Raw genomic sequence first — 72089 nt, 5'->3', positions numbered from 1 at the left:
ACCTTCCCCTCAGAGAACCAAGTACATCTCTAAGGTAACTTGGTTTTTTTGCTCAATGCATCGGCTACCATATTTGCTTTATCTGGGTGGTAGTTAATGATGCAATCTTAATCTTAATCTTTAATCAAATCTATCCATCTCCTTTCAAAAAAAAAAAAAAAAAAAAAAAAACTCTATCCATCTTTTCTATATCACAACTATTGGTACATTCAAATTTTTCAACCTTCTTGGTTATACTAGTCAAGGGGAAAGTTGTCTTTGAATCGCCCTCTACAAACCTCCTGTAGTAGCATGCCAAACCAAGGAAACTACATACCTCTATTACTGAGGTAGGTTATTCCCACTTAACTATAGCTTCTGTCTTTTGGGGATCAACACTAACACCTGCTGCCGACTACGAGCCCCAAGAATACTACCTGGTCAAGCTATAACTCGCATTTACTGAATTTGACATATAACTATTTTTCTTGTATTGTCTGCAATACTATTCTCAAGTGCTCTGCATGTTTTTTCCTGCTATCTGAGTAAATTAGAAAATCATCTATAAAGACAATTACAAACTGGTCTAAATATAGATGAAATGTCCTATTCATCAAATCCATAAACACTAATGGGGCATTCGTTAAACCAAATACATAACCAGAAATTCATAATGCCCATACCTGGTTTTAAAGGTCGTCTTATGAACATGGATGCTCTTTTTAGCTAGTCAAACAGGTAATCAATATGAGATAACAAATATTTATTTTGTATCGTCACTTTATTCAACTGTCTATAATCAATGCACAACCTAAATGTGCCATCTATCTTTTTCACAAATAAGATTGGTGCTCCACAAGGTAATACGCTAGGCCTGATATAACCCTTATCAACTAATTCTTGCAATTGAGTTTTCAACTTCTTCAACTCGACTAGGATCTTCCTATAAGGTGCTTGAGAAATAGGTGTTGTCCTCGAAATTAAGCCTATGGTAAACTCCACCTCTCTATCAAGTGGTAATTCTGATAACTCCTCAGGAAATACATCAATAAACTCTTACACCACAGGGATATCCTCTAGTCCGGTCTTCTTCATCTATAAAATTGTTGTGTGGGTCAAGTACACTGTATAACATTTACTCAACAGCTTCTTGGCCTTTACTGTTGAAATTATACAAGTAGGAAATTTTTTTCTTTCTCCTGCAAACCATACCTTCCCTTTGCTTGGTAATCTGAATGTCACTTCCTTCTTATGACAATCAACAGATGCATGGTATTTAAACAAGAAATCCATTCCTAGAATAGCATCAAACTCTAGCAATTCTAAAAGAATCAAATCAATCACCATGCTCTATCCCTCTATTAAAATCACACAATTTCTATAATAATCATTTACTATCAGTACATCACCAATAGGGGTGGAAAATAACTAACTCTTCAGGCATAGTTTCTAACATCCTAACAATATGCACTGCAAACATGCTGAAAATAAATGAATGGGTTGCCCCTAGATCAAATAATACATGAGCAGATCTATCATGAATAAATACTATACCAGTCACTACATCTAATGCATCTTCGGCCTCCTGCTATGTCATAGCATATACCTTGCCCTACTGACGAGGTCATCCTGTTACACTCTCCTGTTTGGCACCACTAGTGCTCTCATCTCTAACTACATCAACCTAGGGCTGACTCACTATCTATGATCATATCCTCTACTCAATTTGTGCTCTTGAAACTAAATTAGGACACTGTAATGCCTACGTTGTTCACACTGATAGCTGACATTTTACCCCTCATAACACGGTTTTGAATGATGTTTGCCACATCTAGCACACTGAGGTTCTTACTTGTACTGGTGACGGACTCTCCTATCTATCCTGATCTAGACCCTCTAATTGTCTGGCTAGATCTCTGCTTCTTCTCTGTTGACTTCCCATTGTACTGCCCTGAGAAGTTGTTTGCCCACTGAAACAGGGTTTAAAATCTCTTATACCAGACACTCCTGGAATAAATCTCTGCTTATTTCCTCGAGAAACTTCTCTGTCTTGCCTGTCCTTTGTCAAGATCTTCTCTACTCTTATTGCAGTCTCTACTAACTAGGAAAAATTCATCCAGTTATCTGTAGTAGTCACAAGAGTCTGTATCTCCTTTCTTAATCCACTTTTAAAACGTCTATATCTATCTTTCTCATTAGCTATAATCATGGAAGTATACCTGAATAGTTGTGTATACTTCTGTTCATACTCAGCAACTATCATATTACCTTGAACCAGTTTCAGAAACTTGTTCCTTTTTGCCTCACAGTAAGAAATAGGACAGTATTTATCTTTAAATATCCTCTTAAACTCATCCTAGGCCATCATCTTTGACCTGTTTCTTCTAGAGTTTATCACTCTCCACCACTGCTCTACTCTTTTCTGTAGTAGGAATACCGTCAATTTGACCTTACAGTCCTCAGGACATTCTGTTACCTGAAAACATTTCTCTATTTGAATTAACCATGCTTCTACATCTGCTGGGTCAGTGTACCCTCAAATGCAGTGGCACCTAGTGCTTTTATCCTCTCAATGTCATACCTCTTCTCAGGATTTGTCTGTAAATATCCTACACTAGCTATCGGCTTCTGGGCAATCCTGTCAAAGACTCTGTCCTTCATCTGAGGATCAACTCTAACCTGAGAAGTACTAGACTCTCCCTCAGATGTAGCTTCCTGTACTATTGGTTCTCTAATTGGATCTTAATCCCATAATACCATGGGATCATGATCCTCCCGAGCTTACTTTTTAAACCTAACAGAAGGTGTGAGGACGGTAGATGCCACCCTTTTGTGGTACCTACTGCCCATCTCTACTGAACTAACTTTAACTCATCTTAGTCGAAAATAAACTTAACTTCAAGCTCCCATTTAACAGAAATTAAGATTCATACAGTTTAATAGGTTTTTACAAGACACTTGCCCAACCCTAACTTCCTCTCTTGGTGGTACATAGTTCAACCCAAATTTCACTCAACTCTTAACCTAGCAATACCAAACCAAATACGACGAGTAGTGTCTCTTCAAGCTCACAGCATAACTTCTAATGCTCACAACATAACTCCTCATAGCATAGTCTCTCATGTTCACAACATAGTCTCTTCTTTCTCATAGCATAGCTTCCAACATCCTCCATGCATCCAAAATTATCCAAAGTCATCCATATGATGCACCTACTATGCGTCTAACTTGCGATGCTATCAACTATGCTATGACTTTTTACCTATGCTATGACCTACTTCCTCAACTACACTATGAGTCGAACTTAGTCAAGATTCTCTATTTTCTCCTATGCTATGAATCTAATTCTTATTCTCGTAGCATAGTTTGAACACTTAGATAAAATTTTGACTCCAAACCACTATGCCTTCAACAATAAGAAACTTTTCTTCCTCCAAAGCATATCTCTTCCAAGGCTTGAATATAAGTTCTTCTCTCCACCCAAGGAATCCTGTGAAGGCTCGAGTGTTACAAATCCATCCCCCTTAAAAAATTTGTCCTCGAAATTAGATTAAGTTGTTAAAGAACATTTTATTTATTCATAACTAGATATTTACAGGTGATATCTTTAGCTATTTACATTTTGATGTGTGTAAGCATTAACAAAGTATTCACATCTGAGGTGCATTGAGTGTGTCGTAGAGTGGATGCTCATCACATAGGCTAAGAGGGATGTTTCAGTGCCTACATGAGCACCGTGAGAGAAGGCTGCCATTTTCCAGCCAAGTTATAAGGTAAAATGACTAGGTGTAGTTGATGTGATGAGATGGGTTAGGATATGATGAACTTGGTCACAATGCGATGAAATTACTAGTATGTGATGAAGTTAAGTTTATGCGTTAAGCTCAAGAGGGAGCTACTTATACTGGCCAAGGGACCTTTCCTTATTTTAAGACAAACGTAGATAGAAGAGGCTTACAAACTTTTGGATAAATAGCTTAAGACAGTGAGTGACAAGTTTTGATAAATATTTTCTAATGATCAGTTTTGCATATAATTTCCAATGCATAATCGATTCAACATGTAGTTTTAAAACCATGATTTCTATGACGCATGTTTTACTCATCTGTTGGACGCATGACCTATGTTTTCAAATAAATGAAATTTCATATATGAGTTTAGCATGCGATTTCAATAAGTTTATGCCTATGATTTATGCTTAATATTTACAAGGTACTATGTGGTAACATGAAATTTGTGAAGTATGGTTAACTCACATGAGTATTTTGTTATTACATTTTTAATACATTTTAAATGTTTAAATGTCTTGTATAAATCCTACTCCAATGTTGGTATCGAAGGCATGGTAAGGTACTCAAATTTCAGCTACACTATGAGTCCTCGACACTGAAGGTATGGTAAGGTGGTCAAGACCCTATCCAGCTCTACGTGTACGTATGATTCATATTATCGACGTTGATGAGATCAAGTAAAAGGGCTCTCTCTTAGCTAAGGTTATTAGGGATTGAGCAAAAGAGCTCTCCCATATGTTCAGACGTAGGAGTAAAGGTGTTTTACAAGAATAATAATGAGCTTCAATTTAGGGTTTAATATATGATATGCTTTCATGTCTCGAGTTTTAATTCTAAACCCTGAAGTAATCATGTAAATGTTTTATGAGAAGACATGTCGATGTTATTTATGTTAAAGCGTGTTTTATTTTAAATAGTCACTCATTGGGCATTTTAAGGTCATACTTTTAAATGCTTTCTCTCCCCAGGTAGCAGTCGATGTTCCGAAGCTGAGTAGATCTGTCAGTCAATCACTATCAGAATTTTTCAGTAATTTAAAGTTTATGTGGTCCACTTGTCATGTTTTAAACCCTAATTTTGTCTGTACACGTCTTGAGTTTCGGGGGTAGAATTTTAGAGTCAAAAGTTGTACTTATAAATGTTTGATATCTAGATGACTGTAATATAATGGATGTGAATTTTTTGAAGGGTAGCACCTGTGTAGTTAAGTGATAGATGAGAGTATATATGTAATTACTCTAAGATTTTTAACTGTTATTAGGTCAACAGGTGCTAGGAATACAAGTTCAGTAGTATAAGTTGGACAGAAGTTGCTATAAGAGGGTGGTTGTCAACTGCTATCTTCATATCCCTTCTTAGGTTAAGAGGGCAATATGGGAGGAGGTGTGACATAACTACTTAAGAGTCGTCATGGTTTATTGATCTTGTTGTGAAGGACAATTGTTCAAATCTTGCTCATGCAGCGTTATAATGAAAAAATAAATTCTCGAAAAAAAAATAAAAGTTATATATTGTAAAATTCTAACCAGTTTCAAATGTAGTAAAAATAAAAATTCAAAATTAAAATAATATATAAATATACATATTGCAAAATTTAAATTCAAATTTCAAAATTCAAAAGAATTTAAATATACATATTGAAAATCTTAAAATTGAAAATTAAAATAATATAAATCTAAATATTAAAAATTTTAAATTTTAAAATTAAACTAATCTATAAATATTGAAAAATTAGTAAAGAAAATAAATAAATATAAAAGAAATATAACAAAGTTAATATAGAAAAAGAAATGAAAATAAAAGGAATAAAAAAAGTGATTTAACTTACCAAGAATCAAACTCACATCTAAGAAGAAGGAAGAGTAGTTTCTCAAATTTGATTAATTTATGAAACTGTTTTCTATAAAACAGAAATGTAACCACGAGAAATTCTTTTGGGTAGTTTCTCAAATTTGATCTCATTTTTAAAAATTTAGAAACAAGAAACGAAAATGATTATCAAAGTAGTCAGTTTCTTAAAATTTGAGAAAGAAAAATAGAAAATAAAAAATGATAACGTTATCAAACAGACTTTTAAGACTAACTTGTGTTGTTCGTAGACCAAACATGAGTTGGATTAATAAGTCGACTTAACTCAACTCAATCCAACCCAATGCCTCAAGCACGTCCTAGAAATTTTCTATCAACCAACCAAAATGTTAGCTTAGCTTCAAAAGATCAAATGTATAACATGAAATGAAATGAAAGATGATAATTAAGATCTTGTTAAGTAACCATTTTGTTTTGAAAAATTAAGTTTATTTCATCTACATTTCTTACAATGATTTGCATCTTTCTCAGATAGAATGGTTGAATTATTAGCCAAATTCCAAAAACAATTTTTTGAAAACTACTCTTTTTAATTCTCAAATTTTGACTTGATTTTTTAAACTATCGATGAAAAGTAAATAACAAATAAAGAAATTTGGAAGAAAAAGTAATATCCATAAACTTAATTCTTTAAAATAAAAATTAAAAGCAAAATGGTTAGTAAAGAGGATAACTTAATTTGGTTCTTAATTATTTTTTAGTTATTTTACTTTCGTTGGAAATTGTTTTCAACAACCATTTTCTAATTATGTGCGAGTGAGACCCATGGCCAACCGTTTGCTATTCTTCTTCTCTCTTTTTTTCCTTTTTTTTTTTTCCTAAAGTTACTTTTCTAGTATTCTTTTTTTTTTTTTTTAAAAAAAAAGGAAATTACCTTTTTAACCTTTTTTTCATTTGAAGTGAACTAAAGTAACGGTCCTCATTCCTTCGCCACTCCCAAGAGTTTACCGTTTATTTCAAGTTTTGTATATAATATATTTTGTTTGTTTATTTTTAAATTGTTTTTTTCATTTACAAATTGAGGAACGTTGTAGATCAACTCAAGTTGAAATATTATTTTATTTGGGGATAAATTATTTATTAATAATTAGTAGTAGAGGGATTGAAAGAGATGTGAACAATTTTGAATCATATTACGAGGGAATGGAATATATTTGTATTTATCTAATTTTAGTTAATAAAACAAAACAAAATGCTTCATGGTTCTATTCACGATCCTCCATTTCTATAATTATCTTATCTAGAAAAAAAGTTTAAAAGTCCAAAAATTAAACTTGTAATTTAATTTTATATATCAAGTTTGTTTCCATATTATAGATAAATAGTATTGAATTATATAGTATGTTGATATTGATTCTTCAAATCTTCTCCTATGCCATTCAATTATTATCGTCTCACAATACTTTGTTGTAGTTATAGGAAATTTATTGGATTTTAACATCGGTAGTTGGTTTAAATGACAAAATTATTGAAAATATTTTTAAATACAACAAAATATCACTATCTATTAATGATAGACATGAACAAACATCTATCATTGTCTGTGAGAAACATCTAGACAGTAAAATTTTGTTATATTTGTAAATAAGTTGACCAATTTTTCTATATTCGAAAACAACCCTTTTAATATCATAATCACAGTTTCTTTATATATATATATATATATATATATATATATATATATATATGAACAAGCGAACTATTTTGCATACACTTCGACTAATCTCATGAAATAACTCAATCTTATTTAACATTTGGGTGTCAAAAAAATTTATAAAATATTAAATTTTAAGTATGTGACCATCATAGATCGACCTTGTTCCTTTTAAATTCTTAATTACACTTAAGTCCTTTATTGATTATTGGGTCAATCATAGTAATAAAAGTAAAAATAAATTAAAATATCTAGATAGATGACCATTATCATAAATTTTGATAATTGATCCCTCCAAACTATTGACTTTTATTTGTTTTTACATTTACTCCCACAAAGCATTAGGTCAGCTCATTATAATTTCATCGTTACAAATAAATTATAGGGAGATATCGAAGGAAACATGAAAATATATAGAACAAAAGGTATAGGATTTTTATAATTTGTAAATGAAATTGAAAAATTAATCAGATGTTACATTTGGAAAAATAAAAGGAACCATTATTTGATTCAACACATTTCTAGATACATGTCAAATCAATCGGTCAAACATTCATCCATCTTAAATTCAATTTCTCTTAGTTTTGTTTTGTTTTTTTTTTTCAATTTCAAATTTTGAAGTTTTATTTTTACTTATTTATTTATTAATACAAGTTTCCAACATGCTGAGGGCCTCTTTTTTAACTTCTTCAATAATTTCCAATCAGAAAATGCGACATTTGTTTATAATTAAAAAGCGCAGACTAATGGACAAAAAACCTACCCAACCTTTGAAATTCCAAATTTATATATGTATATATATATTTTTCTTTCCTTTTTTTTAAATAATATTTTTAAACTGTCGTGGCGGGAATTTCTTATTCAAATGGTATACCTTAATTTATTTAAATTTCAATTTAGATATTTAATTTGACTCTGTTACCACGTTGTGTGTGAGTTTTAACTTTATGCTCAAATATTCGAAAAAATATGCCATAAAATCTATGTCACATTAGGGGGAAAAAAATTTAAACAGGTTGAGTAATCATTTTATTTTTTGTTTTTTTTAAAAAATTAATTCTATTTATTATCTACTTTTAATATCATTTAATATATTGATAAAAGCTAATTATTAAGAATCAATAATAATTTTAATTATAAATATTTGAAAATTGAATAATTTATAATTAAAATTAACCGATTAATGTATTTAATAAACTTCATATTAATTATAATCTAATACTTAATCGGTTTATAATTTTAATTAAACAACATAAGGAAACATATTTTAATAAACAATGTATTATATAAAAAAGATAAAAATATGATATGTTAATAAAAAATACTAAAAAAGTTTTATAAACATGATATATTAAAAATGAATGGAGTAATAAAAATTAATTACAATTAATAGTTAAAAATTATAAATAATCAATAATGATTATATGTCTAGGAATATCACATTAAAATTAATCTCATATATAATTAAATTTTTATACTAACTAAATTTAATTAATCATAGTTTATTAATTAAATATATTTAAGATATTTTTAGTTAATTAATTAATTAGCATTAATTTAATAATTTTTTATTGTAAAAATAAGTTAAGTAAATATTTTAATAGGTTATTATTGATTTATCAAAATAAATTTGTACATTAATTTTGTTAAATTAATATTAATTAATTAGTTACCTATATACCTAATAAAATAATATATAAAATGAAAAAATAAATGGGGAAGGGAAAAGGGGAAAAACCATAATTTTGAAAGGGAATAGAAAATCCTTGTTTGTAAGTATCGAAAACTATGAAACATAAGTTTTGTATGTCTATGTTAATTTTCATGCAGAAAACTCTCCAACCAAACGACCCTTATTCTTTTAAATGACATACTTTCTCATTCTCTCAAGTGGCATACTCTCTCATACGCTTGTCCGACATATCTATCTTGAGAATTGACATTTACAATCTAGTCTAAAAAAAGCTTTTTGGTACAATAAATTCTCAATTGTTGCCAAAATGAACATAGCTCAACTGACATAGTATTTGTATTATCAACCTCGAAATCAAAATTTGGATTTCCCACCGCACATATTGAAGAGAAACATCTCAATTGTTGACCATATCAATTTGAGCATAATTCAATGGATAAAGATATCAATTACCATTTTAAAAGTCGATGGTTCAATCTTTCACCTAATAATTGTTGAATTTTAATAAATAAAATTGTTAAAAAGCTACCAAATCTTGAACATATCTCTAATAGTTAGGTCTGGGATTCAAAATTTCACCTCACATAGTTAGAAAAAAAAATAATAATATTCAACAAATTTACTTAAGTCGTTATATACTAAGCTAGTGATGAATTTGGGTGGTTAATCAATTATGTTGTTGGTGTGGACGAATAGTACATAATCCTAAACATTAATTTAAATCCTTTTTCAAACTATTGAAAATGAAATATTGTATTAATAAAATACATGTTTTCCAAATATCCATATGATATTTCGTGTTTTATATGGATATCGATGGAAACATATAAATAGGCTAGGAATATATGTAGTAAAATTATTATCACTATCATCATTAATGTTGACATTGTGCCTCCAAAGTTGCATACAACGAATAAAACATTTGATAAATATAGATTTGTTTGAAAGAGAAAATGATGTTTCGAGTAATACAACTTTATTTCTTTTTCTCAGAGATAATAAGGGTGAGAAAATATGAATTTTAAAAGAAACTTTAAACTAATTGGTTAATTTTGTTTCTTTTTCTTTTTTTTTTTTCATTTAATATATCTCAAATATATTCTAAAGATATACTATTAAAAACATGTGTATTCAGATATCAACAAATTTTTAAACGTTTAAAATATCTTAAAGAAATATTGAATTTTCAATTTATGAAGATATCGATAAACATGCTACTATATCCACACAAAAAAAAAAAAAAAATCGATAAATAATAATTTAATTATGTAGGTAGATGCTCAAATTACAATCAATCTTCTAATTGAATACTTTCCATTTAAGCATATACCATACATAAAGACTTCCCATTCATTTTTCCCCCTCTAAGCTAGACCTTTGTTAATATAAATGTCATTATCCAAAAGAAGTAAAAAAAAGGAAAAAAAGAATTTGTAGAGTACAGGTCATGTTCTCACCATTTTTTCTCATTATTAATTAGTTTATTAAGCAAACAACTCAAAGGACATTAAAAGTATCCATTTTGCATATTTAGTAGTTTAGTTTAATTACTTCTATGTATATATATATATATATATGTATGGGGTTCAACGTATTTATATATGAACAAATGTCTAGATGTCAATTTTTGAGTAAAATTCACGAGATAACACATTATAATTATCATCTTTAAAATCAATGAGTTTGATCCCTACTATTTTTTGTTACTAAACTAAAAAAACTAAAATCTTGATATATAAAATATATTGTAATCTATTGTCTCCAATATAAGACTGTTTCTAATGTAACATTCAAACTTACAACTTTAAATAAACTATTTTGATATTCTTGAAAAAATAAAAAATAAAATGATTTTTTTTTAAGTTAAAAAGTGTTTCATCATCCCTTCAAAAATGCGTTTGAATATTTCAATAATAAGGTTTAAGAACTATTATTATCTATTAATAATATTTTTTAAAAAACTACACAATTACTTAAAAAAATCCAAACATATGTAGAGAGAAATAATTTTAATGTTCTAATTTAATTTTTCATAAGGTTTTGATATCATACGATGAAAAAATATATTAAAATCGGTTAAATTATAGAAATATATGATTGAACTTTCAAAAATTTCATCAATATATTAAAGTTTTTTTTTTCTTTTGAGAAATCCTTTCTTAATAATCTTAAACTTTAAAACACCAAAATTATCCTTAACAACAGTACCTCGTTATTAAAATTCAACCTTATTTTTTAGTTTTAATTTCTAAGATCATGTTTGTAATTTTTTTTTTGTTTTTTTTTTAAAATTAAATCTATAAATACCACTTTCACCTCTAAACTTCTTTATCTGTTATCTATTTTTCATTCATGATTTAAAAAATCAAGTCAAATTTTAAAAAAAAAAAATTTATTTTTAGAATTTGACTAAAAATTTAATTATTATACTTTAAAAAAATTGTAATTATTATAAAAATGAAGAACAAATAGATCTAATTTTTAAAAACAAAAAACAAAAAACGTAATAGCTTTCAAATGAAGGATAAATTATACGGAGATTTGTGATATACATGCGTAGTCCATTAAAAAAAAGGAGCAATTAATTAATGTATTTGAAATGATCCTACGTGGACAGATCATCCCCATTATTCACGTGACACGTGGCAAAACAATAAATCACCACCTCCAACCTCTTAAATTTCAATTCCCACATAGTTAAAAACAAAAAATGCCGATCCACGCGCTTTAAAGAGCCGTTGGTGGAGGTTAGGTCGCAGGTTCGGTGCTAGGCTCGGTTTTGAGCTTCGAAAAAGCAGAAAGCAGTACAGAGTATTAAAGGCATAAGAATAACAGATAGAGAGAGAGAGAGAGAGAGAAAGAGGGCTGTACTCTCAGTATCTTTCTTTGTTCGTAGAGAGAGAAAGTGAAAAAGGAAATTGAAAGCAGAAAAAGGAAGAAGCAATGAAGAAGGAGAACTAATAACAAAGAAATATCAACAAACTCCATTACCCATTAACCCCATTTTTCATTACTTACCAACAACAACACCAACAGAGGAAGGAACACTCCATTAATATTCAAACATCTTGGTCATTTTTCTCTTGCAGATCTTTTTAGTTTCCACAAGTACCCCCCAATTCTGATGCGGTTTGGTGCAGTTGGGTCTTGATTTTAGGGGAGAATTTCTTTTCTGGTTTGAAGACGAAGGTGGAATCCATGGAAAGAACGCTGTCGTTTTCAGTGGCATCGGTCGTGGAGGATGTGCTTCAACAGCATGGGAATCGTCTTGGTAATGGTGGAGGAGGACTTGATTTGGAATCTAGAAGAGCTGAGGAAGCTGGTAATTCTGCTTTTTTTCTATTCTTCTTTTTTCCCAAATATTTGGAGTCTTGTGAATCTGATTAATTAGTTTGTCGATCAATTCACTGATGCAGATTTTGGATATACATTCTAACAACAAGAAAATTTTGAGTATCTTGATTACTGCCTTTAGAAATCGATGATAGGGATTTGTGATCCTCTGTTTTTTCATCTACTTGACCGTAATTGTGTTCTGTACTGAGATTTTTTTTTTCTTGATTGTTGAGTACGAGTTCCCTCTCAGGATACCCAATTGCTTCTGAATTTTTGGTGGAACTGTTATTTGGGACAATGTGGGCAATGGTTATTTGAAGGGTTAAACGTGATCTATTGAAGTTTTTTAAGCTTTGGGGTTTATTGGGTTTTTTAGTTGTTTCTTTCTCTGATACTTATTGAGATTTGTTCTTTCTTTAAACTAGCATCCAGAAGAAATGAAGCTGCCGGGTGGCTGAGAAAGATGATCGGGGTTGTTGCAGCTAAAGATTTGCCAGCTGAACCTTCAGAGGAAGAGTTTAGGCTTGGATTGAGAAGTGGGATTATTCTCTGCAATGTCCTCAATAAGATTCAACCAGGAGCGGTTTCTAAGGTGAGCCAAATTCACATTTGGGTTTGTTGTTTTTTTGGCACTGGTTGTATGAAAATCTTATTTATGTTTCTCTCTCAAAAACAATTGTTAGGTGGTTGAAAGCCCTTGTGATTCTGCCCTGATCCCTGATGGAGCTGCGCTCTCAGCATTTCAGTATTTTGAGAACGTGAGGAATTTTCTTGTAGCTATACAAGAAATGGGAGTTCCTACCTTTGAGGCATCTGATCTAGAGCAAGTATGTATGAAGAGAGAGAGAAAAAAGATGATGACTAAGTGGTAGAAAAGGGTTCTTTGATTGACAATTCTTCTTTTTATGATATTTCTTTTTCAGGGAGGGAAATCTGCCAGGGTTGTCAATACTGTTTTGGCTCTTAAATCTTATGGCGAGTGGAAACAGGGTGGAGGCTATGGAGTCTGGAAATTCGGTGGAAATGTAAAACCCACTGCTACTATGTCCACTACCAAGTCCTTTGTGAGGAAAAATTCAGAGCCATTCACAAATTCCTTGTCAAGAACCTCCTCTTTGAATGACAAATCTTTCAATTCTTCCAACATCGAATGGAATAAAACGGTTAGTAATGTGGACCTTTCAACCTTGCGTTCTTTACTTGTTTGTCTCAAGTTTATTTGTTGTAACCTTTTTTAAACTCTGCATTCTTTCTTGTCAATTATTCATTGTAGCAGAATAGTTCTCGCACCTCGCTCATTCGTGCACTTTTGACGGATAAAAGGCCTGAAGAAATCCCAATGGTGATGACTGAATATGTTCTTGCTTTTTGAGTAACTTTGTTTGAGTAGCTTTCTTCATAGAATGTCTTGATGTGCTTGGTGGTAGCCTTAGATCAAGATAAATGGATATTGTTAATGAATTAGAGGCTTTATTCCGAACATGATTCCTTACCTTCCCCCCCTCCCCCCAACAAATACTGGCTATCATCAATGGCAATTGTTCCTGCTGTTATAAGAGCATATGTAGTTGATTGTTCTATTTTGTATAAAATGGACGGTCCATAACTTTTTCTAAACTATGTTCCTCTATCTTCTTGTAGTTTGTGGAATCATTGCTAAGCAAGCTTGTGGATGAAGTTGAGAATCGCTTTTCCAGCCTTGAACTGGTATGTAGATTCAACAATCTTGTTTCATTTGTTGCTTCACATTTTGTTTATGGAACCTATTTTGCAAACAGACAAAAACAACTCCAAAAGATGTAGTTGCGGCTACTTCACAAAGCAACAAGTCGCTCTTGAAATCAGCTTTTGGTGCTAAAAGGGTCTGTTGTTGATCTTCTTTTACTCACACAGCCTACAATTGCGGTATTGCGGAATTGTATGAATTTACCCTTTTCACTATTTATATAGGCAGAGGATCTTAACTCCAAAGTGATGGAAAAGAATGAAATAATCCATCAAAGCAGTATATTTGAGGAGCAATCAAAGAGCTTGCTCCTGAAGCAGCAAGTGATTTTCGATCAGCAGCAAAAGGATGTTCAGGTATGTACCTGTTACATATTCTTACTAATTGTGTTTTATTTATTGATCATCATTTTCATACTAATTTTAAGTTACTATTGTAGGAACTAAAACATGAACTGCACGCTGCAAAAGCTGGAATGCAGTTTATGCAAGTAAAATTTAGTGAAGAGTTTCACAACCTCGGTAGGATTACAAGATATATTTTCCAATAGCAAACTTCACTGGGGAGTAACATAACATTTTGTCTCATTTCAAATTTCTGGCTTCGTTTTTTTATATAGGTATGCATGTACATAGTCTTGCTCATGCTGCATCTGGATATCATAAAGTTCTCGAGGAAAACCGTAAGCTATACAATCAAGTGCAGGATCTCAAGGGTAATCACTGATCATATATACATGAATTATATGTGCATTTTATGTGGAAGATTATAAATATTTTGATCATTGTGACCGACCAGGTAGCATAAGAGTTTACTGCCGAGTTAGACCCTTTTTGTCTGATCAATCAAATTATTTGAGTGTCGTGGATCACATAGAAGATGGAAATATAACAGTTAATGCCCCCTCAAAGCATGGGAAGGGACAGAGATCCTTCAGCTTCAACAAAGTATTTGGTCCCTCTGCTACACAAGGTTGATGAATTATTCAACTTTGTAGCTGTATAGAATTTTTAACACATATTTTGACAATTTGTTCTCATTCTATTGCAGTGGAGGTCTTTGCCGATATGCAGCCACTCATTCGATCTGTTCTTGATGGATATAATGTTTGTATTTTTGCATATGGGCAAACAGGATCAGGGAAAACTTTTACTATGGTAGGTATTTATTAAGCATTTATACTTTTCCTCGAAAAAGCAAGAGTATCTGAAATTCAGATCTGGGCTCATCTCTCTCATTGTCTACATGTCTAGTCTGGGCCAAAAGAGCTTACAGAGAAGAGTCAAGGAGTAAATTATAGAGCATTGGGAGATTTGTTCCTTATAGCAGATCAAAGAAAGGAGACCTATCGTTATGATGTTTCTGTTCAAATGATTGAGATTTATAATGAGCAAGTCCGGGATCTCCTTGTCACTGACGGAACTAATAAAAGATATCCTTCATAGTTGATCTTGTTTATACTTAGTTTGTCGTCATAAGTTGCTTTTTTGCATTCTATTGCATTCTGTTCATTGTATAGTTGACAAATTTATCAATTTGCTGCAAGTCATATGGAGATGCACATAAGTAATACTTCTGTTGTATCCATGCCTCAGCTTACAAAATTGATCGTTTGCAGTTCCAGAATCTAGATAAATAATAATGCTTTTATGGGGCTTTCAATCAAATGCTTTCCTTGACTAATTTTACATTAGAAATTCGAAATAGTTCTCAAAATGGACTTAGTGTACCAGATGCTAATCTTGTAAGTGTGTCGTCAACTTTGGATATCATTAATCTAATGAACCTTGGCCAAAGGAATCGTGCTGTAGGGGCAACAGCTCTAAATGACCGTAGTAGCCGTTCCCATAGGTAAATAACTCATATATCTTGTGGTATTGAGAAAATGTATATACGGCTTCACCAGGCACCAGGCTAACTTCAGTTTGAATCATTTTGTAGTTGTTTGACGGTTCACGTTCAAGGAAGAGATTTGACATCTGGAGCGATTCTCCGTGGCTGCATGCATCTTGTAGATTTGGCAGGAAGTGAGAGGGTTGACAAGTCTGAGGTGACTGGAGATAGGCTAAAAGAGGCACAACATATCAATAAGTCTCTTTCTGCTCTAGGTGATGTGATTGCTTCTCTTGCCCAAAAGAATCCCCATGTCCCTTACAGGAATAGCAAATTGACACAACTTCTTCAGGATTCACTTGGTAAGATGAAAGTATACATACTATAGCTATCAATCCACACTCTATCTCTCACAGATTGACTAACAATTTGAATTTATCGATAACTTTCTAGGTGGGCAAGCCAAGACATTGATGTTTGTTCACATTAGCCCAGAACCTGATGCTATTGGAGAGACATTAAGTACACTTAAATTTGCAGAGAGAGTTGCAACAGTCGAACTCGGTGCTGCTCGAGTGAACAAAGATACTTCAGATGTTAAAGAGCTCAAAGAACAGGTTTTGACATTTTGGTCTCATTTGATTAATCTCAAGCATGCTCATCCAAGCTTCTTCTATTAGTATACTCATCAAGTGAGAACTTCACTTAATGTCAGATTGCAAGTTTAAAGGCAGCACTTGCAAGGAAAGAGGGGGCACAACATACTCCACTTCCAGCTTCTGCGAACTCTGAGAAATTCAAGACAAAAGCTAGTGAGCTATCACCTTTCCGGCCTAAAAGTCAGGATGTAGATGTATTGGTTGAACATACAATTCGCCGTCAGCCTATGGGCGATGTAGGCAACATTGAGGTATTTTTTCCTCGAGGCATCTGTTCACAACGATTAATTTAGCTAGTTATGTTTCATTGGATTCTGCAATTCATGAACAAGAGTAAAACTATTCACATGATCTTTCTTCTTCAAAACTGTTTCTTTGCTAATGATTGGCAGGAGAACACTTGTAAATTTTTTCCATTTTATCTCAGTGGAAGTTTGTAGGAAAAAAACACAAAACAATAGGTTCTGCCAATGAGAACCACCTACTGCCAATGAACCACCTACTAGCCAAAACCTCTATGAAAATATATTTCAATGAAAATTTTCCTCAGTGTCGCTTGAAGAGAAATGAAGTATGGTAGTTCAGTGTTGGTGATTATGAATCCACACTTTGATGGATGATTTTTTACTGTTAACTATTTCAGAAGTCTTTTTCCCACGTAAATTTGTCCATTACTCTAACATGAGGTTTTACCTTGACATCAATGCTTCAGCTTCATAATAACTCTGCAATGAGACAGAAGAGGCAGAGCTTTGACATGGATGAGTTGTTGGCCAATTCACCTCCATGGCCACCCGTTAGTACTCCTTGCTTGAACTACAGGGAGGATGATAAAGACACGGCCTCAGGTGAGTGGGTTGACAAAGTAATGGTTAACAAGCAAGACATTAACCAAATCGAGAATCCATTGGGATGCTGGGAAGCAGAAAATGGTCACTTAAATGACGTATTCTATCAGAAATATCTTCAAAACTCCTCCAAACTGTATACAGAACAAGGATACAGTATGTTGACTGGAGCTAACCGATTCAACATGGTTGCCATTGATGATATCGACGATCTCGATGCTGGAACAAGCGACTCTTCTGAGCCAGATTTGCTTTGGCAATTTAACCAGTCTAAACTTACAAGTTTAGGCAGCGGAATCGGGTCGAAAACGAAGAAGCTGAACAATGGAAAGCCAGTAAAGAGCCCAGAATTAAGGTAATCACTATAATTACTAGCTATGCTTCTTCTCTCTATGCATAGTTTTAACTTCAAAGTTTATCTAATGAAATTATGGCTTCTTTTTTAATGAAATTCTGCAGCAAGAACTTCAGTTCTTCAACGGGACCTTCTCCTTCACAGAAGATATCAAATGGGGTTGCCCACCCACTGCACAGAAATGGGAGACAGCCTAATTCTGCTGATAACAAACGCAGAACTGGAAATAGAAAACAATAATTATTTTTCTTATTTTTTTATTCTTTAACAAAGTGAGGGAGTGTTGATTTCCTTTTTTTTTTTCTTTAATTTTTAATTGCTATGCTGAAACGAGAGAAAGGTGTTTTTATACATGTCTTTCCACTTTTTCCCCCTTTCTTAATTGTTGTAATTAATTATTGTAATGGTGAAAAGAAGCAATAATTTCTGTTGCTTTTGTATTTTGGTTTATGACAGAAACTGTGTTAACAGCTCCATAACCTTTCTGCTTTGCCTTATGAATTTAATATTTGTTTGTTTTCACATGTTTTTATGAATAACCATTGAAGTTAGAGATTAATCCACTATGCTAATGTAAAACCATTCTTCTACCACACATTGTCAAAATAAAAAAAAATAAAAATAAAAATGACTCGTCAGTATCTTATACATGTCAGTGTTTGCAGAAAAGGGAATTATAAAAAAAAAAAGTAATAATATAATAAATTGGTATAAAAAATAGACCATTCAAGACAAGTCGAAAAGAGACGGTTGAATCGAAATAATTTATTTTTTTTCAACACGAGGAAACTCTTCTAAAGATATAATTTATTCTATTTATTTATTTAAAAGGACGATACCCTAGAAACACATCGTTTAGTAATGACAACAAAACAAATTTCACTCTACTAATAACAAAATAATATATAATTTATTCTTTTTTCAACATGAGCAAACTCTTCTAAAGATCATGTTTGATTCTCTGTCCTAACTTATTAGTTAGTATTATATGTTTTATAAATTTGATCATCTTTACTCATGATTTGTTCCAAATCTAAGGGAGCATTTGTAGTAAAGAGTTGTTATTATAGTTGGTTATAATAGTCTATGTTTGGGATGTATATTATTTTAGTTTAGGTTACAATAGTATGTGTTTTATAAACTATTTTAGTTTGAGAATGAAATAGTAAATATTGTAACAAATAATAAAAAATGATGAATGTAAAATAGTAAAAACGTAAATACGGTAGCAAATGGGGATTTTCAAATAGTGTTTACTGTAGCTAATTGAGGTTTTGAAATAGTATTTCATATAGTAAGTGGTGATTATTACAATCTTAAGATATCTCTGCCCCAAATTGCCCCTAAATAATTTCAAATGAGGATTTTCAAATAGTGTTTACAGTAGCTAAATTGAGGTTTTGAAATAGTATTTCATATAGTAAGAGATGATTATTACAATCTTAAAGATAATCTCTATCCCAAACTGCCCCTAAATAACTATCCCAACAAATCATTGGAAAAATTATTAAATGTTTCTGCCACAATATGTAAAAGTTGGCCACATTATTCTAGTTATGTCAAACAATCTCTTTTGCAAAGCCTCCATATAAAACTTCAATTCAAGTAGTAATCTATTCGAGCATACCTTAATAGATAAGAATACATATTACCTTTTTAGTTGAATGTTCAAGATTTGTTTAACTAAAATAAATATGGTTAAATTGCAAGTTTAGTCTCAAACTTTTAATTTTGTGTTTGGTTTTCAAATTTTAAAAACGGTCTAATAAGTATGTAAACTTTTTTCTTTTAATTTTAATTATGTATTTAATAGGTCAATAATTTTTTTTTAAAAAAAATAATAAGTCTTAAAAGCTTATTAGAAAAAATTAAATTCACATATGTATCAAAAACAAAAATGAAAATTTAAAGCTCCATTCAACGTTACCTTTTCTTAAGGCTATTAAACATGTATCTATTAGATCAATTGATTTTTTTTTAAAAAAAAAAAACTATGTATCTATCTTATTAGACATTTTTAAAGTTTATGAATTTATTAAGTATAAATAGAATGTTCAAAAAGTTAATACTAAAATTAGCTTAAAGAGGGAAAAATGTTAAAATATCATGAGTTGTTCAATTTTAGTTTTTTATACTTTAAATTCTCTAATTTTAGTCTATATACTTTCATGAAATCTTAAATTTAGTCTAGTTTATTGTTTTTTTTTTTTTAAAAAAATATCTATTAAACATTTTTAGTATAAACCAAAATAGTATTAAATAAATAAAAAATAAAAAAAAGGTTTGAGTTGGTGTTTTGTTGGGCCGTCTTTAATTGGGCCTAAGAAAGAAAAGTCACATGTGAGGCAGGCGCAGCCATGAAAACCACTTCCACTTTTACTTTTGAATATGTATTTTGTTCGTCCAAATAAATCGCCGTATTCTCTTACAACACCTCCGACATTCTGACGTCACCTGCCATTTCTCCGGCGCCTTATCTCCGTCCGTTCCTCCGTTCGAGGATTCCTCCTTCCAAACCTCCATTCTTAGTCTTCTCTCCTACTTGCCGGATCACTCTCTCATTCTTCTTCCCCAAACTGATATTCGCTTTTAGCTCAAAACAATGGCGGCCGTGTATGTTTTGTCCCGGCGATCTTCCCGTTCCCACCTCTTTGGGATGGCGCGTTATGCTACTACGTCATTGAGATCTTACTCCACCTCTTTTCGCGAGGAAAGAGATACGTTTGGACCTATCAACGTTCCCTCCGATAGGTTCGTCTCTCTGGTTCATCTGGTTTTTGGATTTACTTGACCCATAATTGCTTTGTGTTCCTTTTTTCCCAAAGGAAATTATGATAAATGAAGCGAAATGAGTTTTTATGAACTGTTTTGTTGCATTTTAGATTATGGGGAGCTCAAACGCAGAGATCGTTGCAGAACTTTGAGATCGGAGGCGACCGTGAGCGAATGCCTGAACCTATAATTCGTGCCTTTGGCGTCCTTAAAAAGTGTGCTGCCAAGGTTCATTCGTTTTCAAATTAAGTATAATGTGATGTTTGATTCTTTGTGCTATTGTTGTGTTTTGCAACTGAGATAAATGTGGTATACGGTTTTGAAATGGTTTCTCTTGCTCATCGCGAGTATGTTTTTATAGGTAAACATGGAGTATGGTCTTGATCCAACCATTGGGAAAGCCATAATGCAAGCAGCCCAAGAAGTAGCTGAGGGAAAGTTGAATGATCATTTTCCGCTAGTTGTATGGCAAACTGGAAGTGGCACTCAGAGTAACATGAATGCGAATGAGGTTAGAACAACTCTGTTTTTATTTTGATTATGAAGTGTCGAGAACGATGGATTGCTTATAAAGGATCGTATTGCAATGCAAACATACGTACTTCGCATTTTTTATGATTTTGCATGAATCGTTCTCTAGTTTGCCATACAACTAGAGGTCAATAACGGTTGATTTTAAGATTCTGTAAGATGACAACAGTCCTTTCCTTCCTCCCTTTCCTTCGTTGTGTCAAATTCATGCATTCCTTGAGTATAATCTTTTGTAAAAAAAAAATCCTTCGACTGAATAACTATACATTGCGCTTCATTAATATTTGAAGTGTCTCATAAGTATGTTATGGTCAGATAATAGCCGAACATAGGGGATTCTGTTTAAGTAATCATTTTAGAATGTCTCTTAGGGTATATTTTGTTCGTTGGTAACTTGAATGGTAGATAATACAGACCTCTATTGTACAATTGATGATCATCTTACTTTTGTGGCAGGTCATTGCTAACAGAGCATCTGAGATCCTTGGTCATAAATGTGGTGAGAAGTTTGTTCACCCAAATGACCATGTTAACCGGTCCCAGTCTTCTAATGATACATTCCCAACTGTAAGCTTTAGCTTGCCCAAGTTATTTTGTCTATTGCTATTCTATAACTAACCAATTTTAGCAGTTTTCCATGCCCAAGCTTCTTTTTTGCATAGTAATTTTAATGGTCAAACTTATGCCTTCATTACTTTGATCATGAAACAACTACATTTATTTGTCTCAATTGACTAGTTCTTTTTCTCCTACTTCTGATGTCTACTGTTTTCTTTTCTCAGGTAATGCACATAGCAGCTGCAACAGAAATTAATTCCAGATTCATACCAAAATTGAAAATTTTACATTCATCACTAAACTCAAAGGTTTGATGTTTTGAGAGAGCTATGCTGCTGAAAATTTCAACTTTATTGTTTGCATCATCACATGCTCCAGATGATCTGAGCCCAATTTTTTTTACACAAAACACCATGTTAACCGGTCATGCTTGTTTGATTGCATGGACTAAGCTGTGTAAAAATGGGAAAACATTACAAGATCCACATTGTTTGGATCTGATTATACCATCCTAGGTGCAGCATATTTTAATTGAGTCGTGTGGTAGTAATGTATGTTTATTTACACTCCAGGCTCCTATTTTGCATTCTATTTTCCCTTCACACTTCCATAAGTTTGTAATTCCCTGTATTACTCTCTTATGATCTTAACAGTCCGTTGAATTCAAAGACATAGTAAAGATTGGACGCACTCACACTCAAGATGCGACACCTCTAACTCTTGGACAAGAGTTCAGTGGCTATACCACACAAGTATGCCTTCTTTCTCTTTGTGCTTGTGGAAGTTTAGTTATACTATGTCTAATGAAAAAAAGGAGGGTACATTGAATTGCATTTGGGTAATTTTCTGATTGGTGTGCACTTGGACTGCAGGTGAAGTATGGTATTGATAGAGTCTTGCTTACTCTACCTCGAATGTATCAGGTTGCAAGATGTGTGATTTTCCCAGGTATATTTTGTCTGTTCTTTGGTCTTTTTTTTTGTTTTGACACTTCAGAATTCCATGTGCAGCTCGCCCAAGGTGGAACTGCTGTTGGAACTGGATTGAACACAAAGAAGGGGTACATTTTTTAGTTAGTTTGAATAAGTAAACCAATCTAGTTTTTGGATATTGTGCTTGATGATCAGGTTGAATGTGTTTCTCATTTTGAGATTGGTGCTATCTATTGTTCAGATTTGATGTGAAAATAGCGGCAGCAGTAGCTGAAGAAACAAACTTGCCATTTGTGACAGCTGAAAACAAGTTTGAAGCCTTGGTTAGTCATTGCTTCATCCTATAGTCTTATTACACAATTTGGGGTAGCCATCCTTCACACGTGGAGCCAATTCTATATTCTAAAACTTTTGTTTCTTACTAGGCTGCACATGATGCCTTCGTTGAAACTAGTGGGGCTCTTAACACAGTTGCTACTTCTTTGATGAAGATTGCCAATGACATACGCCTGTTGGGAAGGTTCATATGTATTAGTTTTGTTAATCTTTCTCTTTGTTTTTTTTTTCCCCTCTTTCTAATATTTCCCCCTTCATTTCACGTGTACAGTGGTCCACGTTGTGGTCTTGGTGAACTTATTCTTCCCGAAAACGAGCCAGGCAGTAGTATCATGCCAGTTAATCTCTCTCTCTCTCTTTCTCTCTGTGTATCTGGTGGCCTGTGCATTCTGGGCTTTTGTAACCTAAACAATATTTTTCGTTTCAGGGGAAAGTTAACCCTACTCAATGCGAGGCTCTCACTATGGTCTGCGCTCAGGTAAGTACTATCTAACGTAGTTTATTATGGGGTTCTGTAAGAGGAATTAGTTAGTATAGGTTCAGTCAATGCATCATGCTTGTTTCCTTTTGTTCCCCAAATTTTTTTGGCTGATTTCCGTGAGCCTACGCATACTCAGAATCTAAGGGATTATTTCATGTATATTATTTTGTTATTCTAGAAAGATGATATGGCAATTCTTCTTGTTTATACAGGTGATGGGAAACCACGTGGCAATAACTGTTGGTGGGTCAAATGGTCACTTTGAACTTAATGTATTTAAGCCAATGATAGCTAATGCTCTTTTGCATGTAAGTTCTATCATTATCTCTTCACCGTGACTATGCCTAGAGATTATGTTCAAATAATGATATCAGAAATTAATTGTTCAAATAATAATTTTGGATTCATTGAATTTCATCTCCAATGCTGGCTCTTCATTGGCAGTCATTGAGATTATTAGGGGATGCTTCTGCTTCATTTGAGAAGAACTGTGTGAGGGGAATTCAAGCTAACAGGGAAAGAATTTCGAAATTGCTCCGTGAGGTTAGTTTTCTATTAATACTTGAAAAATACTTTATACTACACTGTTTGCATCGAAGATTTTGACTTGATGATTCTTGTGGTTATCTCTGCGCGTAAAATTTGTTGGCCCTGCAGTCTCTGATGCTTGTCACAGCATTAAATCCTGTAAGTGTTCATCAGCTAGAAAGCTCTCATTTTTCTTAAGCTTGGTACTTTATTTGATAATATATGTCCCTGGCTTATTGTCTCCAGAAAATTGGTTACGACAATGCTGCTGCAGTTGCAAAGAGAGCCCACAAGGAAGGGTCCACTTTGAAGGTATGAATTGTATTTACATTTTAGGTTAAATCAGATTTTTGTCTTTCAGTTTACATATTTTAGTCTGTCATGTCACTAATTTTAAATAGTTCATTTAATTTATAATCATGAGGGATTTATCTTAATATAAGGGACGTGTATATAATTAACGATTTAGAGGGGTTGAGTTTAAATTGTGGTAGCCCACCTATCTAAAATTTAATATCTTATGAGTTGCCTTTTATTTCTAGATGTAGTTGGGGCAAACTGTCTAATCAAGTATGCAACAAGAGCCCACACTCTCACATATATTGAAAAAAAAAAATTCATTTAACTTATACAATGAATAAGATGTCTACATGAACAAGTATTTGAAGTCAAATGTTCTATGTTAGGTGTCGAGTCTTAAGTGATTAAAGGAAAGATAAAAAGGATTGAGTTAGCATTTTGTTGTTAAATTTAGAAATAGGAACAAACCATTAGAAAGTTAAAAAGGACCGAAACTACAACATTTGATAAATGTTTGATTTAGTCCATGAATTTTGAGGTTTTTATTTGTTTGGTTCCTAAACTTTAGGTTATTTTACAGATGTACACAAAATTGAAAATTGAAAATTAAAAATTGAAAATATAGGATTTCATTAGACATAAAATTCAGCTTATATTGATAGAGAAGTTAATTTTTAAGGTCTCGTTTGGTAACCATTTGATTTTTTGTATTTGTTTTTTAAAATTAAGCATATTTTATCTACATTTCTTACAATGATTTGCATCTTTCTCAAGAACAATGGTTGAATTCTTAGCCAAATTCCAAAAACAAAAACAACTTTTTGAAAGCTACTTTTTTTAGTTCTCAAAATTTGGCTTGGTTTTTTAAACTATGGTGAAAAGTAGATAACAAAGGAAAAAATTTGGAGGTAGAAATAGTGTTCGTAGGCTTAATTTTAAAAAACAAAATAGTTACCAAACGAGGCCTAAAATTTTCGAATTTGTGAAGGACCTATTCGACACAAAATTGAAAGTTGAAGAACTTGTAAGATATTTCTGAATGTTCAAGAACCAAATTAACACAAACCTTAAACTCGAGAAGTAGATTTGTCGGACCAAATAGAATATAGGACAATACATAGAACAAGTGTTCAAACTTAAATCTTATAGCTTTATTGTTGATTTGGAGTGGTTTTGGTATATTATGATTATGCAGGAAGCTGCACTGAAGCTTGGAGTTCTAAGCGATGAAGATTTTGATAAATATGTGGTGCCTGAGAAAATGATTGGTCCATCTGATTGATAGAGCTAAAGCTTCCTTCTTCTGTGTTTGGATCATTGTTTCATCAAAATCATTTTTATAGGTACTCTCATTTTTCTCCAAAAAGGAAGAAGAAATCCATTTTTATGAGGATTGAACTGGATAATAAAAATGACCACAAAGAAGAGTCTCCTGAGGTCATTCCTCTTCTACTTTGAAAATATTGTCTAAAATTTTTCCTACGGGAACTAATTAATAATTTATTTTGGAGACATTTGTTCGTGTACGTCCCTTATTGGATCTCTTTGAAAATTGACCTTTTCACCCCCCCACTTGAAATGGAAGAATGTGGCATTCATCCAGGCGGCATTTGAGCCAACTCATTTATTGTCGTAGGGATTCAATGTCGACATTTTCTGGAGAAATATGTAATTACTGTGCACAAAGTTTGAAATTTATCATCCAGTTTTGATGAAAGGCTAACTAAGAAGGAATATTAGTATAGTTCATTTCATAATTAAATTTAATAATTTTTTGTGGTATCCCTCTGTTTATCAAAGAAAATTTTCTATTTGCATCATAATTCATAGCCAAGCACGGATGTAAATCATATTCAAATACCAAAATTATCTATTATATATGATCGGTAAATAATACTTTTTTTTCTTAGGTTAGATTATACAACATATCCCTAAACTTCTCTTTTATGTAAAAAAAAATATTCTTGAATTTTCAGAAGTTTCCAAAATACTTTTAACCTTTCAAAATTAGTTCAAAAATACTTTTACTATTAGTTTTTGGTGGAAACTGTTAGTGTTGTGTCAAAAATATCCATGAACTTTTAAAAATTTAAAATCTTAAACTTTTAGAAAAGTTAAAAAAAAAACTCTCCTACTTCACTATTTTTCATCTTTTTTTCTCCCATCCTTTCTTCAATATCTTCTTATTTGAATTAATTGCTCAAAAGATCTATTTTAAAGGTCCAAAATGGCAAATCACCCAGTTTTTGAAAAAAAAAATGTCAAATGCCCATTTATCATGATCACATGAAGTTACAGTATTCTCTTCTTTTTTCCTTTTCATCGGTGTAAGAAATCTTTTTCTGCATGTCGTCTTCTTCTCCTCTAAATATCTTCTTCTCCAGCACAATGAGTCCACGCGAGTATCTCTTATACGACCAACTCCAGTGAGCAAAAAACGAGAGAGAGGAATGATTTTGTGAGTGAGGAAATGAAGAGAGCGAGATGAGCTAGAACGAGGGAGAATGATTTGTGAGTGAAAAAAGAAGAGAGCGAGACAAGCTAGAGTGAGATATAGTGATTTGTGAGTGAAAAAAAGAAGAGAGAACCAGACAAGCGAGAGTGAGGTGATTTGTGAGTGAAAAAAGATGAGATAGTGAGAGCGAGATTACTTTTCCGTATGCGCACGAGTATATTTTGGTAATTTCACCCAAATTTGACGCTAGCAAAGGATCATTTGACTTTTTTTTTTTTTTTTAAAAAAAAGGGTCATTTCACATTTTTTTGCGTAATTTTTGGGTCATCCATCCGACGGACCTCTCTTATTCCCCTTTTTGTTAATCATTTGAAATTTATCTATCTAAAATAAGTAAAAAAAAAATAAAGGAATAAAGGAAACACCAATGAATGTTAGGACTTAATAACAAATTTGTAGGTCAGTAGATGAGTGTGTGTTAATAATCAAATATATTCTTTTATTTGACTATTTATCGTTTTATTTGACTATTTATCGTTTTGGTATAATGGAAGGAGAGATTTTGGTTTTGGAACTTTGTGAGATTTTGGGTATTTTATGTTTTAACTTAAAATTTTGATTGTTAAGAAAATTGGTGTAAGCTTAAAAATTGAAAAACTAAGAAACACATTGATCACCATATTATCACTATGAACATTTATTTATTTATTTATTTTTTAATTTTAAAGTTGTTTTTGCAAGAAGATATTAGCAGTTCTGTTTATATACTAAGAAGGAATTTTTGATTTTTTTTTTTTTTTAAAAGTTAAAGGGTATTTTTGAAACTTATGAAAGTTATGAAACAAAACTTTAACTGTTTCCATCCGAAATTAACAGTACAGTAAGGGTATTTTTTAAAAAAATTTAGAGGCATTTTTTACATAAAATAAAAAGTTCAGGGACATTTTTTACAATTTAATATTTTTTCTAAAAAAGCTCGAGAATCAAAGAATCAAATAGTTTCCAAGTTAACGTGCAGAAAAGAGTGATTGTTATTATGAATATTATAATAATAAATAGATGTTCATTACTTAGTATCTCAAAAGTCATATGTCACCTTTCTTCATGTTGTCTATGTGTCTTGTAATTATTTATGTTTGGTATCCATGTAAGTACACATCCCACTTTGCCTATTTTAGTGACATTTGTTGGATCTGAAAAACACACACATTAGGCAAAGTTCATACAAATTGGAGAAAGTGGAAAATTTTGATAATTTTCTCATTTCTCATTTTTCTTATTTTTTTAATTTTTTTTATATATTATGTTTTATTTATTTTATTATTATATTATATTTATTTTAATATTTATTTTATTACCATCCATGTTCTCGTTGTACTCCTCAAATTCACAACACGTTATCAGCACAAGCTCCTGTTGTTTTTTCCGCTAAAAGTAGGTCCTAAAGGTATGTTGGTTTTTCCTCTTTATTATAATTAATAAGTTTAATGTTATTTTGCATATTTAATATCTATTAAATTTCTAACATAAGTACAATAATTTATGATAGTGTTGCCATGACAAATCTCACAAAATTAGAATTTGTCGCCTTTAATATTAACAACAATAATTATTTTTCATGGATACTTATTGTCGAAATCAACCTGGATGCTATGAATCTTGGGGAGACTATTAAAGAAGAAAATACGACATTCAATCAGGACAAAACAAAAGCTCTGATTTTCCTTTATCATCATATCCACGAATGATTGAAAATGGAGTGTCTTACAATAAAAGATCCCTGTATCTTGTGGAAAAATTTGAAAGAGAGGCATGATCATAAAAAAACAGTTATTCTTCCTAAAGCTCGTTATGAGTGGATGCACTTGAGACTACAAAATTTCAAATCAGTAAGTGATTATAACTCTGCATTATTTAAAATAAGTTCAAAATTGTTATTATACGGAGAGAAAACTACTAATTCTGATATGTTAGAGAAGACATTTTCTACATTTTATGTCTCGAATATGCTCTTGCAACAGCAATATCGAGAGAAAGGTTTAAAAAAGTATTCTGAACTAATTTTATGTCTTCTCATGGCTGAACAAAATAACGAGCTATTGATGAAAAATTATGAATCTCGACCAACTGGAACAACACCATTCCCTGAAGTGAATGCTATAAATATTAATAATCGTAGTCGAGGTCATGGTCGTAGTCATAGTAGAGGAAGAAATAATTATTATTTTCATGGTGGTCGCTCTAATCATTCAAATTTTAAAAGAACCATGCAAAATGATGATCACAAAGGAAAAACTCGATAAGATAAAAGTTCAAAGAGTGTTGAAAATAAATGCTTCTGTTGTAGAATGACTGGGCATTGGTCACGTACCTGTCGTACGTCAAAATACATAGTTGACCTCTATTAAGCCTCCCTCAAGGAAAAAGAGAAAAGTGTGGAAGCGAATTTTACATACTAGGATAATAACATATTTGACTCATCCCACATGACAAATTTGGATGTGGCAGACTTCTTTGAATCTCCTGAAGAGAAGATTAACACAGTTAGTGGAATATCAAGTGTTTCTTTTGACTTTGAGAATATCTAGATGTTGTTTTTTTTTTTAATCTATCTTCATGTTTTTTTTAGTAACTTTGTATATTTTAAGTGTTGTTTTTCCTTATTGTAATTATTTTCTTTTAATGAAGAAATATGGATCATTTTCATATGTTGGGTATTTAAAAAATGAGCAAAGAAAATCTATGTTTGTCACACTGTGCAACTACACATAAACAATTACAAGTAAAAAAATATTTTTTCAAACTAACAATACTGGAAGCAAAAGTCAATATGATATTAGGTTTTGCAAATTTGATCGAAGGTTTTGGAAAAGAAAATATTATTTTGCCTATAAGAACAAAATTTACAATTGACAATGCATTGTTCTCTAATCAATCAAAGAGAAATCTTCTAGTTTTAAAGATATACGTTGCAATGGTTATCATATTAAGACTAATAATAAGAATAATGTGGAATATTTGTATATCATATCCACTTTCTCAAATGAAAACCGTATATTGGAAGAGTTGTCTACTTTATCTTCTGGATTATACTATACTCATATACAAGTAATTGAAACATATGCAACAATGAACATGAAGTTCATGAATCCATAAATATTTGCAATTTGGCATGACTGATTGGGTCATCCAAGATCTATAGTGATGAGAGAATTATTGAGAATTCAAATGGACATCCATTGAAGAACCAAAAGACTCTTGAATCTAATGCATTATAATGTGATGCTTGCTCTCAAGGAAAATTGATAATTAGACCATCACCAGCTAAAGTGGGGACTGAATCACCTGCATTTTTAGAATGAATTCATGGTGATATATGTGAACCTATTAACCCATCAAGTGGACCATTTAGATATTTTATGGTATTAATAAATGCATCTAGTAGATGGCCACACGTGTGCTTATTATCAAATCGAAAACTTGCATTTGCAAGATTATTTAATTAAGTTAAGAGCATAATTTTCTGATTATACAATTAAGACTATTCGTCTTGATAATACAGGAGAATTTATATCCCAAGCTTTTGATGATTATTGTATGTCAATTGGGATAAGTGTTGAACATCTTGTAGCTCATGTTCACACACAAAATAGTTTAGCATAATCATTTATAAAACACGTACAATTAATTGCAAAACCATTACTTATGAGAGCTAAGTTTTCATCTGTATTAGGACATGCTTTTTTGCATGTAGCGTCACTTGTACGCATTAGGCCAGTAGTTTATCATAAGTACTCGTCATTACAATTAACTTATGGTCATGAGCCAAATATTTCCCATATGAGAATTTTTGAATGTGCAGCATATGTTCTAATTGCTCCACCATAACACACTAAGATGGGTCCTCAAAGGAGGTTAAGGGATATGATTCTTCATCGATTATTAAATCTTGAACCCCTGACAGATGATGTATTTACTACACAATTTGCTAATTGTCACTTTAATGAGACAAATTTTTCAACATTAGGGGGAGGAATTAAGAAATTGGAAAAAGAAATTACATGGAATGCATCATTATTGTCTCATTTAGATCCTCGTACGGATCATTGTGAACTTGAAGTTCAGAAAATAATTCATTTGCAAAATATAACAAATCAATTACCATATGCAAAGAAAGTAACTAGGTCACATATACCAGCTGCAAATGTTCCATAAAAAATTGATATCTCAACACAACAAGTTGTCACTAGTGAGTCTGGAACATGCCAGAAGTGTGGTAGAACAACGGATTCCAAAGATAAAAATCCTCGAAAATGAAAATAATTAATAGTGAAAAAGACTTGGTTGGGGATATACATACCCATGAAAAAATCCTCGACATGACTAGTTTCATTAAACTATGTCATGTCAGGAAAAAGAGGAAATCATACTAATGTAATCATTGACAATATTTTTGTGTATAATATTGCACTTGATATTATATTTGAAAATGAGGATTCTAAACCAAAATCTGTTGAAGAATGTCGACATAGAAAATATTGGCTTTAGTGGACAGAAGAAATCGAGACATAATTATATTCACTTTAAAAACATCAGGTTTATATAAAGCAAGACTAGTTGAACGAGGTATTTCAGACCTGGTATTGGTTATGAGAAGACATATTCTCCAGTGGTGGATGCAATTATATAAAAGTCTGGATATGCATGGATGTAGTCACAACATATTTATATAGATCTCTTGATAATGATATTTATATGAGAATCCCAAAAGAATTTAAGATAACTGAAACATATACATCAAATTCCTGAGAATGGTATTCAATAAAGTTATAGAAATCACTATATGGATTGAAACAATTAGGACGGATGCGAATATTTATTGAAAGAAGAATATCAAAATAATCCAATATGCCTGTGTGTTTTCATAAAGAAATCAAGGATTTGTTATTATAACTATATACATTGATGACTCGAATATAATTGGAACTCCCAAAGAGCCTTCAATAGAATATCTTAAGAAAGAATTTGAAATAAAAGATCTCGAAAAAACAAAATTTTGCCTTGGTTTGCACATTTAGCTGATGAAATATTTATTCATGATATAGTCCTCTTATACTTTGTTATCTCCAGAGAACAATCGATAGATATCCACACAAAGCTGCTAGAAAAATTGGTGCACAACATTAGAATGCGGTGACTCTGAGAACATTAGAATGCGACTCCGAGATCTTAAGTAATGTTTTGATGAGGGGAGTAAATATATTTATTCTTTTAGGACTATTATATTATATGAAATATCTACTATTTTTCCTTCACTATGATTTTTTTCCTAGTAAGATTTTAATGAGACATATTTCATGTATATGTGAACATCTAAGAGGAAGTATTATGAATATTATAATAATAAATAGATTACCAAATTGGATCTAAATCTTTACTATATAGAATTTTGATGATTTGAAATAAATGAACATAATCTAATAATGTATGGTTCATTACTCAACTAATCCTTGTACTTCTCTACACATAAAAAATTTCTAGATTTTCATAGTCAAATTCAAGTAGAATTGTGAGGTAGGCTTTCCTGCTCTCACGGATGGTTTTGCTAGAGAAGTGGCGGTCACACAGAGAAAAAGAAGGAAGAAGGAAATGGAAAAAAGAAGTAAAGAAAAATAAATAAAGATGACTTTGTAAAACCGATGCAAGTAAAAGTTCAAAATTAGTTTTAAAAGTGGGACAAAAATCATTTTGGACATGTAAAACAGATTTTTATAATCAATTTTCTCAGAACTTCCAAAAGGTGGTTTTTTTAAATCACTTCATCACTGGTCTATAATTGATAGTTCGGAAACAGATTCAGCTAGAGTGAGAACTAAAAAGAAAAAGATTATGAAAGCATGATTGACAAATCACTTCCCAACGAATTGTTTAGATAATGATGGTGCCATCGTTACTATTTAGTTGCCTTACAATGAGAAGAGTGCCTAGAGTTTAGTTGCTGGGGTTGAATGAGACAGCAAAACCATCATCATGCAAACAATTTGTCTGGTTTCAGAAGCTTAGGTATGCTTTCAGAGCCCCAAACTGATGAATAAACAGTGAGTCAATGATCTCAAGTAGATAAAAATAAATAAATAAACCTACCAAATTGGTCTCCAACAATCCTACTAGATGGGGGATTATACAGCAAAAGAGCCATTCAAGCTGAAGACAACCCACACACCCATGACTGTTCACAGTTTCTGGGTGGAGTTTTCTCACAAATCAGAGTGGAGTTTTGCTATGAGATTTCGAGGTCATTTTGATCAACAAAATGATTAACCTGAGACTAATCTTCCAATAACATATGGGTACGCTCACTTCAGAACCATTAAACTCATTTGGATCAGTCGATTTGGCCAATAATTATTAGCAAAAATAACGGGTTGAAGAACGGGAGAGACTAGAGAGATCCGAGATCAGAACTCTTTCTTCTATCTCTACCTTCAAAACAAACCAATCGGTGATTGAAGTCAAAGGTCACATTTTTAATGAAAACAAGGTATTCACATTCAGACATCAGATATCTTTCACTCAGAAAAACTCAAGTAAAAAAACGTCTAACAAGGCTTGTGAGAATCTCAAAACAATTTATAAAAATAAAAAGAACCCAAAGATGGAACCATTGATAAATTAGAAAAATTATAGATGGGAGATATCTATTCGTCTGGGATTTTGATAACAAGGAAAATTGTCCAAGACAAGAAAAACAACAAAAGTGGTCAAAACCAGTACAGTAATTGAGAATCTACGATGGATCAGATGTTCACTTCTTTGCTTTTTTTGATACCCTGCAAGAGGAAGAAGGTTGGTTTAATATATAAATCAGTCATCTGATTTTACTTAATTTAAATAAATTCATAAATATTTACTGAGTGGCTTGAGACGCAGCAACTGGGGCGGCGGCTGGTTTTTCTCCAGGTCCCTAAATGACAAGACAAAGTCAATAATCTGACATGGAGTAAAACCGATATTAAAGAAATTCATGAATAAAGCAGAGCATTTGATACGGCAAAGAAATGCCATGTTATCAAACTTATGCGTATTGAGGAACAATGTTGACATAAAGGATGAAGTCATTGAATACCTGGGCCAACCGCTCCTCTCTTCTGGCAATCTTTCTTTCCCTACTGGCTTTGTTCTTTGCTCTTTTCGCCTCAAATTGATCTGATAATGTCTTCTCTCTTGCCTTCTCAGCCTTTGATTTGTGGATGCTCTCCATCAGCACACGTTTGTTCTTGAAAACATTACCCTTCACCTTCATGTACATGTCATGGTACATGTGTTTGTCAATCTTTTTAGACTCCCTATACTTACGGAGTAATCTCCTCAGGACACGCATCCTCCTCATCCAGAGGATCTTGGTGGGCAATCTAGCTTCTCTGGTACCCCTTCGCTTACCTAAATGCAACCGACATAATTAGGGACAAACTCACCATAAGCACTTCACTATAAAAATTAGAGATTGATTCCACACAAGCGCTTCTTGCTTTGTAATGGTAAAATCCCATAAAACATTATGTGGAAAAAATGCATAGATTGCTCAACACTCCATTACCAATTTTTACCAGTTCACACATAATTTAAAATGGAAGTATCTGTTTCCTAAATGAAATGTAGGATTTTAAAGAAAAATGTCAAATCTTTAGAATAAAGATTTAACAGCTACAATATAGAGTCAAATGGAGGGAAACACAGACAAGTGCTTCATCAAAAAGGCAAAAAGGCATAGAGTTCACCTTGATATCACGGCCCATATCTTCCTATGCAACTAATAACTATACGCCCTTAGTTCTGTTGACTGGTAAAGCATTTCTATTTATATTTATACACTCGTGTCTAATTTCCATGATGCAAGTGTTTTAATGTCTCTTTAGAGAAGTCGAGTTTCACATCTTCAATTTCTCTAAAAAAAATTATCCTAAAAAAAAAAGCAATTGACACATCGCTCTATAAAGTGCCCATGTCCCGGACATGAGGTAGTCTGTATACTTCACCAATAACACCAGCAAGACTCAAAAGAAAAATACCGTATCCGGAGTGACGTCCCTTCCTCTTAGCCTCCTTCATTCGGCGAGCACGGGAACGAGAGTGAATCTTTGTTGGCTTCCTGATAATGAACCCATCTTTCACCAACTTCCTAATGTTTTGGCCTGCGACCAACATAACACCCCTTCAATCAATCAACCCAAAAATAAAACAGAGTACACATACTAAATGTTTAACCTAGGCTCCCAAAAACTGAAATCAGTATTTATTAGAAAAAGGCATCTACGAAACCATATTCCCGGAATTAAATAATTTCATGAAACCAACAAAGTTCAAATCAAGCAGATCAAAATTAAAAACCCAACCCGACAGTTTAGGGGTAGTTAATCAAATTAAGCAACAATCTCCCTACGACATCTTCCACAAACAAAAGCAACTTAATAAACAAACAGATCAAATACAAACCCAAACCCAAACCGGTCGTAAAAGAAGAAAGGAATCAATCAAACAAAAAAAAAAAAAAGAAACGTACGAGAATTGGCCATGGAGATTTCATTGACTTCATTAGGATCGAGCCAAACCTTGCCTCTACCGCACTTGAGAACACTAGCGGCAAGCCGCTTCTGAAGCTTGAGTGAAACCATTTCTCTAAACCTCCTTCGTGCTGCTGCAATCCAAGAGAGTCGCGCAACTGATTGTTGCGCTATTTATATACAGACACTGATGCGGCTTTTGCCCTAGGGTTAGGGTTTTTGATTACTGGCCAACTTTTTGGGCTTCACAACGGCCCATTTAAACTATTTTGCGGATCTGAAATTCGGTCATGGGCTTTTAAGTTTTACCAGCTTGTTTTGTTCCAATCACCTAGAGATTCTTACACCAAAAAATTTATGTACAAACTTCATAGATTTTAAATTATTTTCGTTATGTTTTTTGGCTTTTATTTTAGATTAATTTAACCTCTCTACTCTTTTTTCAAAATTTTCATAATATTAAATTATTTTCTTATTAACATCATTTTCGAGTTTCGACTTTCTTTTTGTTATTTATTAGTTTCTATGGATGATCATTTAAAGCAAGATATTTCAAATTAATATTTTCTTCATTTTAAAAGGTTTTATTTTATTTTCCATATTTCTAACAAAAAATTAATCACTTCTCAATTGAGATCTTACAAGTTTAATATACTGGTTATATAATAAACAAAATGTAAATATACATTGTATATACCATGATTTTTTATTTTTTTTTTGTGTGTTTACAAATATATAAAACTACGTCACATATATAATTATCTTATTCATGCACTTATCAAATGCATTCTAGTTTATTTCTATAAACTTCAAATATATATCAAATTTATTGCGTTTTATATATCAAATATACTTTATCTTTTCTTTCGAAACTTCTTGTCAATTATTGTTTTGGTCCTATGAGAGGAACGATTTTCAAACTTTTAGAGAACTTTTTTAAGAGAGATTTTTAGAGAAACTTTCTTTACCTGTATAGGTTTTGAAAAGAAGACCATTTAAGAAAGTTCATAATCCCAAGAAACTTCTCATAGATGTGTCTTTTAGTATTAATTTTATTGTATTTTGTTTAAAAAAATGAATGCTAATGAGTTGAAAAAGTAAATTGGACTATATTTTTGTGTAAAATAATAGTCCTTTAGACTATTCATGTAAATATAAAAATTTAGATAATTATATAATTGTATAATTAGATCTATTTAATTAGGTGGTATAAAAGCCTCTTAGAGTATCTAACATGTTGGAGTAAATTTTAGATATTCTAACTCGAACAATAGTTAAACAGATTTTGAAAAAATAGCTAAAAACATATTAAACAAAATTTTTTATTAGAATTTTTAAATTGGAATGTAACTAAAGTATCATTGGGTAGATTTCTCACTATTTTTAACTCAATTAAAATAAGAAAAATTGCAATCAGTGGCAATTTGAATATGTTATTTTATAAGTGTCACTCATATTTCATATATCATAAATATCGCAAAACTTCAAATCTAGATTTCTAATTATTTTTACTTCCATATTTGCTCTAAACAATCAATTGATAGAAAGAAAAAAGCGGTAATCAAATATACAGGGGAGGATTAAGGTGAGTATGCAAAATGGTGTGAAGCAATGCTGGTTGGTGAAAGAGAGATGTTGCGGGAGAGAGGTATGTTGCATGTGAAGAAGAAGAAGTTCAAGTTTTTTTTAAAGTATAATTATGAAGTATATCAACTTATCATTATCAAATTTATTAATAGTATATCGGTCAAGTGTATCAATATTATAAAAGAGTGCATAATAATTATCAAATTTATCAATAGTATATTAGCAAAATGTATTAAATTTATCATCAGTATAAACTAATGAATGATTGACTAATTTATTAACAGTTTATCAGTTAAGTGTATCAAGTTTATCAATTGTATAAACAAGTGCATGATTGACAAGTATATTAAGTATATCTATCAGGTGCAACATTATCAATTATTTTAAATATATCAATCAAGTATATCAAATGTATATTAGTAGTGAGGGAATTTGCGACATTTTACATCTTTTATATATGAGCTAGGTTTCTTTCTTACCATTTTTGCAAACAACACATATGTGAGCTATAGACCTAATTAGTATAACTTGTTTTGCCCTTTTGTTAAGTATCTCTTAAAATGAAGGTTAATTAAATGGAGTATATTAAGGAGAAGAGAAGTAAAAATAATAAAAACAAAAGTAACTGTTTATACGAGGTTTTTGGAGAAATGTGTTTCGTGGAGTTGAACTTGTGTTTATGTAGATTTGATGCAGATGTGGTTCGATCTCTAGTATTTGATCCTCTTATTCTCTCTCAGTTGAATGCGTACATTTGATTTGAAGAAGCAAAGCGCGTGATGTTCTTGAAGTTGAAGTCTTAAAAGATTAGTTGTATCTTCAGAAAACTTGTATCTTCATGGAGTGTCCAGTCACATGAGTTATGAAGTCTTCTGATTGTTGGAAAAAATCTCTTATGCTCTCTAGAGTGCAAAATTTATGGCCCCTTCAAATGAAGGAGAACTTCTAGTTCTTTGGTTTGGCTTTGTGGGCTTGGGTTTGAGTATGGTTGGTACATGGACCTGATCCTTGGGCTCAACTAATTGGATTTAAATCATAGTTGCTGTTTGGGCTAAATTAAGCTTATTTTTTGGTTTGATTGGATTTTAACCCAAATATTAATATTAATTTGATCAAAATAATTGATTTGCTCCAATGGTCAAGACGAGAACATATGACATCATCGGAGTCAACAATTTCAGTTCGAGATATTTGTCAACTTTTAATTAGTCCCAAATTTAATTACTTATTATTTTGTCATTAATTTGATATATGATGTGACAATTTGTCATTGGTCCAAAATTTCTCACTCAACATTAACAAATAGAATTAGATCATAATCCCTGAAATTAATTTAAATTAATTTCCCTCGTAATAATTATCTTCAACTAAAAATGTTCATAGATGCTTATAGGAAAGATAGGATCATGAGTGGTGGTTTATAAATTAACACACAAGTAAATATGACACTCTAGATAACTTTTGGTAAGCGTATATATTTGTAATTAAACCTATAACTGCAAATGGTAATGGGTAGGTACAAAATCGAACCCATATATGTATATATACACTCATTTAACATTGATATCAATAACTCCTAATCCATGAGCGTTAAACAATTTTCAGTACAAAATTGAAATGCACTAATAATTATGCTACCTAGATAATTCATAGAGTAACAGTTTAGCATAAAATTTCAACAAACATGATAATAGGAACACAACTCTAGAGTAGCCCTTAAAAGGAGTAAATATGCAAGGTTTCATCTATGATTTGCAGAAAAAAAAAAATCAAAGCACTAATTATAGTAGATTTGTGGTTCCCAAAAACCAAACACGAAAAACTAAAACAATAATCATCTACCTTTCCCTATGTGGGTGGTAAGATTCATCCATGTGCACTTGAATAGCTCCATCTTCTTTCAAATTCTTCAAAACCTCTCACGATTTTCTTTACTCTATTAGAGTTGGTATCTTAAATTTTGTGGTTCTCTTAATTTTGTAATCTGTATACGGATTATTTATTTAATAAAATAATGAGATATTTTATTTGATACTTAGATTACATTAATTTCATCCAATAAACTAAGATTAGATGTTATTTTATGTCACTTAAACATGTATGTGGTTGACATGTAGGTGGATCATGTTAAAATAATAACCTAAATGGTCTGTAGTATATGGATAAGGTTGAGTACTTTAATTTGGAGACACTATGAATACAACCACACTTTGTAATTGTTACAAAAGTTGTAAAATGTTACAAATGATGTGATTCTAATCGTTTATGTAGAGACATACAAGTGGAGGTATCCTATACAAAGAATTTATATAAGATCGAACTACACAATGGTTAGTCTCTCTTTATTACACAGTTAATTGAAGAGATTAACATTTCACAGGATGATCATATGTGACTTGACCTTAATCCTGAGTGAGTAATGAACTTTTTGTCTATGAGGACAGTCCTTTGATTTGTATTGGTGAGAGTGGTCGGATTCGCCGACTCAATAAGCCTACCATTTTTGGGAAATTTTCCAAGTAGGGAGCTGGGAACATAGCTACATAAGATGGAACTCACTCCTTCTCGTTTTTAGGGTAAGTAGATGAATTGTTCTTTTATGTACTGATTTCAGGTCTTGAGCAATAAGGCCTCACCCTTTCACTAGTTGAAGAGAGATTAGTTTATAGTTAGACTATAAATCATTTGTTCATTAGAGGGATCAGTGGTACTTAAGAACTTAAATGTAATTACAGAGGGAAAATGATAATTTGACCTAATTGTAATTACGAGTAATTTACGAAGGGTCGACTTACTGTTGATTGGTTATATCCGTGGACACAAAAATATATCTACAATGCGAAGAGTGTAGTTGTGGATATTTAGTAGAGTGACATGCAGTTAATGAATGTTGATTAATTTAATTAATGAGTTTAATTAACTAATCTTGTATCATTGCAACTTCTAATCTGTAGGTCCATTAGGTCACTTTACTAACTCAATAAGGGTAAAGCAAGAATCAATTTATTTTGGATTAATCTGAATTGTTCAAACTAAATAAGGGAATTAATTGTATGAGATACAATTAATATAATGTATGTGGATATATTATAATTTAAAGTTAATTTTGAATAAGATTCAAAATTATACTTGATGAGAGAGATAAATATTTGAATAAGATTCAAATATTAATTATTTGAATGATATTCAAATAAAACTATAGGTTAAAATTAATATGAATAAGATTCATATTAAACTATAGGTTATGTGAGAGAATATTATTTAAATATGATTCAAGTGAAATTAAATATGTGATATTGAATTTGTTAATTAAGTAATATTCAAATACATATATTTTAAATTTGATTTAATATATTTTATTATTATTATTTTTAAATAAGGAAATAATTTCCTTGGGAGTTATCTGTGAAGTAGTGGATGGTGAGTTATAATCCCTCTTTCCAATCACTTCATCTTCACTCATGAAAAGAGAATGAGAAGTTTTTTCATATTGATTCATTCATACACATCAGAGAAAAGGAGAAAGAGTTTATCTCTGCAAAAATTCTTCTTCTCCCTCACACAAAAGCTAACCCAACATATTTGAAAATGAATTGATTCTAATTTTAAGAGTAATCTAACCCATTTAAAAATTGTTATAAAATCGACAATTAAAAAATACAAAAGAACATAAAAAGAATAGAGAAGATTGATAGACAGATTTATATGGTTCACTAACAATGTGTTAGCTACATTCATGGGGTAGAGGAAGAACAATTTTATTAGAAAGAATGTTACAGAAAATATAAAATCTCATAGAATGCCACACAATGCCACTAATGCCTATAGGGTTAGATAGTTTATATGGTGCACTTTTATAAACCCTAAGTGAAAAAGGAAACTAATTAAATAATTGGATATATATGTATGTATGTATGTATGTATATAAACCAATTCTAATTAGGTTAGGATTCAAGTATTCCCACAAATCTCCACCTTGACTTGAATTCTCTCACTGATAACAGATGTATTAGATGCAACATAAAACACATTGTCATACGTACTCATACTTCTCCCTCATGTCTCAAAGTGTCTCATAATGGAGCACCAAAAATTCAAAAAAATTCAACAAATTACCACCTTGACCTGAATTCTCTCGCAGATAACAAATGTACCAAATGTAACATAAAACATCTTATCAAACGTATTCAGACTTCTCCCCCAAACTCAAGAAGGTAGAATGACAAATAACTTGAGTTTGCGAAGAAAAACTTCCAAATCAAATCATCAGATATGGGCTAGAATAAAAAACTCACAGATGTACCAGATGCAACATAAATATATTGTCAAATGTACTCAGACGTCTCCCTTAAACTCAAGGTGGTAGAGTGACGAACAACTTAAGTTTACGAAGAAAATTTTTTGAATCAAATCAACAAATCTAGGCTAGAATCAGAAACTCATAGATGTACCAAATGCAACATAAATATATTGCCAAAAGTACTCAGACTTCTCCCTCAAACCCAAGGTGGTAGAATGACAAACAACTTGAGTTTGTGAAGAAAAACTTGTGAATCAAATTAACAAATATGGGCTGGAATCAAAGATCCTCATGAAGAGACCTAAAATAAAACCTCCGAAGAACAAAACAAGAATTTTTAGGCTTCGAAGATTTATGATTCTAATTCGACTTATGCTTACCAAAATTTCTATGTTCCTTGCTCCATGTTGCAACTAACTTAGATGTCTGACTTTCTGTATTTGAACTTACTTTCTGTATTTGAACTTACTGCATTCTAACGATCCTTTCTCATAAGCAGCACAAACTTTGAATCTTCTAAGGTCAAAGTTTCTTTCTCTTCAATATATAAGTCAACGAAAGCCTCATACGGTGAGGGCAAATATGTCAAAAAAATTAAAGCAGCATCCTTATCATCAACCATAATCTATACGTTTTGCAGATTTAATAAGATTTTATTTAACTAATCAAGATAGTCTTGAAGAGACGTACCTTCTTGTATACGTAAATGATAAAGACAGCTTTTCATAAACAACTTATTGGTTAAAGATTTCATCATGTAAAGATTCTACAACTTCAACCAAACACCAACAACAGTTTCTTCATCTGAGACTTCAATGATGACGTTATCAGCCAAACATAACATGGTCGTCGAATGAGCCTTCTCCTTAAGTGTCTTCCATCCTTCCTCATCCATGACAGTCTTTTTCGACTTACAAGTCAGCGACACCCACAACCCTTGCTACTTTAGTAGGGATTGCATCCTACCATTAACTGAAACTGTTCCTCTCGATGAATTTGTGGATTTTTACGTTCATGCCAGATATCTTTAATTGTCAAACAAATGCAAAATTTTGAAACCCTAACGATTAGGCTCTGATACCAATTTATTTTGAATTTGACAATTAAAGAATACAAAAGAAGGTAAAAAGAATAGAGAAGATGGACACTCAAGTTTACGTGGTTCACTAACAATGTGTTAGCTACGTCCATGGGGTAAAGGGAGAACAATTTTATTAGAGAGAATGTTACAAAAAATACAAAATCCCACAGAACACCACACAATGCCACTGATGCTTATAGGGTTAGCGAGTTTATATAGTATACTTCTCTAAACCCTAAGTGGAGAAGAAAACTAGTTAAATAATTAAAAATATATATAAAAAAAAAAACAATTCTAATTAGGCTTAGGATTCAAGGCATTCCAACAAATCTCTACCTCGACTTGAATTCTCTTACAGATAATAGATGTACCAGATGCAACATAAAACACATTGCCAGATGTACTCAAACTTCTCCCTCATGCCTCAAAGTGTCCCATAAGGAATCATTAACAATTCAAAACATTCAATAAAAATGGTGAGCTGAATTAAATTGGAGTTGGGGTTTTTTTTTTTTTTTTTTTGAAATAGTTAGATCAAATTTTGTTAAAATTTTCCATGAAAATCTTTGGAGGTTTTTTGAATTTGAATATATCTAAATATTAGTTGTTGGCAATTTAAAAAAAAAAATGTTGTGATAACAAGTATAAGGACCGAATGAAAACACTTGGATGCGTGTTGGACTCTCCCTTCCTTCTACATGCAATAAAGATCTCGTCTGAAGAAGAAGAATTCAGATTTAACTTCATTTCTCTCTTCTCTACGATAAGCTCTTTTCTGTTCTCTCTCTCTCAATGTTCTTGAGTTCTTTCACTGATTTACACATAATCAGCTTCTAATTTCTTAATTGTTGCAGATTGTGAAGTTAATTTGATGAAGAATCAAATATTGAACCAATATGAAGAAGGAATGAAAAGAGAAGGAAACACATAAGGATTTTGAATGGTTAAGCTTATACATTGCCTACATCCATGATGGGAGAGAAAAGATTTTATTTAGAATTATCAAAGTGTTTTTACAGCTTGAATCTCATATAAGTATTATATCTCTTGCATGTCTAATTTATCTCCTATTTATAAGCATGTATTAGTTTGTTAAGAATTCTACCCTAATTGATTTTCACTTTCATATTTAAAATAACATTTCGGTTATTTTCTATAAACTTCTCCTTTGAAATGAAAATTAGTTAAATCTAACTCTCTTTCCTGTCTTGTTTTAGTTCTTCTTTGTGAAGCCAATAAGCTCGAGGCAGTGTATGAACTTCAGTCGAGCTACTAGTTTGGTTAGCATATCGGTAGCATTCTCTGAGGTATATACCTTTAGAACTTCAATTTCTCTTTTTTCTATTTGATCTCCTATAAAGTGAAACTTGATATCGATGTACTTGATTCTGTTGTGGAATGTTTAATTCTTTGAAAAAAGTATGGGGTTTTGACTGTCACATTATATTCTTATTGTTCTTTTGTGTAATTCCATAGTTATTTAGGAGGCCTTTGAGGCATAGGGCTTCTTTGATTGATTTTGACAGAGCTAGTAGAAGAACCTAATGGACCTACAGATCACGAGCTCCAACGATCTGAGATTAATTGGTCAAACTTTTTAAATCGAATTAATCAACATTTTTTAACTTTTTTTTTCAGCAAATATACGAAAGTAAAATCAGAGCAATCATCAATAAAAGTAATAAAATATATTTTACTATTCCTAATCAAGATGCCATAAAATTCACATAAGTTATAATGAATTAAATCTTGAGGCTTAGATACCCTAAGTATAGATTTAAGCAGAGTCTTAGTTATTTTAGCCTAACTACAATACTCACATTTATCAAATTCATTCACGGATAACTTAAGTATCATTTCCAGCCTAATCATGTTACTAATTAATTTCTTATCATGACAAAGTCTAGATGCCAAATATTCAAATAACACAATATATACACAGAAGATTTCGTTTTATTTGTCTAAATTTAATCTGAACATTCCCTCAGTTGCATATCCTTTCCCTGCGAATACATTATTATTAGTAAGGGTATATAAATCTGCCCATATAGTTTGAGTAAATCCAGCCTTATTGAGGAAATAGCCCAAGACCAAGTTCTTTATTATCTTTGGAGTATGCAGGACATCTTTCAATGTGAGGTTCTTCTTAGAGGTAAATTTCAGCTCCATCTCGCCAGTTCCAGCAACTTTCGTTGAATGGTGATCCCCCAATAGAATACTTTTATCCTTAGTTTCAGTATAAGTTTTAAAGAGACTAAGGTCATGACAGACATGGCGGTAGCGCCAGTGTCTATCCATCACCCCTAAGAACCACCAATCAGATTAACTTCTGTGATCATTGCAACTAACAATTCTTCTGTCAGGTTTGCCTAACCAGTAAAACGATGCATGTTCCTACAGTTCCTAGCTATATGTCCAGGTTTATTACAGTTAAAGCAAATGAACTGTATCGTTTCTCCTAAAGGGGGTTTCTGCTTCTACTGTTGGTTCTGGTTGCTAGAACCACGTTTCTAACATTTCCTCTTTGTCCCCTTGGACTTTTGGTCAGGCTTTATCGCAGCAGAGGTGGATCTCCCAGGAACGATATTTACCTTTTCCCTCTGGTTCTGCTTTCGAGCTTCCTCCTCAATTCTTAGTTGGGTGACAAGACTCTCCAAGGAAAACTTCTTGATCTTATGTCTCAAGGTGGTCTTATTCTTCCATAAGGGGGGCAATTTGTCAATAATAACGATAACTTGGAATTGTTCGTCTAAGAGCATACTTTCAGTTATTATTTCATGGGCTATCTTCTGCAGTTCATAGGATTGGGTCTCCACAGATTTTTCATCCGTATCTAAAACTTGAGGTAACGACTGTCGACATATTTTTTTTCGAATTGATCTCCTCGATATCGTACTTCTTCTACAGGGCATCCCAAACTTCATTTGTTGTCTTCATTATATTGTAGTAATCATACAGATCATCAGTCAAATAATTTAAAATGAAATCTTTTCATAAAATGTCTTTTTCATCTCAATCAGCAACTTCTCCTATTTGTTGTTCAGTGGGATCTTCTTGGATGGCTTATCCATGGTATAAATGTCAGCAACTTTCTTGACCATAAGGAAAAACAACATCTTCTACTTCCATCGTTTGAACTTCGCTCATTCGAACCGGAATGGACGGTTGAGGTTGAATGTCATAATGTTTTATGACTTGTAAGGGCTATCGCAGCGGTGACAGAAGAAAATTGTCTTAAACTTGTTGTTTTTGGCTACCCTCCAATAGTTAAATTTGACAGCAGCGAGTAGTCATGAACAACAGTCGTCAGAAATATGGGACCTGCAAAACAGAAACTTGTTACAGGTTCAGTCGTGGATATCGTTCTCTTTAAAACATTTCGCGACTCTGCCCAAGTGTGCAAGCAGTTCTTCAGAAGTACCACGTCGTCCCCAAGATAAAACAACCCAGAAAACTATCTCCATCGAAAATGTGCAGTACATAATCGAAAAACTCCCACCCTTTAATGCTTGGCAAACTGAAAAACGTAAATGAGGGTAATAGAAGAAATTGAGAGAGAACGTGTTGAAATTGTTGAAGGCTTGCACCTTTTATAGGCCTCGAAGGCCAACTGTAGTGCGAAATTGCAGGGGAAGCAGGTGGAAAGACTGAAACGAGCAACGCACGGGCAAAAAACTGACCGGCTCGCGACACGTGTTGGAGGAGTTGAATGAAGACATTAAAACAACAACAATAATAATAATAATAAAGAAAATAAAGAAAAATATTTTTAATAAATAAAAACAATAATAATCTCACACGCGAGTGCCTCGCCTGACCGGACGGACAGTGGCGACGACGGCGTGTCACGGTTATGCTTGTCTAGGGCGTGTTGCCCATGGCCATATGACCACCTCCACCTCTTTTTACTATGCTTTCATCCTATATATTTCCTTTTGCTAGGTAGTTAGGTTTATATGTACTTTTCTTAGTGAGTGATCGCTCGCCCATTTCCATATACAAGGGTAATGGATGTGTTTTTGTTCAGAATGCATTATATGGGGATAAGACTAACCATCACTTCCCCATACTCGGAGTATTATGTTATAAAGCTGTTATTGTTGCTTATTATTTTCTAGCTTACTACAATCTTTCTCTTCTCCATTCTTACAATCAAACTGTCTGCGAAAACCTTTTCTCCAAACCCGTTTTATAAAACCGTTTTCTCCAAAACGGGGGTGGAGGTTGCAAGAGGCACCCGATGTGCCATTGGCTGTTCGTATTTAAATTGGCTGACTGGTTTGTGAGTGAGAACAAGTGCCGCACAATCGCTAACTGAAGCTTCAAAAAGTGCGATTGTGACAGTTGGTATCAAAGCCAAGTCAGCTCGTAGAGTTGAAAAGTTGTGATCATTTCTGCTACAAAGTAGTTGAGCATGTCCCATGTTGACCGATTGGTCGAGATTGAACAACAAATGCTCTATTTAATAGAAATATCTGATCAGGTTCAGTTTCTAGAGACTCGGTTACAGGAAGTCGTTGACAAGGTCGATGAAATCGATGCGGTGGCTGGCCGTTTAGACAGGATGCCCGTCAAGGAATTATCGACAAAAGTTAGAACCTTAATGGCAAAAACTACGATGGATAGGCCACTTGAGCATGGGGATGGTCGTCGGGCTCTATTGCCGATAGAAGAGCATGTCAAAGAACTAGACAACTTGAAAAAGAGCAATCATTCATATGGTGACCGAGATGTCCGAGGACTTTCGAGCCACCATCGAGGTCGTCCACGCAGAGAATACTGACATTAGTGCAAAAATTAACCTCACCATGAGAGCGGTGGGAAATCAAGCCCTAGTCGGAGGTGCAGCCCAATTCAACAAGGTAAGAGTACCCGAGCCTAAGCCCTTCTGTGGGGCTCGCGATGCAAAGACACTAGAAAATTTTATCTTTGACATGAGTACTTCAAGACAACGACTGAAGAGTCGAAGATCACCCTAATGACGATGCACCTAGCAGAGGATGCCAAGTTATGGTGGAGGTGCCGTTTTAGGGATGTCCAAGAGGGACAGTGTACCATCGACACGTGGGAGAGATTGAAACAAGAGTTGCGTTCTCAATTCTTCCCCGAAAATATTGAGATTTTGGCAAGACGCAAGCCACGGGAATTGAAACATACTAATACTATTAGAGACTACGTGAAACAATTTGCCAGATTGATGTTGGACATAAGAGACATGTCCGAAAAAGACAAAGTTTTCTGTTTTATCAAAGACCTGAAACCGTGGGCGAAAACAAAACTGTATGAGTAGAGAATATAGGATCTCCCAGCCGTATACGTAGCAGCCGAACGGTTATTTGACTTGATTGATGAATCTCAGGAGATAAGGCAACACTCGAGATCCCCTAATAGGGGGAGAAAGAGCAACGGTTCGAGCCCATCAAGAAATAGTGGAGGAGATAAAGACAACAATGGGGATAGTATACCTCTTTACCAGACGACTAGGAATATGTGACAAGGGCAGAATCAGAAGAATTTTCATCAGCCTTTATCCTGTTATATATGTAAGAGTCTACACAAGGTGAGCGAATGTCCGAAACAAGCTGCCTTTAGTACTTTCCAAGCCTCATTAGCTACAGACTTAAAAGGCAAAGCTGTTTAGGTAGAAGACGAGAATGTGTAAGCAGAGAAAGATAGAACCCCAAGGGTTGGGACCCTGAGATATTTAGCTGCCCTCCAAAAAGATATAGGAGAAGGAAAATGATCTCACGGAGGCGAACTGATGTATATTGATGCTTGGGTCAACCATAGATTGACCAAAAGTACCATAGTTGATTCGGAGGCCACCTATAATTTTATGTCCGAAACAGAAGCCAGACGGCTGAATTTCCATTGGGAAGGATGCGCAGGTAAAATGAAAATAGCGAACTTTGAAGCCTTGCCAATTACAGGAATAGCAAAGAGAACAGTCGTAAAGTTAGGGGATTAGAGTGACCCTGCCGATTTCGTGATCGTTAAGATGGATGACTTTGATGTGATGTTGGGAATGAAGTTCTTGCTTGAGCACAAGGTAATACCGATACCCCTCACCAAGTGTTTAGTGATCACCGGGTCTACGCCCATCGCTGTGCATGTTGAGATCAGATGATCGAAGGGGATAAGTTTTGGGGTTGATGCCCTAAAGTCTCGTGTTCTGTAGTTTGTAAACAGTATGTACGAACGCTTGTGTTGTTAGTATATGATATTTACTTCACATCTTGTAATTTGCTCATTTCATTGTTTTATTTTCTTTACTACAAACCAATAAACATAAAATCCCTGGTTATCTGTATGTGACTCAAACATGTATGTGGTGACATACAAGTGAATCATGTCTTGAGTGATAACCAAAATGGTCTGTAGTATATTGATATAGGAAGGAAACCTTATCTTGGTAACATTACAGATGCAGCCTGCTTTGTGGAATGATCACAAGTGTTGTGACTTGTCACATATGATTTGATTCTAATCATTTGTGTTGGGGACATGCGAGCAGAGACGTCCTATACAAAGAGTTTGTATAAGACCTGACCACGAAGTGTTAACGTCTCATTATATAACACCGTTCACGACGGAGACTTCACTTCACTAGGATGACCATAGGTAATATGAACTCAATCCTGAGTAAGTTGAGAACTCCTGCCATTGAGGGCGGTCCTTTGATTTGCATGGATGCAAGTGGCCAGGTCGCCGATTCAAACCTATCATTTTGGGGATTCGTCTGATTTGGGAGCTGAGAACTCAGCTAACACAAGATGGAATTCACTTCTTCCCCGAGGCAAGGGTAAGTAGATAGATGACTCCCTTAAGAGCTGATTCTGGAGCTTGAACGATGTGATGCCACACACCTTCTCTTGGCCCGAGAGGTGTTCACATATAGTTGGACTATGTTGTATTGTTCATCAGAGGAATCAGTGGTACTTAAGGAGTGAGATGTAACTACAGGGGCAAGACGGTAATTTGGTCCAGTTGTACTTACGAGCATCTGTGAAGGGTCATCGTACTCATGATTGGTTATATCCGATGGACACAAAAATATATTTGTGGTAAGAAGAGTTCAGCTGTTGGTCTTTAGTGGAATGTTTGACAATTAACGGATGGTGGATCTCCTGGCTAAAGAGTTTAGTCAGCTATTCGCGTACTGTTGGAGTTTCGAGCCACAGGTTCATTAGGTCCCCTGGGTAGCTTGGATAAAGTCGAGAACCAGTATTTGGGTTAATTTGAAATGTTCAAATTGACAAGAGGAAGTTCGATTATATATGATATAATTGGGTAAATGTATGAGATACATTAATTTGGAGGAAATAAGATATAAATATGATTTATATCAAGTAAAGGAGAAAATACTATAGTAGATATGTGATATCAAACTATAGGATATAAATATAATATGATTATATTTATTATTTAATTAATTGATTAATTATATGATAATTAATCCTAATATCATGTTTGGACGTGGGTTAGTGGGCAGCATCGGTTATGGTAACCAATGAGTTAAAATGAAAAAAGTTGATCGGATAGTTTTTCTAAATGATCGTATAGTTTACCAATTTAACTAAACGATCGTACACCTTTTCCTAAACGATCGTTCAGTAAATCCTACATGATTGTGTAACTCCTCTATGCGATAAGCACTTTTGTTATGTGATAGCGTTGTCTTCTCTCCCATTTGCTTATCGCTTACACAACTCGTTTTTCCTCTGTCCTCTACCAAATTCACTAAAGCCCACCCTTTGGGTTTTCACTATGAGAATACCCAAGGCTCATTAGTGGTGGTGTCGTCCCCGTTGCGGCATTCGTGTTTGCGTTGATTGTGCTGCTATAGTCTGTGTTCCCGTTGGGCGTTGGTAGATCTGTTGGAGAGTTCCGCTACGTTGGGGTTCTGAAGTTTGAAGATAGTCTTCAACTAGTATGGAACTCTTTCCCCTTATGTTTTATTGTTCATAGCATGCCGTTAATTAAGTTTTCATTTCATAACTGTATGTGTTATATGTATATTGTTCTATTCCGGTCACTGTGAGATCGGAGCGATCTGAACGCGTTCATGGAGCTCTCAGTATGAGATCCTTCAAGGATGATCTCGACCCTTCAGTTTGAGAAGGACTTTACCCACGAGTCAGTCGAAACTGCAGAAGAGAAACCCCTCAAGTCATTCTGCGTGTCTTGGAGCAGTGCCATGTTGTTGGACCGGACAATTTACACAAGTCCCCGACTCCAAAGAGGAGGAGAAGAAGAAGGAAGCCTAGACACAGAGAGTTCCTACCAGGAAAGTTGGTTCAAGTAAATATGTGCCTGAAATAGTTTTGAAGTTAAGGGAAAAGAGAAGATCGCCTCGTGAGTAACTTTAAGGGACTAGTGGAAGTCATCAAAAGGGTTGGGAAAATCTCTTATCAGGTGCAGTTACCATCGTGGGTGGAGATTCATCCTGTCATCTACGTAAGTAGGCTAAAACCCTATCATCCCAACCATGCCGAGGAGAGATGTAGGGTGGTAACCCGTCTGCAGGCCACAACGAAGAGAATGGCAGGAGAAGAAGCCAACGAGAGACTTGTGGGAAAAAGCGACAGAGTAGGAGGACTAGAACCAAGTTGGGAAGAGTTCCTGGAGAAGTGAAGAAGCCTCAAAGACAGAGAAGTTCATTGGGAGCGCATGGAAGGCCTCAAAGGCAGCTGCTCAACAATATGCTGAGTTCGAGCAGAGTCGGTTGACGGGGACGTCAACCAATTGAGTGGGGGAGAATGTCCCGGTCATGCTTTGTCTCTTATACACATCTAGATGTGTATAAGAGACAGGAGGAAATTGCCATAGCCTAATGTCACGGTCATGCTTGTCTAGGGCGTGTTGCCCATGGCCGCATGACCGCCTCCACCTCTTTTTACTATGCTTTCATCGTATGTATTTCCTTTTGCTAGGTAGTTAGGTTTATATGTACTTTTCTTAGTGAGTGACCGCTCGCCCATTTCCATATGTAAGGGTAGCGGATGTGTTTTTGTTCAGAATGCACTATATGGGGATAAGACTAACCATCACTTCCCCATACCCAGAGTAGTATGTTATAAAGCTGTTGTTGTTGCTTATTGCTTTTTAGCCTACTACAATCTTTCTCTTTTCTATTCTTTCAATCAAACTGTTTGCAAAAACCTTTTCTCCAAACCCGTTTTCTCCAAAACGGGGGTGGAGGTTGCAAGAGGCACTCGGTGTGCCATTGGTTGTTCGTATTTGAATTGGCTAACTCATTCGTGAGCGGAAACAAGTGCTGCACAATCACTAAGTGAAGCTTTAAAAAGTGTGATTATGACACGGCGCACGTGTGGGATGTCCACCATACCCACATTAGCCTATCTCCTCACTCCCTCTAAAACATGGATACCCCTTGAATCCCAACCCCAAAGTCCAAGATGAAAGTATAAGAAGGAGATTCCCCTTTAAAAAATAGATGGAAGTATAAGAAGAAGACTCCCCTCTAAAAAATAATCAACATGGGATTCTCAACAAAATATTTTTTCCTTTTCTTTTAAAACTTGAATTTTCACCCAATATTTTTGCTTGAATCTATCATATCCTGTGACAGTGTTCGTGGAATGAAGTTGGAGCAGTGTTCGTGGAATGAAGTTGGAGAGCTTGTTGCGTCGTGATCATTGGACACCCTCATTGGTCAGTTGGAAAATGAATTATGGTGCTTCTTAGTTTGAAGAGTTGGGCGCTAGTGGGGTGAGCTGGATTATTCGTGACTCCACTGGATCTTTGGTGGGTGTTGGCTTTTAGAGAATTAACAAAAGGCTGGAAGATTGAGGTGTTGGAAATGAAAGCTATTGAGTTAGGTTTGTTGGCACTGTTATCTAACTTTGGTGGTTCATCCTCTTCTCTTGTGACCGAATCTGACTCCACTGAAGCGATTGCATCTCTGAATTGCATCCATTGTGATATGTAGGAGATTAAAAGTGTATCTTGTAATGTTTTACATATTTCCATTGCCCTGGGGAATGTTCACTTCTCTGAGTGTTCACGTTCTTGTAACTCTTTCGAGCACTGGCTTGTTAAAGCGTATTTTCCCTATTTTGTCTCTCTTTTTTGAGTAATTGTGCTTCTTCCTCCTCTTTGGAAGATTTCGGTTTTTGTTTTTGGGGTGCCAATATGCCCGCTTAGATCTCCTCTGCTATAATTTAGGAGAGTATTTATTGTTAGTTTCTGTTCATTGATATTTTTCTTTTTTATTACTAATATATTAGTGAACCCAAAAAAAAAATGTTTCCTTTGCTTTAAATTTAGGATTATGTGCGTTCATTTTATAAGCATGATATTTTAAGTGTATCGATGATATATCAGTTATAAAATATTAGTGTATCATACATCAATTAGTAAATATTTAAAATAAGACATGAATGTATGTGTTATATATCTAAGATTAATCAATATTTAAAATGTGTATCAATAAGCTAATATATAAAAAACATCAAAGTGTATCAGTAAGTTTATATATTAATATTAAAGTGTGAAAAATATAATGATATACCTAAAAGGGAGTATATCAATAAAACATGTGTTTCATTTTATAAGCATGATATATATTCTAAGTTCATAATAGATATCAAATATAAGACACGAATGTATATCAGACATCTATTAATAAATACTACTTGAAATAAGAATGAGTATATCATCACTATATTTAACAACAATCAATATTCTAAGTGTATCAACATATATCAACATTCAATCAATAACTTATTTTGAAGTAAACATGCGTATAAATAAAACACGCGTGTTTCATTTTATAAGCATGATATTTAACTTCGAGTATATCAACAATATATCACATATAAGACATGAGCATATCATACATCAATCAATAGATACTTCAAGTAAGATTATAGTGTATCAATTGTATATCTAACAACAATCAACATTCCACGTGTATCAACAATATATCTAACTAATATCAACATTCAATCAGTAGCACATTTTGAAGTAAAACAAGTGTGTTTCATTTTATAAACATAATATTCTGAGTGTACTGGTAATATATCAAATATAAGATATGAGTGTATAAGATATTAATCACTAAATTGATTAGCTAAAAATGAGTTTATCAATAATATATCATCTATATATATTCAACATCACGTAGATCACTTAACAAATATACTTGAGATTGAATATATCAGTAATAGAGGGTATTTTAGACTTTTAATTTTTTAATACTTGGGCTTGGGTTGGCTAAAGTTTTGCTAGATTTGTAATAGAACAAAAAGTGAAGGCATGCTTGCAATACTAATTAATTAATTTATTAAATTTATGTAAGATTATCATGCTTACAGATTAAACATAAACATAATTTTTGTTCATAAAATTTTCGTAGAATTTCTATCCACAACTAAATACAATCATCTTTGATTCTCAAACATATTATTTATAAACATATATAAAATCTCAAACCTAAATAGTCTTTCAACAAATAATATAGTTGATTTCCATTGGATTGATTTTCAACCCATTATCTACGGCAAGTAAATGAGCCAAAATTCTAAAAATTTTAAGGCATGTTTAGTGGAGAATTTAAAAACAATAAGTTCAATGAAAACAAAATTATATTTCATATTTTCATATATATGTTTGGTAGCATATTCATAAATTAAATTTTAATTTAGACAATCGTTTAAAATGTGTTTGATACTATATAGTTATAAATGATAAAACTAGTTATAGTTACCACTAATATTTAATTGACAATAAATTATTATCAATTAATTTATGAATATGATTTGTGTAAAAAAATTGTATAAAATTATCGTTTCATTATATTATATAATTTATAATATATTACATGATACATATTATATTTTTAGAAAATAAATTGAATTTATAACGTGACTTATTATATTTTTAAATATTTTATTTTCATTTAATAAAATTCGGTATTTGAAAATTGAAAATTTGAAATTCAGATATAATAAAATTATAAAAATATTGTATTCAGAAACTCAATTAAAAGATGTGGATTATGGAACAAAAAGACTTTAAAAATTAAAAATATAAAAATAAATAAAAAGGGAATGGAATGGCGGTGGGAGGGGAGTGGCAGTACTAAAGTACGACAAGTCGGCAAATCTAGAAAGTAGAAACGTACTAGTTTTGTTTTGACCCATCACCACGAGCGCCCACCGTTTTCTCCTGACCATAGTTTTTTATTCTCTAATTATATTACTTCAACAACTTACCAAACTAAATTCTTGTCTGCCATGCAAATTCAACTTTCTCCCATTTCTACCCCTCTTTTTCCTTTTATTTACAAAACAACCCCCCCTCTCTCTCTCTTGTCCACGTCCACGATCTTCCCTGCCACATCGGACCAACAAAGTTTATTCATCCACCACAGCATGGAAGGATGGAATCTTCTATACATTCATTTAATGCGTCAAAAATGCCTAAATCATAAATTTTCTTTTTCATAGATGAAGGTTTCAATCTCGTATTCCATGTTTATAATTTTATATTCTTTTAATAAAAGATCGAATTCAACATGAGAATAGATTAAATTCCTATTTTGTATAAATAACTTCCCATCCTTTTCTAATCTCTATAAAAAAAAAAAAAAAAAAAAAATTTAACTATTTTGGATAAATAATTTTCCTTTTTTCTATTTTTGATAATCTCATCAAATCTATCAACTGTTTAAGTGTTTAATTTTCAATTTTGAAAATAAAGCATATTAGAAAATGGCAATAAACTTAGTACTTTGAAATTTTAATTGTCTTCGCCAAAAGAAAAAAGATCTTTGAACAGGAAGTTCGGAAACTTGAAATTAGAACTTTGGATTGGATTGGATTAGGATCAGGATCGGAATCTTGATTAATTTTGAGTTAGATGGAAGATTATTATTTATTACATTAAATAAATTTGAATTGAATGAATGTGAATATTTGGCTGGATTGTTACATCTCTTTGATTTGTTCTATACAGAGAGAGCCTGAAATAATTAAGAAACAAAATACAACAACAATTTCATATTAACAAATTGACATCCTTCGAGAATTGAAAATTACACAAAACAGAATCTTAAATTAAACAAGAAACGACAATTTCAAATGGAAGAAACTGTGGGAAACCAGTTCGAGATGGATAAATGGTGTCCAGAATTTTAGAGAATGTTATTAGATCATCACAAATCAGACGACGAGACAGAGCCGTGAAGACCGTCGTCGTCGTCGAAGCTCCAGAGATCGCCCACCACCTGTTCTTCCGCCGGATTCGTCACCGTCGACTGGCCGTCGAGGTACGGAATCTGGTAGAATTTCATGAAGTTCTCGTACGCCATTAACTCCTCGGAAAGCTTCTGCACCTCGTTGTCTTCCTCAGCTGCAGCAACAACGGGGACCTTCTGCTCTGGCTTCTCCTCGACCTCTTTCACACCGAAATCCGGCGGAGAATAGGAATTCTCCGATCCAGAGCCGCATTGTTCCTCAATCGCCGCGGGGATCTGGCTGGCGGTGAAATCACCGATTTGGTTGAGATCGTAGGGGAATTCACCATACTCGGAATTTTCAGGAACAGTGTAGAGATTAGCCCTGAACTGAGGGTGAAATTGAGGATTGACATTCTGGAGATTACAGCGAGAAGCTTGAATGGAATACTCGTCGTCTTCGTTAGGGAAATTAACCTTGGCTTTCTTTCCACGGATCTTCCGAGCTTCTCGATCGTAAGCTCGAGCGGCTTCCTCAGCCGTATTAAAGGTTCCAAGCCAGACACGGATCCCCTTCCGGGGATCACGAATCTCAGCCGCCCATTTTCCCCATGGGCGCTGACGAATTCCTCTGTACAGATTCTTCCTCTGTCTCTTCTTCGGCTTTTCATCTCTCCAAGAAGAAGCCTGATCTGAAACATATCAAATATGGGTTTTAAACAGACTGGGGAATGAAGAACAAAAGGAGAGAGAGTGAGAGAAGAAATGTTTACCGGAAGAAGGGAGGGGGCGCTTGAGGGGAGTTGAATCGCGATCGTAATTGGAAGGAAGTTTGTTGAAATGGAAGAAGGTGGAGTTTGGCCAAATGTCGGAAGCGGAGACGCGTTGACCGTCACGACGAGGGATTAAGTCGGCGATAATGGCACCACCACACATGGCTGAAACAGAGGATTAGGGATTTAGAGAAGCTTTTAGGGTTTATAGAAGAATAAGAATGGGAGAATTGAAGGAGACAGGATGGTGAAAAGAGAAAGGAAGGAGAGGGGGTTTTTGTAGGCGTTGCATTGGTGGAAGACACTTAAGGAGCTTTAGGAAGCTTCTTGCGGCTTCAACCACTTGCCTTTGCTGCTGCCATAGACGCTTCCTTTGTTCAAATGAATGTATGTTTTGACGTCACACATGTCGCTCTCATTTTAAAGTGTTATAAATTTAGTCCAATTTTATTCTAAAATTTTAAAATGTTATATTTACCACTATAGTATAGATTATTTTTTGTGTCTATCATAATGTGTAGATAGATAAATAGTAGTCCATCGCATCTATAGCATAAATATATTCAACAATTTTTCATTTAAAATATTTTTTTAAAAAAGATTATGAAATAAAATTTTAAATTTAATTTTAAAAGTGATAAAAATAGTGACCTTATTTAATTATAACTCTTTTAACCATTTTTAATTTATTTATTATCATAAATTAACTTTATAAGCGGAAAGTAAATATTTAGTAAAAAATTAAGGTTAAAAATGTAAAACTTGAAATATAGGAATCAAATTAAAGCAAAACTCAAATGTTATTGGTAAAATTATCATATTTTAAAACCTAGAAACTAAATTGAAACCAAACTCAAAACTTAATGTCTAATTGTGTAAAATTTTAAAACCTATAAACTAGACTCAAAACCTAAGGACAAAAAATGTACTTTTTCCATTTTTAAAATATATTGACATAAGACAGTAAGGAAAAAATAAGAGCTAGTTCGATAGAAAATTGAAAGTAAACAATTTAAAACAAGATTAATGAAGTGTTGTATTTCAACGTTTAGTAGCGGATTTAGAAATTGGATTATAACTTAAACAATTGTTTAAAATGTGTTTGATACTGATTACTTATAAATCATAAAACTAGTTGAGTACATGTTTGGATTGACTACCTAAAACAGTATTTTTTTAAAAAAATATTTTTATTTAAACTTTTTTTTATAGAAAATAATTAAAAACACTCTGAAAGTATTTCAAAAGCTATTTTTGGTGGTTGGCCAAACACTTTTTTTTTTTTTTTTTTCAAAACTGAACATTAGAAAAGTTAAACCAAACATATCCGAAATATTAGTTGACAAAAAACTATTATTAATTAATTTATGAAATTCTTTATGTTAAAAAAATTGTAGAATTATTATTTTATAATATTATATAATTTATAATACATATTTTAAAATTTAAAAAATAAATTGAGTTTATAACCTGACATATTGTATTTCTAATTTTTTTTATCTTAATCTAATATAGTTTTATATTTTAAAATTTAAAATTTGGATACAACGAAAATGAAAAAAAAAATATTTTTTCAAAATGTGCATTAGAATTGAGAGACAATGTTTAAAAATAGAATTTGAATGGTCAATTAAATACATATTTATTAAATAGTGAATTTGAAAATATGAAACAAAATTCGAATGGACGACCAAACAAATCATAGCTCTCTCTATTTTACAACTAGAAATATTTAAATTAGACATTTTTTTTCCACCTAGGCAATTTTTAAATGAGAAATATAAATGTACGAATCCTTTTCTAAAAAATAAATGGGTAAATATTTGATTAACTTGGAAGATAATTGTCTTGTTGACTTGTTTGACGTTTGGACAGTAAAATTATTCTTGTTGCCCAAGTAACTTTTTCGAGTATATCACTTATGATTCTTTTTCGAGTATATCACCCCCACATAGAGTTTGGATGAACTTAAAGAAAAACGTTTTTTTTTCNATATATAAATGGATTAAAATATATTAAAAAACTAACTAATTAAATACATTAGAAAAATTATTTTACGTGATTGTTAGACACTTCAATTTTTTCAAAATGACTTATTTTTAAAATTAAACAATTGAAAATGTATTCCAAACACATTCTTAGTACTTAACCGTTGAGATTTGTGTAGATATGGTACATGAAGTTTTCAAAATTGTCTAATGGACTAACTATTTTTTACCATCATTTGCATCTTTCTTAAGTACCATGGTTAGATTCTTAGTAAAATTTTAAAAATAAAAACTTTTTTAAGGCTATATATATATATATTTTTTAGTTTTCAAAATGTGACTTGATTTTTTAAACCATCGGTGAAAAGTAGCTAACAAATGAAGAAATCTGAAAGTGAAAATAGTGTTTATAGGTTTAATTTTCAAAAACAAAATAGTCACCAAAAGAGACCTTAGTGTTTTATAGATTCTTTCATTTTCAATTCTATGTCTACTGCAATCCTTAACCCCCTCAATATTTTTTAATATATTTTTTAAAAAAATTATAATTGAAAGAATATTTACTAGACACAAAATTAAAATTTTGGAATTCTATTAGACAGAAAATTCAAATTTATATATTAAAAAATAATTAACTTTTAAAAATTTGAATGTGTTAGTGACCTTATTAAACAAAAAAAATTGAAAATTCAACGACCTAATAAATATTCTTAAAGTTCATGACTAATTAAAAATATAATTGAAAGTTTATTAACCAAATAGATACAATATCAAAGTCGAGAACTAAACTTATAATTTAATCGAAAAATCTTATTGGTCAATTAGTAAGGATCTTTTACTAACTACTATCTATATATATTAACATTAAAATGTAGGAATATAAGAAAGAAAATATTTTTTAATAACGGTCAATTTTCAACTCTTACGTATATATGAATTAAAAAGTGTTAGTCAAAATTAGCATAACTCAACTATCATATAATATGTATTAGAGATAAAAGTTTGGAATTTGAATCCTTACCGCCTATTGCACTAGAAAACGACTAATTATAGTATTTATAATTAAAAATTGGTATGTAGGTGTTCTTACTCTTGAATTTCAATGTAAGGGAGGAGTTAGCTTGGCTGGCAAGCATTTAGTTGAGCCAATTTGACTTTTTAATTATGAGTTTGTAAAATGTTTTGTAAGCTAATCTACATTCAAAGTTTGAATCAAATTACGCAAGTACAATGCTTCTTCCACTTGGTTATTATAGTGGAGAGTTGCCACTTATTTAATGCATTATTCATTGTATGTAATATATATTATATTAAATTAAATTGGATGAAAAGAGTCTTGATCATTCTCTCGAACATAATTCAATTAGTTAAGTTATATCTTCGACTTATGAAGGTAAGAGTTCAAATTTTCTATTTCTATTACAATTAAATTAAGGAAAAAACAAAACAGTTCAAGAGAACCACCATTCGAATTCGATGATACTAGAAAACTTTTTCATACATATAATAATAAATATTTATTTTATGATGTTATAGAATTTAAAATAAAAAATTATTTGATAAGGATTTTATGTTTTGTTTTAAAATTCGATAACAATTTAAAGGAAAATTCTTATAAAACATAAATATCCCACGCACTTTTGGTTGCCGTAAAGTATAAATATTTTTAGATGTTTTTTTTTATATTTAAAAAGACCTTTAATTTAAAATATATTTTTTAAATCTTAATTCATATAGAAAATTTTAAAAAATGAAAATTCTAGAGAAAGATATTTATTTTTCATTTTAAAAATTAGACTATTATTTGAAGAATCATTATAAGGGTTATTTTAATTTTGATAAATATAATAGAATAAATTAAGTATAAACTAACTGCCATGTGGATGTGTTAGCGACTAAGAGATATGTCGTTGAAATCTTTCTATCCTAAAATAAAAAAAAAAAAAAAAATCGAGTAAAAACTATGTTATCAAGGAAAGTTCAAAATTTTAGAACTATACGAAAATGGGCCTAAGTCTAAAATCATCTCTCAGTTAAAATGTCGAAATTACAGTAGATATTATTAAAATTATCAAATGATAAATTGAGACAAAACTTAATAATTTTCCAACATTTTATCTTTTTAATATAGTAATGGTATATAGAGATGACAATATTTTTTTCTTAATTTAAAATCTGAGAAACCATGAAATAGTGAAAATGGTTTCCCAAACACATCTACATTTCTTTCTTCAATAAAAAACAACGAGAGGAAATAAGAGACCAATTAACAATATAATTATCAAATTTTCTTTCTTAAAAAAAGAAACAAAAGATAAAAAATAAAGAGTAGGGAGTGAAATCGAATAATAAAAAGAAGGTTACCAAGTAACTTATTAATAACTTATTAAAAGGAATTTGAATGAAGTTGCTTATTTATCTAATCTTAGTTTTTCACGTGATAAATTATTAAATTTTTTTATTTAAATATTTTAAAATTTGTTGTATTTAATTAAAGTATGTTAAAAAAGATGAATGTAATTAGAATCCCAATATTATTCTAATCTATTATTAAAATATTTATATTTTTACCCTAAAAGTATATAATTTTATACTATTGGTATGCAATTAGCTTTGTTAAACATAATTAGGGGAAAAAAATGACAAACCGCTCCACTCTAATTATATATTTTATTCATGATAGATAATTTAAAACAAAATTCTAGAATTTTGATAAGAATTAAATACTTTTCCTGTCATCATTATTTACTTGCACTTTTATTTTGATCTTTTTTTTTTAATCTCTCCTTTTGGTTTGTATGCATTAAATTTGAATTAATTCGGTTGATATATTTGAAAATGGATACAATTTCACGGCAAGCTTATCTTCGGTTGATATGTTGGGGATATATATATAATGATATGTGGGAAATGATGAAGTTCAGTTTCTAGAAAATCTAAATATAATAAAGAAATATTGTTTTTTTAAATAAATAAATAAAGTCGATTTTGAAAATATAAAATTCGTTAAGAACTGACGAGTTTTGTAATTAGGAATTCGAATCAACTTAGTGATACGTTGAGAAATGAAGAACTTTTATTAAAATTTTTGACAGAATACAAGTTCTTTTTTCTCTTAAGGTAAAATAACACTCAAAAGATTGGAAAAGACTTCTATTTCTTGATCTATACTAAGCTTTCTTTATATACAGATATGAAGCTTTTCATGCGTTACATTAACAGAACACACTATAATTTACAATGACACGTTATTCTTTACATCATGGGTTGTAGGACACATTATACAAAAGATGACACTTAAAGTCTAAAATTACACCTGTAAAATACATTGACACTTTAAAATTTAAAACGTCACATGTATAACACTTTTTTCTTTATGTGCATTTTGAGAATTTTGTCTTCTACTGATTTGGATCGGCGGATTGGGTTTTAGTGTAAATGTGATGCGTAAAATTTGCAAATTCGTTTTCATCCTCTTCTTCTTGAAGGTTGGATATATTTTCTTCTTGGCTGGTAGTGGATTCAGACGAAATTTATTGAAGGATATCATTGAGTTCTTTTTCATTTGATACTTGTGCCATTGCAACCTAGTCTTGAATTTTTAGTCAAGAATTGTTGACCTTTTTGTAGGTTTGGCTTCATGTTGTGGGGATAAATGGAAAACCATTTTTTCACCATATTTTTTTGAAGCAATAACTATGTTGAATTTGTCCCACAACTTGATTCTGTATGTTCGAAAAAGACGGAAAACTCCATTTGATTATGTGATTGAGTAATTTCAGCAAAAGATCCATGCTAGATGAAAATAATTTAAAAACATAGAATTAAGTCAAAAGAATTTGAGAAAATATTATTTGAAAAGTATTTAAAACTTTCGAGAATTTGGTATGGTATAGAATAGTCTCATTAAGGCCAAATATATCCCACCAATCATTAAACCATAATGAAAAATTTTGAACACGTGTTTTGTCAAACGTTATGAACCAGAAATGATTAAAATTGTTTAACCAAAACATATTGTACCAAGCATTTTGATAATCGATGTGTGAATAAGTTTGTGGAAGAAATTGATGAGAAAATATTTTTTCGGTATAAATACTTTGATTCCATTTGGTTGGAGTTAGAACACAAAAAATCCTAACTTTTGAAAAGGCAAATATGTTAGGATCGTCTTTGTTTCTCTTATGAGTGATTTCAATTGAGTCGGTATCAACAATAATAAATTCATAGAATAAATGAGTTTTTTATGAATGATTTAGAATGAAATGAAAATTTGACAAAAATGTTTTTTGGTTTGTTTCAGGAATAGAGGTACCTAGGAATTCCGATTCAAGAGTTGTAATATATGAAGTTTGGGTTTTATTATGGCAAAAGATAGATGAAAATGGTCGATAATTAAAGATTTTGCTTAAGGGTATAATTTCTGAATTTTGAGAGTTTGAGTTTGTAATGGCTCGGACGTAAGTAGTTGGAGGAGTGGATGACTCCTCAATTTTAATAGGAAAAGAGTTGATTGTCAAGGCAGAAGGCCTTAAAGGGATGAATGATCCCAAAATTTGAAATTTATTTGATAACATTATTGTTTGAGGATTTTCCCCTTTTCAATCCTTCATTGCTTGTGATGATTCTCCTTTGAGAAATTGAAACGTTTGAGAGTACGAGGTTTTGGTTTACAGAGGTGTTGATCGTTGTTGTTGTTCTTGATCACGACAATTCTTTTATTCTTTCTTATAAGTAGAATTCATTCTTTCTTTTCTTTCTCTCTTTCACTCTTTCCTTGAAAAAAATTCTCTCCTGAAGTAATCAGGAAGAGAGTTTGTATTTCTTTTTATAGCTTCAATTTTGAAGTCAAAACAAGAAAGTATTGTTTGCCATCTGGCAAAAATTTGTCAAGAAACTAGATTTTTAATATCTTTTTGTAAAACATTTGTAGCTGCTTTGCAATCAACACGTATTAAAAAGTTTTTGTTGATTAAATCACTTTGAAATTTGTTTGTACATCAAACAGTTGATACAATTTCTTTTTTTATGCTTGAATAATTTTTTTGAGATCCTAGCCAGATACCCAAATGATATCTAACTAGTTGTTCTTGGTTATTGATGGAACTTTTCAGAATGCCACCATATCCTATATCTAATGCATCTGTTTCTACAATGAGTGATGCATGTCAATTGATGATAGATAAACATAGAAGACTCTTGACTAAACCTTTGATGGTTCTAATGATGCATGTATGTTGATGAGTCCATGGAGGGAGAGTTTTCCCAAGTTTTTGATATAAAGGTTCACATGTTTGTCTCAAATTTGGAGTAAAGTCTAATATATAATTTAAACAATTTAAAAATCTTTGTACACTACTACAAAACTGGGCTTTAAATCGACATTATAAGGTTACAATTTCAGTTGAAAACCGATATCAAAGATCGTGTTATAAAAGATCTTTAATGTCGGTTTATTATAGATGACCAAGATTTCAATGCCAATTATCTTCGATGTCAGTTTTCAACCGATATTGAATATCATCTTTAATGTCGGTTTTCACTTACTCTTTACTGATAGTCTTCCATTATTAAATGTCTGCCATGGTTTTGTTATTGAAAAAAAATTTGCTTACACACGTGCAAATCTGTACATGCACAAAATAAAATCCTAATTGCTTTCACAAAACCCAATAAGTCATAAAAGAGGAATTGCATAATAATTTAACTCCAAAACCAAGATCAAATATATTTTTCATCCAAATCAACTCCATATGGTTTAGACAACAAATCCCTACGTATTGACCATGAATTATACATATATATTATACATTAAACAAGTACATGTTAAGTTGCACACAATAATAGAATTCGAAATAAATGAACTACAAAATGGTTAGCACCCTTAAGGGGCAAGTAGATAGATAGCACCCTTAAGGGCTGATTCCAGGGATTGAACGATGTGGCGCCACACACCTTCTCTTGGTCCAAGAGGTGTTCACATATAGTTGGACTATGTTGTATTGTTCATTAGAGGAATCAGTGGTACTTAAGGAGTGAGATTAACTACAAGGGCAAAACGTAAATTGGTTTAGCTGTACTTACGAGCATCTATGAATGGTCATTGTACTCATGATTGGTTATATCTGATGGACACAGAAATATATCTGTGGTAAGAAGAGTTCAGCTGTTGGTCTTTAGTGGAATGCCTGGCAGTTAATGGATGGTGAATCACGTGGCTAAAGAGTTTAATCAGCTATTCACATATCGTTGAAGCTTCGAGCCACAGGTCCATAAGGTCCCCTTGGTAGCTTGGATAAAGTTGAGAATAAGTTTTTGGGTAAGTTTGAAATGTTCAAATTGACAAGAGGGAGTTCGATTATATATGATATAATTGAACTAGTTAATTATATATTATGTAATTGACTAAATGTATGAGATACATTATTTTGGAGGAAATTAGATATAAATAAGATTTATATCAAGTAGAGAAGAAACTACTATAGTAGATATGTGATATCAAACTATAGGTTAAGAATATAATATGATTATATTCATTATTTATTTAAATAGGCAGTTATGAGATAATTGGCCGAGAATTTCTCATGAATCGTGTGAAAGTGGGAAGATCAATTTTGGTTATTGTAACTGAAGAATAAAATGAAAATTGTTTTCATTTTGTAAAGATTTGAAAATTCGCTCACGGTGTGAAAAATTCACGATTGCTTAACGTTGAGAGCCTATACAATAGCGTCCATTGTCCTAAACGATCGCACACCCATGCACTAAACGATCACACGAGATTTCTAAACAATCGCTTACCTTTCCTAAACAATCGCTTAGTGCGCCGAGCAGATCTAAACGATCGCTTACTATTTGCTAGACGATCCTTTAGCAAAACCTACATGATCGTGTACCTTTTCCTAAACGACAAGCAACAGACTATACGATAATCATCTACTCTCTCCCACTTACTTATTTATACTACACGATCGTCTTTTCCTCTTCCCTCTACCAATTCCATAAAAGTCCACTCTTTGGATTCTCAATCCGATAATACCGAGAACTTTGAGTGGTGGTTTCGTCCTCGGTTGCTGTTTGTTTGTGCGCTGTCGTTCGTGTAGACGATCGTGGTGTTGTTAGACGATTGAGTACTGGGCGATAAGGAGCGTAGAGAAGTCGCTTCCGCTGGACTGAGTTCAAGTGAAGATTGTCTTCAACTGGTATGTTTACTCAGTCTTTTTGTATTTTAATTGTTAAAGCATGCCTATAATTAGTGTTACAATGCATATCTGTGTGTTAGACTGTGTGTGTGGTAATTCGGTCATAATGAAATTGGAAAGATCCTAACCCGCTCATGGATACTCTTGTTTAAGAGTTCCTTCACGGTGGGTGCATATCTGCTCTCTGTTTAATTGTTAAATTGTTTGTGGATGTGCGGATTAATGGAGTTTTCTGGGATGTAACCTTGGTTTGATTAATTCTTTTACATTTTCGGTTAATTGTAAAGACCCCTGCGTTTTTGGACATAATTAATTATTATCAAGTCATAGCCACCTCGGGCTCGCACATTCATAGGATTCAAAAAATATATTTAAGAGTTTATTTTTGTCAAATTAAAATTTTATATTTAGTTCTATTTTGTTAATTATAAAGCTTTGGAAATAATATTTAATTGAATGATATTTTGCATATCAGAATAGGTTGGAAACAAAGCTGAATTCTTATCTTTTGTATAAAAAGGTTGTGGCATTGTATTATCAAACCAGACTCCTTGAAAGTTTATAGAAGTACTTGATTGAGGAGAGTCATCTGTAATAAAAAATCTAGGAAGTTCTATTCTTGAAGATTGAAACTGTATTTCTACACTTTCATCTTCATTTTCAATAATTTGGGTTAATTTTGGATTTTCTATTGATGGTTTAAAAGCATCTTCTAAATTCTATTTGGGATTATGAGTAATTTGATTCCAAGATAACATTTTTGGGGTAAAAGTATTTGAGTATCCATTATTAGCTTCCATTAGAATGGTTTGATCTTGAGGAGAAGTCCTAAGAGCTTTAGGGGATAAATTTGTAATGTATTCGGAGTATTCCTACAATAGATTCAGTTTATGGTTCCCAATCTATATTTAGAATTTTAATATCAAGCATTAAAGATTGAAGTATATTTGGATCCCTTTATGAAACTTAAAAGTTTAGATAACAATTGAAGTAAACTGGTCCTCTTTCTAGATTTAATTCAACTATAGAGAGTATTGAATTTGAAAAGTTTCTATATCTTTTATCACGTATTAGTAATAGAATTGGAGTAATCCTATCATATAAAGAGGCTTTATGGTAATTTGAACTAATCATATATGAAGAAATTTATATTTTTCTTGATGTTGAAGAATTGATTGTCTTGAGAATAAACGAAGAGTTTATGAGAGTTTATTAATTAAGACTAATAGTTTTGTGGTATTGATTCTATAATCTTGAAGAAAGTCAAATTTTTCTATTTGATAAATAGTTTTAACATCTACCTTTGGTATATTCCAATTATGGAGGCCATTTTTTTCTTCTATTTTTGCTATCTGAAGCTCTTGAATAATGGAGAGTTGAGAATCATTTGTATAATCTTCAATTATGTTTGAGTCATTTGTAATATGGGTTTTAGAGAGTATTTTTCCAATTAACTTAGACATTAAAAATTTAAAGCATAAAATCTTATTAAGATTCTAATTATTTATTGTGATGAATAATCAAGATGCTAAAATTCTACAACACTGGAACACCAAGTTTACCAACTGTCTTACGATACTAATGGCAGGAACATAAAGTTTACCAAAGTGCTATTAAATAGAATTACTTAGCAAAACTTAATTATTATCACAAAGGATACTTAGAATAATATTAAGACAAAGGCTAACAAATCTTTAATGCTAATTTAATTGAACTAATACACTATATTAGTAATGTGTGGCTCTGATACTATTTTGACGTGACATGTGAATAGTAGAGATGGATACATGAATCGTGAGGTGGCATCATAAGATGTGTGGATGTTTGCATGCTTCACACGTGGCATTATGGGAAATGATGAATGTATAGGATAGAACATTATGTAAATGATGAATACGTGGGAAATGATGAAATTAAAGTTTTAGAATAAATATATTAATCTCTCCTTTTGATATCTCTCCTTTTTGTATATTATTTTTATTGTTGTTTCAATTTAAACATTGAGTTAATAATATTGTATCAATTTGAACGTTGAATTTTTGTGAGTGTGTCAATTTATATCATTTATTATGTTTTGTTTGAGAAAACTGTGTGAAACTTATAATTGTATCATTTAAACACCTAACATAAATAGATTAATTTAGACTCTTAATCACTATTTCCGTTGAGAATTGTTCATGCATTTACTCTAATTTTTTATTTTGTAAATTCAACATTTGAAAAAGCCTACAGATGGTTGAGAATCAAGGGCATGAATTATTTTCAAAGGTAATCATAATGAAAGATTTAAATTGATTAGATTGTGAAAATTTAGGAGTCGAATTGATTCAAACCATAAGTTTCACACCATATCGGTCAAACGAAATCTGGATGGTATAAATTGATACATTATGAAAATTCAAAGTTTAAATTGATACTTATTAGTTCAAAAATTTAATTAATACAACCATAAAATTTAGGGTACTAAATTGATATTTCCCCAAATAAATAAGTAAAAAACCATTTTGGCTATATGTACTTTGAAATTCGTTAAATTCTAGATCATATAGTTTCAAAATGCCCAAATTTCATCTTTGTATTTTTCAATAAATATTAAATTTAGTCTATGCTCTTAGTTTATTATTTGTTATTTCAAATGTTGGTTATTTATTAGCATTTTTACTGTAAATTTTAAAACGTATTCACATATTGTATTTTCTTGTGTGAGACTTATTAATATATTTAGCAACTTTTGATACACATTGATTTCTAGAGATTAAATTTAAAATTTATGAAAAGAATATTAGCACTAAAATTTGAAATTTAAAAATATAGAGAATAAAATTAAACAAAATTTCAAAATCAGAGGCCAAAATGGCATGTAAAAGGGGAAAAAAGTTTTTTTTTTTTGGAAAATAAAATTGTTAGAGATCGTCAAAAATTTAAATCGGACTGATATCAAGTATGAGTCCCGTTTGGTAATCATTTGGTTTTTTGTTTTTTGTTTTTGAAAATTAAGCTTATATCATCCATTTTTCTTACCATTATTTGCATCTTTATTAAGTATAGTGGTTGAATTCTTAGCCAAATTCTAAAAATAAAAACAACTTTTTGAAAGCTATTTTTTTTAGTTCTCAAAATTTAGCTTGTTTTTTTTTTCCAGTATTTTTCATTAAATTATCTTGATATATTTTGGCGTTATTTCAATAAATTGGGGATAATTTAGGAGGCAAGATAATTAATTTAAAGATATTTATAAAGAATTGAAATTTTAATTTAATTTAAGAAAAAATTGGATTTATTTACTTGGAGGAAAGTGTGATTTTAAATTGATTAAATATTTAGAAAGATGTAATTGATTTGAGATTAATTTGATAAGAGATTTGGAATTTTTAAATTATTTTGGATAAAGATTTGAAAGTAAAGAAAAGAGAAAGAATTATGATTTTGGAAATTAAAAAGAATTTGAAATTTAAGAAGGGAAAGGGGAAATTGTAATTTTAACTTTTATCCTCTTTAATTTTGGAGTTTAAATCCAAATTAGACAACATAATTAATTTAAATTGAGTTGATAAGAGAAATTTGGATTTAAGTTAAATTAATTATATTATAGAATTTCTAATTTAGTTAGATTGTGAAATTTCTAATTCAATTAGAATATAAATTTCCAAATTAATTAGATTATGGATTTTTTATTTAATTAAATATGGATTTCCTAATTAGATAAAATGTCTTATTCAAAAAGTAAATCTAATTTATTTACTACTTTAATTATTAATTTTCTATGGATTTCCTAATTAGATAAAGTGTCATATTTAAAAAGAAAAGTGAATCTATCTACTGCTTCAAGTCATGGAATCCCAAATAATTAGGATTATTTTTCTTCTATAAATACAACCATCAACCTGTTACTTTCATATCTTTTAGCCGTTCACTATTGTGCATCCGTCGGTCATTGTCGCTCGCCAGGTTTTTATTTGGTGAGTTCTTGATGAGTTTTCTTTGGATTTCTTAATTTATTCTTTAGTACACATTAAATTTTGGACCAAAGTTGATTTGTCATAAAGTTTGGAGCATCAATTCAAGTTCTTTAAAGTAGTTAGTGTGTTGTTCAACAAGCTCCAGAGCATTGTGATGCATATTTTGTGAATATTAAGACTAAGGAACTTGTTGGATTAGTTATAAATGTTGGAAATTAGATTTTAAATCCTAAATTATGGTTTATGTGTAGATTTGAATATTTGAGTGAAGTTTGGAATAAATTTGGAGCACACAAAACGTTTGGTAAGTTATTGAAGAATTTTAGAATGAATTTAAATTGGTTGATATAAAACTTATGTGTTTTGGATGAAATTGAAGGTTGTGTTTTTATGTTAGGAACTTAATTCAACTTTCTATTGGAGATTGATTTCTTGGATTAATTTTGGAATTTCAATCAGAGGTAAGTGACTTTCTACTTATTTGCCTTCAAATTAGTCGCCACTACCATAATGATAGTGATTAGACTGTTTATTTTAGACTAATTGGACTATTTATTTTAGACTGATTGGACTGTTAACTTCATGATATGGATTGATTGGATTGTTTTGATTATGATGTTATGTAACATTGACTGAGAGCATACTGGAATTTATTTTTTCTCTAAGATAAACGACTGTGATTACAACAAAATAGTTATATGTGAACTAATGCATGCTAAATTTATATGATTCTTGCTAACTTTCCTCATTTGGACAGGTGCACACATGTGACTGATTGTGTGCTCCTCTGGGACCACACCATGGCCCCATGGCTGTATATGTGCTGATCGTATACCTTTGGGATACACACCTACGATTGACGTGTGCTCCCTCGAGACTCACCTGCGATTAATTTGTATACCTTCAAGATACACACTATGACTGATACGTTTTTTTTCAGGTTCACGTTTACGACTAATTTGTGTACTTTTGGAATACACACTATGATTGATGTGTGTCCTTTGGGTCACGTTTACGACTAATTTGTGTACCTTTGAGATACATACTATGAGTGATGTGTGTTCCTTTGGGTCATGTTTACGACTAATTTTTGTATCTTTGAGATACACACTATGACTTATGCGTGTTCTTTTGGGATCATGGTTATAATTGATATGTGATCCTTCGGGATCACTATGACTGATATGATGGGTGTATACCGAGCCTAGATAGACTAATTAACAAGTTGCCTAAAGGGCCTAGTAACGAGTCACTTACTGAGTATTTCATACTCACTCTTTCTTCCTTTATGTTTTTCAAGCAATGACAAGTATAGATCGACAAGTGACAGATGGGACCCGTGATAGAGCCATATGGGAATAAGACAAATTGCTTCCACCTAGTCTATGTTTTTTTATTCATTTGAATGTTTTGAAACTAGAATTTAAAGTTAGACAGAAAATTTAATGTTTTGAATGTTTTCTTTATAAAAGTTTTTAGAGGACCCCGAATAAAGGTTTTATTTATTTGCTCATTTATTGTTTATTGACTTTATGAATTGTTTTGAAAGTTGTCTCTATTGTTTTAACAAGTTTAACTTTAATGGTCAAAATGTTTTGGATGTCAATGTGTAATTATGAGTAACGGTCCTTGTCAAAGTATTCGAAAGGTCTGGTCGTTACAAATTTGGTGGTGGAAGTAGTGCCCATAGACTTAATTTAAAAAAAATAAAATAAAATGATTACCAAACGAGGTTTTAGTAAATTTACGCAATCTTGTTGCAGTTTCTATCTTTGTCATTTCTTGTTTATCCACAACTATAACTACAAAGTATATTTGATAAGGATTTATAGTTTTTTTTTGTTGTTGTAATTAATAGGGGTGTTTAATGATCCGACAACCCAAATAATCCGAACTACCTAACCCAAACTAAGAATTGTATCAATTTAAACCCTAAACTTTCATAAATATATCAAACCTTTAATTTCATTAAGTGTATCCAAATAAAACATAATGAAAGGTTTAAGTTGACATAATTATAAAAGTTTAGAAGGCTTTAAGTTGACATAATTATAAAAGTTTAGAGTTCAAATTGATACGCTTATAGAAGGTTAGGGTTTAAATTGATACAACATTCAAAGTTCAAGGTAAATTTGTCCAAAAAAAAAATAGGTTAACCCAACTAACCTTGCATATATTTTAATAAAATATATACATATTTCTCTGAGAAGAGATGAATTTGAGACTTTTTTATGTTTTTCTTTTAAAAATGTTTGTTTTTATATAAAGTTTGTAATTAATATTATAGATATTTGGCATGTAAGAATTGAATTTTATGAGATTTTAATTATTAGATAGAATTGAGTTTTGTAAGATTTTAGTTATTAGATTGCGTTGTAGATAAAATTTAAGTATACTAACCTAACCCTGGGTTGGGTTGGATTGTAGATCATGTTTGGGTTATTTGGGTTGTCAATTTGACCAACTCGATTTTTTGGATTAGTCCAAAAATATGCCACAACCCAATCCATGTACATAGTTAATTATCTTTCTATAATTAAAATAAAATTTTTAAACAAATTAAAATAACATTTTTTTGAATAATTAAAATAACATTTAGTATATATAATATACCATGTATATAATATATATTTAAAAATTAAATCATATATTGTATGCATCTTTCAAATGTTTCAGTACAATTAAACCTTGAACTTTGGTAAGTGTATTACGTTACACCCCTCTTTAGATTTTGTTTGATTAGTATCGTATGAAATTTATGATTTTTTTTTTAGAAATTTATTACTTGAAACAATTAAATT

The 72089-nt window shown here is 31.8% G+C and overlaps 4 protein-coding genes and 1 long non-coding RNA gene across 8 annotated transcripts; 3 read left to right on the top strand and 2 right to left on the bottom strand.

The window, feature by feature from the left end:
• Positions 1-11822: 11822 nt before the first annotated feature.
• LOC120091909 (kinesin-like protein KIN-14I) lies at positions 11823-18217 on the top strand. 2 transcript variants are annotated; one of them, XM_039050072.1, is made up of 19 exons: positions 11823-12308; positions 12748-12914; positions 13006-13149; positions 13246-13485; positions 13596-13664; positions 13964-14029; positions 14101-14184; positions 14273-14404; positions 14488-14569; positions 14668-14763; positions 14847-15020; positions 15099-15205; positions 15302-15480; positions 15738-15899; positions 15990-16243; positions 16335-16498; positions 16597-16791; positions 17253-17743; positions 17848-18217. In XM_039050072.1, the coding sequence occupies exons 1-19, from the start codon at positions 12185-12187 to the stop codon at positions 17981-17983; spliced, it is 3066 nt and encodes a 1021-aa protein (XP_038906000.1). In that variant the 5' UTR covers positions 11823-12184; the 3' UTR covers positions 17984-18217. The 2 variants fall into 2 exon arrangements, with proteins under 2 accessions (XP_038906000.1, XP_038906001.1); XM_039050073.1 differs by having other exon boundaries at positions 11824-12308; positions 13599-13664.
• A 1890-nt stretch (positions 18218-20107) lies between these two features.
• LOC120089679 (fumarate hydratase 1, mitochondrial) lies at positions 20108-25707 on the top strand. Its single transcript, XM_039047039.1, has 17 exons — positions 20108-20494; positions 20626-20743; positions 20877-21026; positions 21503-21613; positions 21829-21912; positions 22258-22356; positions 22477-22527; positions 22615-22664; positions 22778-22859; positions 22962-23056; positions 23144-23210; positions 23300-23350; positions 23566-23661; positions 23798-23896; positions 24011-24040; positions 24128-24193; positions 25377-25707. Exons 1-17 carry the CDS (start codon positions 20346-20348, stop codon positions 25461-25463), a joined length of 1485 nt encoding a protein of 494 aa, XP_038902967.1. The 5' UTR covers positions 20108-20345; the 3' UTR covers positions 25464-25707.
• A 7538-nt stretch (positions 25708-33245) lies between these two features.
• LOC120092188 (60S ribosomal protein L19-2) lies at positions 33246-35357 on the bottom strand. The gene is made up of 5 exons (XM_039050424.1): positions 35197-35357; positions 34706-34828; positions 33763-34076; positions 33548-33600; positions 33246-33466 (listed from the first exon to the last, which is right to left on the bottom strand). The coding sequence occupies exons 1-5, from the start codon at positions 35306-35308 to the stop codon at positions 33442-33444; spliced, it is 627 nt and encodes a 208-aa protein (XP_038906352.1). The 5' UTR covers positions 35309-35357; the 3' UTR covers positions 33246-33441.
• Positions 35358-42854: 7497 nt separating this feature from the next.
• On the top strand, positions 42855-52380 carry LOC120090240. 3 transcript variants are annotated; one of them, XR_005485469.1, is made up of 4 exons: positions 42855-43472; positions 44714-44850; positions 44961-45010; positions 51783-52380. It is a non-coding gene; the product is annotated as an uncharacterized LOC120090240 (long non-coding RNA). The 3 variants fall into 3 exon arrangements; XR_005485467.1 differs by having other exon boundaries at positions 44714-45010; positions 51783-52379; XR_005485468.1 differs by lacking the exon at positions 51783-52380 and adding an exon at positions 45210-48395 and having other exon boundaries at positions 44714-45010.
• A 2713-nt stretch (positions 52381-55093) lies between these two features.
• LOC120090115 (ethylene-responsive transcription factor ERF071) lies at positions 55094-56528 on the bottom strand. The gene is made up of 2 exons (XM_039047626.1): positions 56140-56528; positions 55094-56058 (listed from the first exon to the last, which is right to left on the bottom strand). Exons 1-2 carry the CDS (start codon positions 56300-56302, stop codon positions 55346-55348), a joined length of 876 nt encoding a protein of 291 aa, XP_038903554.1. The 5' UTR covers positions 56303-56528; the 3' UTR covers positions 55094-55345.
• Between the last annotated feature and the right edge of the window lie 15561 nt (positions 56529-72089).

This window comes from Benincasa hispida, chromosome 11, assembly GCF_009727055.1.
Source record: "Benincasa hispida cultivar B227 chromosome 11, ASM972705v1, whole genome shotgun sequence".
In the NCBI taxonomy this organism is placed as follows: Eukaryota; Viridiplantae; Streptophyta; class Magnoliopsida; order Cucurbitales; family Cucurbitaceae; genus Benincasa; species Benincasa hispida.
This window is presented reverse-complemented; position numbering and strand designations above follow the sequence as displayed.

Excerpts from the sequence above, each read along its gene's own strand:
- LOC120090115 (XM_039047626.1), bottom strand. The coding sequence starts at position 56,302 with ATGTGTGGTGGTGCCATTATCGCCGACTTAATCCCTCGTCGTGACGGT. Across the intron at positions 56,059-56,139 it reads GCGCCCCCTCCCTTCTTCCG|ATCAGGCTTCTTCTTGGAGA; the intron begins GTAAACATTTCT and ends GATATGTTTCAG.
- LOC120092188 (XM_039050424.1), bottom strand. The coding sequence starts at position 35,308 with ATGGTTTCACTCAAGCTTCAGAAGCGGCTTGCCGCTAGTGTTCTCAAG. Across the intron at positions 34,077-34,705 it reads GGGACGTCACTCCGGATACG|GTAAGCGAAGGGGTACCAGA; the intron begins GTATTTTTCTTT and ends GGTTGCATTTAG. Across the intron at positions 33,601-33,762 it reads GAGAGGAGCGGTTGGCCCAG|GGACCTGGAGAAAAACCAGC; the intron begins GTATTCAATGAC and ends CTTGTCATTTAG.
- LOC120091909 (XM_039050072.1), top strand. The coding sequence starts at position 12,185 with ATGGAAAGAACGCTGTCGTTTTCAGTGGCATCGGTCGTGGAGGATGTG. Across the intron at positions 12,915-13,005 it reads AACCAGGAGCGGTTTCTAAG|GTGGTTGAAAGCCCTTGTGA; the intron begins GTGAGCCAAATT and ends AACAATTGTTAG. Across the intron at positions 15,021-15,098 it reads TGGTCCCTCTGCTACACAAG|TGGAGGTCTTTGCCGATATG; the intron begins GTTGATGAATTA and ends ATTCTATTGCAG.
- LOC120089679 (XM_039047039.1), top strand. The coding sequence starts at position 20,346 with ATGGCGGCCGTGTATGTTTTGTCCCGGCGATCTTCCCGTTCCCACCTC. Across the intron at positions 22,528-22,614 it reads CTCTACCTCGAATGTATCAG|CTCGCCCAAGGTGGAACTGC; the intron begins GTTGCAAGATGT and ends TTCCATGTGCAG. Across the intron at positions 24,041-24,127 it reads TTGTCACAGCATTAAATCCT|AAAATTGGTTACGACAATGC; the intron begins GTAAGTGTTCAT and ends TATTGTCTCCAG.